This window comes from Quercus suber, unplaced genomic scaffold, assembly GCF_002906115.3.
Source record: "Quercus suber isolate HL8 unplaced genomic scaffold, Cork oak 2.0 scaffold_1014, whole genome shotgun sequence".
NCBI lineage: Eukaryota > Viridiplantae > Streptophyta > Magnoliopsida > Fagales > Fagaceae > Quercus > Quercus suber.
This window is the reverse complement of record NW_027070426.1, coordinates 53,397-125,485: the sequence shown is the minus strand read 5'-3', so window position 1 is coordinate 125,485 and position 72,089 is coordinate 53,397. Positions and strand designations below refer to the sequence as shown.

Sequence of the window (72,089 nt, the reverse complement as noted above, 5' to 3'; positions counted from 1 at the left end):
ATGCTAAATTATATATGCATGGTAATATATGTTTGCTAAATTATATCAACATAAACTATAAAATAAAAAAGAATGTAGAAGAAAGTTGCAAAAGAGATGGATTAACTGATTTTCATTAATTTCCTGAGAGAAATTATTGTTATTTTTGTATGAAGGTTCAAAACTTCAAATTATGGTGATACGTTTGATAAAGTATATGAAAATAAACAAAAATTATATATATCTGTAAGTTTTGAAAGAGGAAAGTACACGTTTAATGTTATTGTTTGCGATGATAACCATCGGAGAAAAAGTGTAGTAAATTGAAAGTGTGAAACTACAATTTCAATAAGCTCAATTCGGAAGCATAAAATGATCGAGGTCAGGCTAATTTATTAAAGCACATCCATAATGTTGGCAATAATTCTTGCCATATGTTTCTATTATAATTGTAATTTTTTTATAATGTAATTCAATTTTATTTCAATTGTAATTGCATCAAGTCAATGAAGTTTAAGTTCAAATGAAAGAAGGGCTGCAAAAGGAAACAAAGTCAAGTGAGATTCAATATGTCATACAAAATTGAGTGTAAGACAGTTAGATTTGAAAATCAGTTACACAACACAATTTGATTGAAATTCGTCAGAAACTTGGTCGAGCAAGTTTGCCATGAATTTCAATTTTTGATTTTCTTGATTATTCTCATAGCCAACCAACCTTCGAATTTAATTTGTAAATAAACCCTAATCTTAGTAGAACTGAAGAGAGACTGTCTCTTGCCCTAGAGAGAAATTCTTGTCACCTCCCTTCTTCTCTATATTACTTACCTTTGATAGAATATTCCATTCAAACACCTTGATAAAATATTCCATTCAAACACCTTGATAATCCTAAGTGCATTAGATTAGTGCTAGAAATCATTGAAGCAACCCCTAACTCTCCAAGTGACCTTGAAGTATTTGAGAGGGGATTTGCAGTCGTTGATCAACTTGCGTAACTAAGAAGCTATTGAAGAAAAGTGACTGATACAATTTGTTGTATCAATAGTGGGGAGCTCGAATACAAGTTCCTTATACTGCAGGAGGTTTTATAAGTAGTATTGTATTATAACTACTTTCACAGTGGATTCAATTTTTTGGATGTGCAACTTTGGAGAGTTCTCTAATTTGAGTTTTGAAAGTTCAAAATGGGTATGAAACACCCTTGAACGTTTAGACCCCCAAATTACAAAAATACCAATTCAAGCTTTATATCAAACAATTAATGTGCGGAATATAATAACAAGCTTATAACAGAATTGATAAAACAATCTAAGCCAAATATAAACACATCCACAGCAGTAAATATAAGGCAAAGATAAAGGAAAGAGAGATGCAAACACACAGACAACACAAGATGTGTTATCGAAGAGGAAACCAAAGTCCTCGACGTAAAACCTCTCCGCCGCCCTCCAAGCGGTGATAAAATCCACTAAAGAATATAGTTGGGATACATGAACAGCAGAAGACCCTCCAAACCTAATCTACCCAAGTACCTAAGCCCTCCAAGCTTCTTACTCCAACGAGGTTACGCCGAACTTATTTCTTCTTTAGCTTCCAGGATTCCGCTACTTGACCATAGCATCAACCAATGTATATTGGTTCCTTCCCAAATTGCTTCCCTAAGCACCAAATGAACCTTCTCACAGACGTGGGTGTGGTGAGATAAGGGTTTGGAAAATAACCTCTCAAGGGTATGACAATGGAGAGGAAGAGAGTAGAGGAATTTGTAGAGTCTCTTAGATGAAGATTGGGGATGAGACAATCTTGTTTTTCTCTAGGGTTTTCTCTCACAAAATTCTCTTTGGAAGCTCTCTCATTATGATCGATATAAGGATGTATATATAGTAGGGTGAGAAGGGAATGCAAAACGTCAGTTTTTGCCAAACAGGGAAAATTGGCGACTTGGTCTCGCGGCTTGTCCAAGTCGCGAGTTCAAGTCGCGTCGTAACGGCCTGGCCAGCTTGGGACTTTTGTCCTGTAGCGTGACAGCTGGCGCAACCCTTCAGCTTCCTAATGTGCCTCTCACATGCCAGCTTTTGGCGGCTTGCCAGTCGTGATCCACCCGCGAGCCCTAGCCGTGAACCTCTGTTTTTCTTGCACACTCTTGAGCTTTTCATCACATCTTCTCACATACTACCCTTACAATTTTTCCACCTAAATACAGGGTTACTAAGTGCTAAATTACAAGCAAATTGGTCACGGAATAAAGCCAATTAGATGGTTGATTAAATTCAACCTTACAAGTTTTATTTTCATCAACGTACATATTGCTTGTTTGCGTGTGTGCTGTGGGTGATTGTTGGTTTATTGCTCTATTGATCTTGTTCATGATATTGATTAATTAACTACTTGAACCATAATTTTTGTGAAAATAAATCCACTTACACAAGATTAAAGAAGAGTGAAGAAAAATAAACACAAAATTTACGCGGTGATAGAAAAAGTTCCACTATAAAATAAAATAAGGATATTACAATAGTATCACAAAGGAGTACTCTATTGTATTTTCACTAGACCCGGTAATTTTTTTTTTGGGTAAGAACTAGACCCTGTAGTTACTTCTTTCTTTATAGTACTTAAGTGCGGCATATTCTTGTGGTATATTTATATGGGAAATGCTTTTATGGGAAATGAAAAAAAAAGTAATTAATATTTTGACAGCTTTTTTCATTTCTTATAAAAATGGTATCAAAACTTTACTAAAATGAATTCCCTAAGAATACTCGTTAGCATGACCCTATTTATATAAGCATAGTTCGGCTACAACTACAAGTCCTAAACCAACAAAGACTTAACTCCCATGTCCATAGTGCTCAAGGATTCTAGAACCAAGTAAAACTTGGTTTCCACTTGACTCTGGCAATCCAAAGTCAAGCTACGCACAACAATAATTGAAGAATTTGATAAAATCTAACACCGTATGGATGTATCTAGCTGCCTTATCCGAAAGAAGAGCCCGAAAGACTTTGCATGCATTTCATTAAAGATGACAACAGGACACATGGTTAATGGGGAGACTAGCATCAAGGCTGCTGCATTTTCTCATTTCCAAAACATCTTTGGACAGATCAGATCTTGCATTATAAACAGCAAGTAGTAAGAAACAACATTTTTCATATATGCCAGTGAGAAACATTCTCATCACTAAGCCTTCTGGCAATCCAAAGTCAAGCTACGCACAACAATAATTGAAGAATTTGATAAAATCTAACACCGTATGGATGTATCTAGCTGCCTTATCCGAAAGAAGAGCCCGAAAGACTTTGCATGCATTTCATTAAAGATGACAACAGGACACATGGTTAATGGGGAGACTAGCATCAAGGCTGCTGCATTTTCTCATTTCCAAAACATCTTTGGACAGATCAGATCTTGCATTATAAACAGCAAGTAGTAAGAAACAACATTTTTCATATATGCCAGTGAGAAACATTCTCATCACTAAGCCAGACTAATAATCTTCCTTATTCATCTTCTTATTAGCAAAATCTTTTCGGCCTAGTCCACACATAAAGATCATTCTGTGAGCTTGTTGGACAGGTTTTTGAAAAGTCAGACTTATTTATGAAAAAAGTGTTGCGTGGGTGTGTGTGTGTGTGTTTTTTTTAAATAAGCTACATGCACGGAACGGAGAATTTTCAATCGGTGAGAGAGCAGTCCAAAAATTGAGAGACTGCAAGCTCACGAAAAGGGAAAAATAAAAATGGGTTTTTTCTTTGCTCCAAGCTACAAGCACAAAGGGAACTCAAGATTGTATTTGTAAGTGGTGAGGTATTATTGTACTTTAACTCATTTTATTGTGAACTCAAGATTGAGCATAAACTTAAGTATTATAATATTTATTTTATTATAATTAATTTGTCAAATTTGAAAGGTAGTTTTTCATTCTAAACTAGAGGGGTTTTCATGTAAATTTGGTAGTATTGTGTGGTTGATTTTTTTTTTTTTGATGAACGAAAGGGGAGGCGGGAGCGACTATTGTGACTCACCCCTATGGGCGTGAACATTGAAGCACCCCCCACTAAAAAATGTTTGATTGAGTTATTGATACCATGGTTGGTTTTTGCTTGGAGTTTGTGGACAATTCTGTTTGTCTTCATTGCTTGGGTTTTTTTATTTGATTTAATTCACATATAGACAAAGATTTATCCCAACAAATGTCATTAGAGCTTTGGATTTTGGGATGTGGCTGTCTTGTGTTAAATTAAATGAAAAATATGACTATGACAAACACTCTAGTTAAACTCCTGGTATTGAATTTTTTAATTTGGAAGCTGATGATGGAGGACATCCTTTATTTTTAGGACTTTCATGGCCCTATTAAGGGTGATAGTGCCAAGCCAAGCAATATGCCAAACAAAAAGTGTGAGAAGATGCATAGAAAAACCATTGGTGTATTAGACCATGTATTGATGTTAATGTTTTTTATCATGTATCTCAATAGACTAATTCTAATACTTTTTAGGAAAAATTGGATAGTCTCTACGAGAGAAAGACGACACAAAATAAAACTTTTGCAATTAAAAAGCTTGTAAGTTTTAAGCTTAATGAGAGAATATCAACTGCAAAGAACCTGAGTGAGTTACAAAACTTGGTAAATTAAATAGTTACAATTTGAAATTGCTGATAGATGTTGAACTGTAAGCTTTATTACTTGAGTTCCTTAACATTTGAGAGACTTTGTGGATGTCACTCAGTAACTTTGCTTTGAATGGCTTGTTAAAAATTTGATCAATGAAGAAACAAGAAGCTAGAGAAAGGAAAGGACAAAAATCATAATAAAGCAGATACCACTGTTGTTGAAATATGAAATTTTCAACCAAAAAAAAAAGAAAAAGAAAAGAAAAAGTGGTTTCCTTTAAAAATAATATAATGGAAAGGTGTAAAGATCAAAGAACACAGATCACAGCACCGCATTTACAATTCTTCCCATTTTTTCTTAGATTTTATCACCTGCAACATTTATTTATGGCCTTTGTTTTTCCATGTTAATATGAAAGAACAAAAAAGTTTTCACATTTTTTAGTTTTCCACTTATATCTTTTACCAAAGCTCCGCCCCCTTTCTTTTTTTGCATATGAATTACAAGTGCTCTACTTTACCTAGTTTGAGCAGGCATTTCAAGAAATTATTTGTCCCATGCATTTTCCTACTTCACAGGCACAATGAATTTCATGCTAAACAATTCTGCATATTAATATTGTTCGTGGAGTCTTTTATATAATTTGTGGACAAAGTAATGCTAGGAGGTAAGTCTATGTATATTTTAAATTTCAGAACACATATTCTTATATGTTACTTGGGTTATATAATACTTGGGATTTCATGTTTCATTGTACCTATTGTTGAGGACAAAATTTTCACACTATATGACTTTATTTCATTGGCAACTCGCACCACATTAACATTATCATGGATTTGGGAAAATCTACTTTAAAGCCCAAAAGAGCTCACATTTACACAGAATGATGCCAAAGCCAACGATCCAAAACCCATGGCGATATTATCTCATCAAAGCCCATGGTTCAAGCTCAAGGCACATAATTTCATTTTCGGCTCATGAGTCTCATCAGGGGAATTTTGGGAGTAGTGGTTTGGAGGGCCAAGAAGTATGTTCAATAAAGTTCTAGTGGTTCAAAGTTGATAAAGGCAAACAGGTTTTGTTTGGCATGTCTTCCCCAATTCCCTGAACTTTGACGGGTCAGTATGCAATAGATATCATCTGGTAAGCCTCTCATATCACATAACACTTAAAATGAAAAAAATTCTCATGCTCTTTACATAAAAATTAATGTTCATCATATAATATAAGTTTAAAAATGTAATTATATTATTTCATATAAATTATATTATTATTTAAATCAATCCCAAACACATGGCTAAATCTATATTAATATCTAATATCTAGCATTAAATGCTCTCCTTGCTCTCCAAGATTTGGTCAAAACACAAAGAGACTACAATTACATCTCTAAAACCTCATCAAATATCAACCAACTAGTTATTACTTACCAAAATTATATTGTAATAAAACCATGGACTAAACATATAATTTTCCAAAAAAGGAAACTTAGCCAAAAATACCAGCAATAGTTACAGCAGAAACTGCCTTAACTCCAGTAGAAGCTGCAACAATTCCAGCAAAAACAACAATAGTTGCAGCAAAAGCTGCAGTAGCTCTAACAGCAACTGCAATAGCTCCAACAACAGCTTAGGCAATTGACACATGTCCAAAGTGACATCGTCAACCCTTTAATGCCCATTCCCAGCAGCTTGCCGCCATACCCAAATTAAGAAGCAAATATCCTATAACGGAAGTTCTACCATTTTAAGCTAAGATCCTTAGCTTGTAGCTGCAGTATCAGAAATAGGAAGATCCCATAAAGGTTATCTTACCATTTTTAGCAAAACTCATGAATTTAATGCAAAATATTTTCTCTAGCAGAATATCTCACACAGTTGACATCATCCAGTTGTGTCAAGACAGCTACTACTGTGGAGCTGTCAACTGCAGCAGCTACAACTGTACTACTGTGTCAACTATTGTACAGCTGCAGCAGCAGCCTTAAAGTTTCAAACTTTCTTCTTTCACTTACTTTGTCAAAGAATTTTCCTTATTTGCTAAATTTGTCTTCAACTAATTCTAATCTAATTACATACTTGGCTCTATATAAAGAGGACTAAGCCACACATTAACACACCCACTACCCATCCCTCTCTCACTCTCTTACTTTGAAACTTCATTCACTTTGCTGCCCATATCTCTAAACATTTTCATACTTCTCCATCTCTCTTACAAAATCTCTCTTCTTAGATAACGTCATTACAACACACCTATTACACAACACCACTATCCACCATATACTTACTCTCTCATTCTAAATATTCTAAAACTTCATCATTTTGCTGCCCATAAATACATCTCCTTTTCTCTTACAAAATCTTTTCTCTTAGAAAGAAATATAACTCATTATCATAACATAAAAGCCATTCCAACAGTAACTATAATCTCATATATTTACTATATTTAACCTCAATATCTTTCATACTTCCCTATATTTTACAAACACATTCCTGACAAGATATCCATACATGCTTCTCATATATCTTTAAACTCCATGTCTCACAAAGTAATTATATAGAAGATCCATATTCAACAAAGTATCTACATATAATTCCTATACATATTACAAACACCATATCTTACAAAAGATATATGTTTTTACCATCTCCATACATCTTGAAAGATATCAAAAACTCTTCCAAGAACATGTTACAAAAACCCTTTTCATGGAAGGCATGTAATTATAATGCTAAAAGCCCTTCATATGGAAGGCACAAACTTATGGTTCTAAAGGCCCTTTTCATGGAAGGCAATGTCACTCATATTTGACTAAAAACTAAAAGAGCATTACATGGGGGAAAATCATTTAAGTGCATGATAAAGGGGATAAACTTAACCAACCTATGCACACTGCTGGACATATTCTCTCTCCCTTCAGTTGCACCAATTTTTCTCCTTCAATCATGAAGTCACCATGAAATTACTCATAATATCATATTATACCACTAGACTCATTTTATCATATTGCTGAAATGTTATAAGTCCACTGATGTTATATAGCTGGAGCTATAAACTATGAAGATAAGTTATTATATTTTATTCTCCAAAATTATACTATTGAGTATATTTTAATTCATTATCATTGTATTGCTGTACTCATATTATTATGCCGCTGGAATGTTATCAACTCGCTAACGCTATATGGCTGGAGCCACAAATCATATAAAGAATAAATTAATGCTGTACGGCTGGAGTCACAAATTATATAAAGAATAAAGTGATGCTATATGGCTGGAGTCAAAAACATACAAGATAAGTCAATATCTCTCTATCTTCAAGATTACATTATTAAGTATATGTTAACTCATTACTATTGCATCGCTGGATGCAAATTACTTTAACATTATCTTACTATTTAATAAACATGGATTCACTAATGCTTCATTAATAAACACATCACATAATGCTCCAACCAAACAGGCCCTTGCTCTGTTATTGATCGTTGCTGAAGCTCTTTGAAATTTTGCTAAAGCTTGCTTTAAACTCTTTGTCTTCGACTTGCTGAGACCTCTCTTAAACTTGTTGAAGCCCTTTTCTTTGTTCCGATTGCTTTAGGCTGCGTTTGTTTCGGGTGAAAACGCTTTTAGGAAATTATTTTACACCCTTGTGTATGTTTGGTAGCTACGAAAAATACAGTCAAATGGAAATTCAAATACACATTGACTGTAAAATAACTCCCTGAAGCTGTAAAATCGTTTATGCTTGCATTTTACCTTCAACGAATTTTCGAACTACACACCTGAAGTGAGAAAGCTCAAGCACACTCCACCTGAAGACAACCCAAGCACATCCTCACCAGTCAGATCATCGTCCTTGTTCAAACCCATCCTTACCGGTGATGTCTAGAACCACACCTCGACACACGGCCCCGCCATCGCATGCAAGCCACTCCACCAACCCATCCCTTGTCCTCATCCTCCGCCGACCCATCCCTCATCCTCACTGACCCATCCCTTGCCCTCGTCCTCATTGACCCACCTCCATCGACCCATCCCTCGTTCAAACCAACCCATACCTTTAAATCAAGTTTTACGGATTGAAAACTAGACACGAGAGAGAAAGCTTGAAGGGAAAGTGAACTCGAAGAGAGAGAGCTTGAACCTGGGAGAATCTCATCGCCACCGCCAGCTCATAGTCATCGCTTGAAGCTCATGGTCACTGCCAAAAAAAGATCGGAGCCTTGTCATCTTGTTCTCGTCGCCACTAAAGCTTGTCGTCAACGCCAAACACAAATTGGAGCCTTGACTCGATTTCAACCTCTCTCGATCTACCTCTCTCTTTCCCTCAATCTCTCCTCCTCTGTTTGGCTGAGTTAGAAAGTTTAATGATTTTATTTTGATTTTTGTTTCTTTAAAAATTTTATAACTTGCAATTTTCTATTATAAATTTGTTTGGAAGTTGAGAAAATGTGATAAACTAATAGAAATTTTGTATTTTTTATAATGTTGCCAAACACTTGAAAATATTTTCTAATGCAATTTTTATAATACAACCAAACACTAAAAACATATTTTCCTTTCCCAAAAATATTTTTACTTGCAATTATTTTACACCCGAAAATTCATTTACATAAAGTCAAAAGCAGTCTTAATTTATAGACATTTGGGAAAAAGGGTTACTTCCCCAAGTGGCGATTTAAATGGGGACAATCTTTCACGTCTTCACGTTTTCACTTTTGATATTTGTTTTTTATTTTTATTTTTTTAACATTATGTGATGGGTTGCAGCCAACCAGTAGCCACATTGATGTCATCTTTTTCTTTCTTTAATTCGAGTGACTAATGCATGTGGCAGGAGGCTATTTTTTTCTCAGCCACACGTCCCACTATTTTCCTTGATAAACCCACTTCCCATTTTTAGGACTGCTCAGGTCCTTTTGGTATACCCACTTAAATATATGTTTTTAATTTTTAAATAATATTATACATATTTTCACACACTTTTTTATTTACACGAATCTTTACACATATTTTCAAATATATGTTTTCAGTTTTTAAGTGCATATACCAAACACCCCCTTAATTGGAGAATTTTAGTATTGTTATTTAGTTTTCAGTGTTATGGAAAAACGTGTTTAAATGTTATAGAAATATATCTTAGAAGTGTTATTATTGTTTAACTACTGAAAACTGTTGTTTAAACACTGATATCAAACAACCCCTTATTTTCGCATATAGAAGCAAATCATAGGTTGACAAATGCAACTAATATAATGGCTTCAGGAATTAGGATATTTCTTGATTTAGTTAATCTTCTTTAGAATTATGTGGTTAAATAATTAAATTTACTATATTTCAATAGTTTAAACTTTTAGAACAATCAGTAATTTAATAACTAAATTTTCTTAAATGTTCTCTGATTAGGCATAAGAATTGTTACATATATAGCTTCTCAAATCGATCTACTTCATCTGCCAATGGTTGTTGTGTGGTTAGTTCCAATGTAGAAGATACTGGTGCCATTCATGTGAGGTTTTGCTAATAAAAAGAAGGAATTATTAGTCCCGCGTAAAGATGCAAATTTAGACACATAAGATACTTTATTATTCGGTGGAGAATAGAGTATAACACATATGTAATGGTTCAAACATGATTTTGAAAAGTGGACCGGTCAAATAACCAAAAAGAGATTGGTTTTTGGTTCAACTGGGTCCAGCTTATAGTCAAACGTAATAAAGAATTTTAAAATTACAAAAATGTTAATAGAGTATAACACATATGTAATGGTTCAAACATGATTTTGAAAAGTGGACCGGTCAAATAACCAAAAAGAGATTGGTTTTTGGTTCAACTGGGTCCAGCTTATAGTCAAACGTAATAAAGAATTTTAAAATTACAAAAATGTTAAAAAATGCCTATTAATTATGTGTATATTTACCTTGATAATATTAATAAGTTTTTATATATTTAATAATTAAGATCTATATAATATCTAAAAAGTAAAGAGTAGTATTTATTATTGTTACGCTTTTGGTAAGTCATATAAGTGTAGCTAGGGCTGTCCAGACCCGACCGAAGCCCGATAACCCGGCCAAACCGCCCGCCGGAGACCCGATTCCGGCCTGAATCGAAGGTCCAGTTGGTCGGCGGCGGGTTTCTGTTCTCAAGAATCGACACTGGTGGGTTGAGTGGCGGGTTTGCTTCTCCAAAACCCGAGCAACCCGAACCCGATCGGAGATGTATAAAAAATCCGACCAAACCTGCAAAATCAAGCCAAATCCGAGGAGATCTCGACCAGATCCGGCTAGATCTAGTGGGATTTATCTAGATCCGGCCAATTCCAACAATTTTTAGTGAAAAAATTCAGATTCTGGGGAAAAAAAATGCAAATACTGGCGAGATTTTCCAGATTCCGGCGACTTTTTTTTTTTTTTTTTTTTTTTTGATTTTGAAGATTTTTTTTACTCCGGTGCCTGGCGAGATTTTCCAGATTCCGGCGACTTTTTTTTTTTTTTTTTTTTTTTTGATTTTGAAGATTTTTTTTACTCCGGTGCCCGACTGACCCGACCGATGCTCACCCTCACCTGAAACCAACTCGACCGATTTTTTCGGCGGTCGGTTCCGGGTTTCTCCACCCTCCCACCTGACGCCAGCGGGTCGAGTCCGGGTTGGGCCCAAAACCGACCCGGCCTGACCCGTGGACAGCCTTAAGTGTAGCATTTTAATTCGTTCAGTTCATTTAGGTCTACTATGGTCCAAAAAAAAAAGGTCTACTATGGTCCATTCTGTCTACTTTGGCCTGTTTAGTCCATTTTGGTCCACTTTGGTTTGATCCACTTCAATGATGCTTTGGGATGAGAGGTTTGTGTAAAAAAAGGAGATGTTTCATTAACAATTATGTAACATTCTCAGCATAATATTGGTAGTTTCTTGATAAAATTACATTTTTCTTATGTTATTAAAGTCTTGTATTTGTTTTCTAATATAAGTGGTGAATTTACATATATCTACTTCCTCTTTAAGCCATTTAAGACTTATAGAGGATGAATCATTTGAAAGGAATATTAGAAACAAATTTTTTTTTTTTTATAAAAAATCTAACGTAATGGTACAATTAGCAGTTAATGTGGCATGGAAGATAAATTTTTATTATTCCGTTGACACATTAGTTTTTTCCATCTAAGGGCTAACGACATGGACTATTTGACACAACATTGAAAATTTTAGAGACCAAATTGACACGGTCAAAATATTAGGAATCAAATTGAGACATGGTACAAAGATAGGGATCAACTTTGTAATATATCATAGTATTAAGTATTAAAAATAATTTACGTGATATACATGTTATCTACTTAGAGTGTTTTTGTAGGAAAGTGAAGTTGATTTTTTTCAACTTCACAAAAAATCAACCTCTCTCTCTCTCTCTCTCTCTCTCTCGTTGTTCAAAACTAGCGTGGGTCGCACATGCTACTCCTTGAGTGAGAAAATTAAGGTAAAACTTTTATTTGAAGTAGAAAGAAACCATGTTCACAAAAGATATTTCATACAATACAAATCTCATTCATATAAGAATTTTGATCATACACAAATTTAGAGCAACTATTTAACATATGAATATCTATTTTACAATAATAATTTCTTAGAATCTATTTGTGAAAGGCAATATGCACTCACTAAAAACTTCTAAGAGTAGTAACGAATATCATCATCTTTTAATAATAAGTAACTTTGTTTTTCTAAGACATTGTCACACACAATAGTTATATTTTCAAAATGAATAATGTTATGCTGCAATTGAAGCTCTTTATCAAATACCTACAACCATCTACAGTGAAGATTTTGTTATTCATACCTTTTTTTTTTTTTTTTTTTTTTTTTTTTACATTTTATTTGTCTAGCTATGATGTTTGGCTTACTTACTTTTTTAATGAACATATCTAGAAAAGAAATGAAAAGGAACTAAATAACAAAGGGAAAAGCTAATGAGTGCCCTAAGGGCACTCGTTAATAATCCATAGGGCACTTGTTAATAATCCATTTAAAAATTTTTTTTATAGGAAATGAAAAAAAAGTAATTAATATTTTGACAGTTTTTTTTTTCATTTCCCATAAAAGTGGTATCAAATCTTTCCTAAAATGGATTATTAACGAGTGCCTTAAGGGCAGTCGTTAGCATGACCCAATAACAAAAGACATATGCGTTATCGAAGTTTCCATTAGATAAGATTATAGGTATAAAAGAATAAAGGCTAGTAAATCAATGTTATCTAGATAACAAATATAACACTCTATGTCACCATTCCAAAAATTACTCCTTACACATGTCCTGCAATTGAATAGCAACCTTTTCATAATACAATTGAAGCACAAACACCTACACAACCAACCACCATCGTCCCTAGAAAATAGGAAATTGGAGAGAAGTATGATTGAGCCTTTACCAAAGATTTATGTGTGTGTGTGTGTGTTTAGATAGGTACTACATTCACATTCTCCAAATTCTCCAAAAATAGATAAATTTATTCCCCCTGGTTTCGAAAGTCCCAATTTGAACAAAATTAAGATTGATAATCATTTCAAGGAGTATTTTTTGACAACATGGAGAACTCCACAAGTCCTTAAAATTTCACGAATTCTTGACATAAATGGTTAGTGATATGATGCTAGAAAAAGTTAATCTTTCTCTTTTTATCTTAAATTTTAGAATTTTTAATATATTAGAAATTAATTGGAATATGTTCTTCTTTATGCTTAGTGTTGGAAAATTTAGACCCCAGTTGATAGAATTAACAAGTTTTAAACCCAAGTTGTTAATTAGATTTATTATGAATAAAACTTGTTAAAAACAAACAAACACCAATATTATGTTAAAATCATGTGGCGGAAAAATAAATAAGACAAGATATGATAACCTAGGAAAATCAATGAAACAAACTAGTTTCACAGTAAAAAAACCTAGGGGAAAACCTTCCCGAAAAGCAATCCACTATAGTAAAGAGAAGTTTCAGATCTAGTACAAAACCTTTGTCCCTAAACTCTACAATCCTCATAGATGAACTTCCAGCAGAAATCTTCTACTGCTTCAAAACCTCTGAACTCTTCAATATATGAATGCCACCCTTTGATGATGCACAAATCCCAATACGTGACTAATCAATTGCGCGAATCCCAGTACGCGACTTAATCACCAACTAGAAGAAGATGTTGGCTGCAACGTTCTTCACTTCATCAACAATAAAGATTAAGAAGCACTTGGTTACAAAACCCTAAGGCTCACAGACACATTAACTTATTTCAAAGAGAATAAGGCATCGGTCACCTTTTGCATATGTTCTCCTTGTATTTTCTTATGTGACGGCTTCTAAAATAAGCCTTATATAGGTCTAAGGTTGTGAGAAAAGAAACCCTACACAAATACAAAAGCTTGGCCTAAAAATCAGATTTAAAAATTCTGATTTCCGTAACCTTGATCGATCGGGAGGTGTCGAGCTTTAAATCTCGATAGATAGCTAGGTGTTGAGAAGTTATCGAGGAGGTGTCGAGATTGCGATAAGAAAACACCTTAAAAAGCTCGATAGATAGCCAGTTGTCGAGAGGTGTCGAGCTATCTGTTCACAGGTGTTGAGCTATCTGTCAAGCTTTAATGAACATATTTTCTTCACTTGTTTCTTGGTCCAATCTTCATGGCTTTAATACTAAACTTGAACAACATGTTCCTTGAAGTATTAAACACATCTTAGATCTACCAAAATACAAGTAAAGTACGTTTTGTCAAAAGATTAGTCAACTACATAAAAACATAACATATGTTCTTAACATGTGAACCACATATGTCCTAACAATCTCCTCCTTTGGCAATCCGTGACAAAACCACAACAAACAAATGAACATATGAGAGAAGTCATAAATCACTCAACTCATATTTACTTGTTGAATATAATAAAATCTATCCTAACACAAACTCTTGAAAAACTTTGCAAGAAGAGAGTTTATGACAAGTAGACTTTGACAACCTGTATTTCTGAAACACTTTAAACGAAACTCATTAAGGCATCTTTGTGTGAAACAGAAATAATAGATTGCATACAAGTATAGGAAACATGTGAATGAAGATAGAAAAGAAACAACACATGTAGAGATAGGTGAAGAAGACATACATCAACATATATCAAAGATAAGCATAACGTATGTAAATATGGTCACAAGACCCAAGGTACAAGAAAATGAAAGTAAGCACTCCCCCTAACAAAATGAAACCCATCTCTCCCTTACAGAGATGTATTTCTCCCCATAACATGTAGAATCTTAAAAAGAAACCACATATTCTCCACAATTTCTCCCCCTTTTTGTCATGATTGATAAAAGGTACAAGAAGCTAGAAAGCTTCACTCGAGAAACATAAAGATGATTAAGGATGATCAAGGGGGCACAAGAAATCCATATAAATACATGAATGTAATGAAACAAGATGCTGTGGATGACAAGATAACAGAAAGATGCAAAACATGTAAAAGACAAATCTCTCAACAAAAATGTTAAGCACATAGATTCCAAAACACACACACACACACACACTAAACAAGTCTAACCAATTTTATATTTTAAAAACAAGTCAAGACAGTTTAGTGAGCATACATTAGTATATGTAAAATCTTGTGATGACCAAATCACATTGTACCTACACATGTATCAAGAGTAGTAAAGAATATTGCGTGTTGTGTGTGAAAAACATCGCAAGATTGCATATGTGTATACATGTTATGACAATTTGAGATATGAGAAAATCGCTTTAACTCACACACAATCACAACTGTTTGATGGGGACTATCACCTTTGAGGTATATCCTATAACTCCTACATCTCCTAGAAAACACGCTTGCAATCATATTTAAAACATTTTAATCTTTTTGCTTTTTATTTTCTTTGCATATTTTCTTTTAAGCATATCATGCATGGGCATATAGAAAAGAGAAAAGAAATACTCAGCATGTTAAGCATAGGCATTGCACTTTTGCTATACCGAAGCATACGGGTGTCTTTGACACTGCACTTTTGCTATGCCAAATCATACAGGTGTCATATTATGATTGGCGGGTAACAGTGGTGAGATGGTTATTTATGCATTTCTCTTAGGATTTTCTAGTCCTACCCGTTAAAAAGAGTGATATGAGTGTTAAGTACAAGAGATAACTTAATCTTACTCATCACAAACAAGAGCCACAAAGCTCACTTGCTTAGTTGTGCATAGAGATATTCATCTAAGCTACAAAAGATACAAAGTTTAGAGAACTTTGTTTCAATGGCCATCAGAGGTACACAAGTACCAAAGTACACAAAACACACACTGTTTTTATATTTTTATGATTTTGCTCTTTTTATTTTTATTTTGAAAACAAAACAAAATAAAAACAAAACAACCAAACAAAAACAGACAAACAACATGAAAGCAGAAAGAAATATGCATATGCATGAAGACATGATAAAAGGGTGCAGATGCATAAAAGCATGATTCCAAAAGTAGATAAGAAATCAAGCAAAGAGAGTCCTACTTTAGATAGAAAGAATTAAAGTAGAGGACAAACAGAAAAGATAAATAAGTTTTAGGCTCTTTTCTCACCCATACAGTGCGAGTCTTTGGCTGTGAAGATGAAAATACATGTGTCATAGTATGTCTACTAAAGGACATAGAAGAATTAGAATTCTCCTGAAATTGAGTTAAAAAACTCAAAACTTTTAATAACTCTCCAAACAAAGGTGTAGGTCCTTGAAAGGAAACCTGTGACCGTTTGGACAATTGCTTATGAAGATACAACTTAAAACAATTAGGACGAATGTGTCCAGAAGCACCACAATGGTGACAAACATGAGTTCTAACAAAGGATTTAGATTTCATACCTTTATTACCTTTCTCAGATTGGGGCACAAAGACAGTCCTTGATCCAGAAGCTGTGGAAGAGGAGGGGCTGGAGGAAACAGTATATCCTAAGCCAGTCTTATCAGAACTAGACTTTTGAGCACTTAATACCTCATCAAGCTTTGCACTAGACATCTTCTCTATTTGAGTTCTAACTTGACTAAGCTCAACCTCAAGATTCTTGACATTCTCTTCTAATGAGGTGTTCTTCACAACAAGAGTCTCAACTAACCTTGTAGTCTCATCCAGTTTGACTAACAAATCAACTTTTTCAGTTTTTACCTTATTCAGCTCTTTTCTATAAAGATGAGAAGTCTTTTAAGATTTTATAAATTCAGTGCAAAGCTTATCATAGGCTTCCTGAAGGGTCATCTTCTTGAATACTTCATCATCAGAAGAATCCTCACTGTCACTAACACTTTCCACAATCACCTTATCGGTTGTGGCAACAAAGGCCATAACTTGACAACATTCATCCACAAACTCATTAGAAGAGTCATTCTCAGTATCACTCCAAGTAGCAACCAACCCTTTATCTTTTGACTCCTTGGTCTTTTCCTTCATGAGGTAGTTTGGGCATTCTATCCTCATATGACCAAAACTTTTGCACTCATGGCATTGGATGAGGGGTTTTTCATTCTTGCCATTCATAGAGGATTTAGATTTCCTCAAAGGTTTACCCTTATCCTTTTTCCTGAACTGAAGAAGCTTGATAATCTCATCAGTTATGAAGAATAGATCCTCATCCTCATCTTCACTTTCATCTTCATCTTCAGAGTCCTCAATCTCTTCCTTTATACCCTTGAGAGTCAAGTTTTTACTCTTTCCACCTTTTCCCATTGAGCCTAATCCCATCTCATAGGTTTGAAGGTTCCCTACAAGCTCAGTCAAAGGAATTTGATCAATGTCCTTTGCTTCTTTAATGGCAGTGATCTTGGCATGGAATCTTTTAGGTAAGGACCTAAGGATTTTCCTAACAATTTTGGATTCTACAATACATTCTCCAAGGTTGAAGGCAGAATTTACAATATCCTTGAGTTTAGCATAGAACTCATCAAAGGTCTCATCTTCCTCCATCCTTATTTCTTCAAAACTACTAGTGAGTCTTTGAAACTTCACAGTCTTTACTGCCTTGGTACCTTCATAGGTGGTCTTAAAAAAGGTCCAAGCTTCCTTGGCAACTTCCATGGATGATATTTTCTTGAATTTCTCATTGGTCACCCCACAAAACAAAGCATTCAAGGCCCTACTGTTGAAATTTGCGGCAATGATTGTTCTCCCAATCCACCGGCGATTCCTTTGGCTTAATCCAGTCGACTTCAACAGCTTGCCATACCTGATCACTTAGAGCCTGCAAAAACACTTTCATATGAACTTTCCAGTACGCATAATTAGTTCCATCAAATAATGGAGGATTCAAAAGAGATTGTCCACGATTCATGACAACAGGGGTCAAGGATCACACTCAGGAAATTAATCCAATCAGAGTGAACCCGCTTTGATATCACTGGTTGGGAAATTTAGACCCCAGTTGATAGAATTAACAAGTTTTAAACCCAAGTTGTTAATTAGATTTATTATGAATAAAACTTGTTAAAAACAAACAAACATCAATATCATGTAGCGGAAAAATAAATAAGACAAGATATGATGACCTAGGAAAACCAATGAAACAACTAGCTTCACAGTAAAAAACCTGGGGGGAAACCTTCCCGAAAAGCAATCCACTATAGTAAAGAGAAGTTTCAGATGTAGTACAAAATATTTGTCCCTAGACTCTACAATCCCCGTAGATGAACTCACAGCAGAAACCTTCTATTGCTTCAGAACCTCTGAACTCTTCAATATATGAACGTCACACTTTGATGATGCACGAATCCCAATACATGACTAACCAATTGGCGGATCCCAGTACGCGACTTAATCACCAACTAGAAGAAGATGTTGGCTGAAAAATTCTTCACTTTATCAATAATGAAGATTAAGAAGCACTTGGTTACAAAACCCTAAGGCGCACAGACGCAGTAACTTCTTTCAAAGAGAATAAGGCATCGGTCACCTTTTACATATGTTCTCCTTGTATTCTCTTATGTGACGGCCTCTAAAATAAGTCTTATATAGGTCTAAGGTTATGAGAAAAGAAATCTTACACAAATACAAAAGCTTGGCCCAAAAATCAGATCTGAAAATTCTGATTTCCGTAACCTCAATCGATCTGGAGGTGTCGAGCTTTAAACCTCGATAGATAGCTAGGTGTTGAAAAGCTATCGAGGAGCTATCGAGAAGACAGAAGATTTCTCGATCGATCCATCAGCGGTCGAGAAGGTGTCGAGATTGCGATAAGAAAATATCTTAAAAAGCTCGATAGATAGCCAGCTATCGAGAGGTGTCGAGCAGCTGTCGAGTTATCTGTCCACAGGTGTCGAGCTATCTGTCTAGCTTTAATGAACACCTTTTCTTCACTTATTTCTTGGTCCAATCTTCATGGCTTTAATACTAGACTTGAACAACATGTTCCTTAAAGCATTAAACACATCTTAGATCTACCAAAATACAAGTAAAGTGCGTTTTGTCAAAGGATTAGCCAACTACATAAAAGCATGACATATGTTCTTAACATGTGAACCACATATGTCCTAACACTTAGTGACAATATGTTTATTTTAAATATGTCAAGACTTTGAAGCAATCAACAACCAAAAATATCAATAAGTACCAATGCTCATGTCAACGTCAACATTGATTTTAGGGTTTGAAATATGCATTTAGACAAATTATAAACATAGAAGAATATGATCCATTAAATTAACATAATTCTTCTTGTTGCCAAACTAATTTTTGTTTTCAAATATAATAGTATTCAATATAAACTTATTCACATTTTTATTTAACTTTTTCTTTGAAAAATTTTCATTTACATGATCTTTTCTAAAATAAAAATCATTGCATGAACTTTGATTCATGAGTAAAAGTTTCTAGTATTTTTAATTTTTAGTGGGTAGTATAGTTCAAAAGAATACGTGTTCAAATGCACTGAAAAAGTCATTAAAACACATGGTTATGTTTAAATATATGTTTATCGCAAACATTATGTTTAATTTAACAAGACATCAATGAACCCACAAAGAGAGAGAAAAAATTGAAGGAGAATAACACTTGTACCTTAGAACAATCAAGTTTGTGAAGTAGATGTAACGAAAGTTTAGGACAATACTGCCACCATCTCTTGGGTATCCATAACGCTCTAGTTCTTTTAGGTTTGGTTCTTACCTCTTGGAGCTTTCAAAAAGGTGTTTGAATACCATTAAAGTGATCATGTGATTCACTTTGGATCATTGTGATTATAAAAAGGAATGAAGAGATGACAATAGAAAAATATTTAAACATATATTAATTAATTGTCTTAAAATATACAATCTCGCATAACAAAAAAAAAGGGCAACAAATGTAACACATTAATTTGACAACATAAGCATAATAGAATTTTTCATCTATCAAATAATTAATCATATATCCCTTCAAAATTTTGACTCTTTTGCTTTTTACTGAACAGACATGTGAGAGTGTTAATACCTCCTTTTGAAATTTTGCTCAAAACCATGACCTTGTGGCAAATGTATAGTTCTACAATTCACATTTTTATATACATTTAAGGTAATGATTCTAATTATGGATCAAATAACAAATGATAGAAACATCTTGATAATCCAACTTTTTGAGTTATTGTAACCGACTATGTCATGCTAATTATTTAGCTGATTGCATAATTAGTTGAAACACCAACGACCTTTATCGTAGGTTCTTAAATTGAATGGGAGATTATCGATGTTTGAGAATGTTGAAGCTATATTTGCAGATAAAGAAGGATTTAAAGGGTATGAAAACTACAACAGTTTTCACGAATTGTCTTCTTTGCGCTAATAATTAGTTGCATCCCAGGTTTTATTACTTATTACCAATAAAGTAAGAATTGAACACAGCCAATTATTGACATGATTAATGAGCCAAAGAATACAAATTTTCCCTTTTAATTCATTTTAATTACTGACATGGTTCTAGAGTATCCTTTTTTTTTTTTTTTTCATTTAATTTATTTTTCTTTAACAAAATCATTTGATTTTTCGTTCTTTTTCTTATGTGGTTTTCTCTTGAGAAGATGATGTGGCATTTTTTAATAGTAATTAATTTATTTTATTATTTTTTACCACGTGTGATAGGCTAGCTGTGCATTCCGTTAGATACATATGGTTTTTTTTTTTTTTTTTTTTTTTAAACATGAGGACTAAAAAGAAATATCACCAAATATAATTACTAAAAATGTATTTTTCTTCCAAAAGTATTTGTTCAAATGAACTTAGTATAAGAGTATGTTTATATATTAATAGTCCGTGGTTATGTTTAAATATATGTTTATGTTAGAATTTTTTTTTAAAAAAAAAAATTCAAAAGAGATTTACAAATAATGAAGTATGAGTTGCTACTTTTATTATTTAAATTTATCCATATGAGTTTCCATTCAAGGAGTATAATTTAAAATTTATATGATAAAGTATATAGTCACTAGCTTGTAACTGTATACATGTGAAATTAAAAATAACCATACACACTTACTCATTATGTTTTTGCCTATTAAGTTATATTAGAAGATACACATTAATTAATTTTTTTTTATAAAGTTGATCGTAAACATTCAAAATATTACATGGAAGCATAATAGATTAGAATTGATTTTTTTCTTTTTTTTGGTATATTTTCTAAATCCACGTGCATAAATTTGCATATAAATATATAAAGCAATTAAATTCAAACTACAGTTGGAATGACATTTGGCATGAAATTAGAGTGCATTTAAAATATAAGGTCATTTTGCATCATATTATAAAGCAATTAGAAGAACTCTGGGAACAAAATTGAAGTGCAATTAAATTCAAACTAGCTTAATTGTAACCCATACATATGTATTGATACACTTAAAAATAAACATAATTAGATGTATTTAACATTCGTACAAAAGTTAAATACTATTGATGATCATTATTTTATCTTGTCAATACTTAAAATATATATTGTAAAAATATTATTCAGCAGGAGTACAAAAACGGGACCTATAGCGGCGTTTTCAAAAAAATGCTGCTATAGGCATATTTGTAGTGGCGTTTTCAAATATGGGTCTATAGCAGCGTTTCTGACGACCTAGAGTGGCGTTTTTAAAACGCCACTATAGGCACTTTTTATTTTTATTTATTTTTTTGGGTTGGGTTGGGTAGGGCTGATAATGGCGTTTGTGAAACGCCACTATAGCCCTGCACAAAAAAAAAAAAAAAAAAAAAAAAGAAAAAAGAAAAAGAATCCAGCACAAACCAAAAAAAATTAAAAGAGGGAACCTATAGTGGCGTTTTGAGTACCTATAGTGGTGTTTATCAAACGCCACAATAGGTCCAAAAAGTGTATATATATCTACAATATTTAAAAAAAAAATTTGAATGAATTTCTGCGCAGTAAAGAAATGGAATATGCCTAGAATATTCTATGGCATATTCCAAAATATTTGAATATATTATAAATATATATATATATATATTATTTTATTTATTTAAATGTATATATTATTATATATTTATATTTAAATGAGAGATGTTAGATTCACAATTATTTTATAACATTTTGACGAAAAATCATAAATGATTAGTTATTATTTGTTCAAATTTGAACTTAATACTAAGATTACTTTTTTACTCCAGCAATAACAATCAGTAACAGCCTACCACTTAAAATTTATTGTAAAAATGTTGTGAAAATTTTGTTGACATATCATTTCTCTATATATATATATACATTTTTTTTTAATGTATGAGAAATGCTACATCCACAAAATTTTCATAACAAATCATAGGTGGTTAGTTGTTATTGGTTTAAATTTAAACCTAACACTAAAATTACTTTTTTGCTCCAACAATAACAATCAGTAACAACTTACCACTTAAAATTTGTTATAAAAATATTGTGAAAATATTATAAATATGTATGTGTGTATATATATATATATATATGATATATATATATATATATATCATTTATATATATATACACACATACATACTTATCATTTCTCTTTATATTTATCATTTCTCTTTATACTTATCATTTATATATATATATATATAACTTAGAAATGATAAGTATGTATGTGTATATATATATATACACATACGTACTTATCTTTTCTCTTTATATTTATATATATATATATATATACTTTAATATATATATCTATTAAAACCCCCACCGACCCCCACTCTCCTTATCTCCCTTATCATTTATATATATATATATATATAACATACTTATCATTTCTCTTTTGCTTTTTTGGTTTTTTTNTTTTTTTTTTTTTTTTTTTTTTTGTCGCTAAGATAACAAAAGGGACCAAAATGAAAATAAGTTTTAAAATTCAAGGATCAAATTGAAAGTTCCTAAAACATGAGGACTAAAAAGAAATATCACCAAATATAATTACTAAAAATGTATTTTTCTTCCAAAAGTATTTGTTCAAATGAACTTAGTATAAGAGTATGTTTATATATTAATAGTCCGTGGTTATGTTTAAATATATGTTTATGTTAGAATTTTTTTTAAAAAAAAAAATTCAAAAGAGATTTACAAATAATGAAGTATGAGTTGCTACTTTTATTATTTAAATTTATCCATATGAGTTTCCATTCAAGGAGTATAATTTAAAATTTATATGATAAAGTATATAGTCACTAGCTTGTAACTGTATACATGTGAAATTAAAAATAACCATACACACTTACTCATTATGTTTTTGCCTATTAAGTTATATTAGAAGATACACATTAATTAATTTTTTTTTATAAAGTTGATCGTAAACATTCAAAATATTACATGGAAGCATAATAGATTAGAATTGATTTTTTTCTTTTTTTTGGTATATTTTCTAAATCCACGTGCATAAATTTGCATATAAATATATAAAGCAATTAAATTCAAACTACAGTTGGAATGACATTTGGCATGAAATTAGAGTGCATTTAAAATATAAGGTCATTTTGCATCATATTATAAAGCAATTAGAAGAACTCTGGGAACAAAATTGAAGTGCAATTAAATTCAAACTAGCTTAATTGTAACCCATACATATGTATTGATACACTTAAAAATAAACATAATTAGATGTATTTAACATTCGTACAAAAGTTAAATACTATTGATGATCATTATTTTATCTTGTCAATACTTAAAATATATATTGTAAAAATATTATTCAGCAGGAGTACAAAAAACGGGACCTATAGCGGCGTTTTCAAAAAAATGCTGCTATAGGCATATTTGTAGTGGCGTTTTCAAATATGGGTCTATAGCAGCGTTTCTGACGACCTAGAGTGGCGTTTTAAAACGCCACTATAGGCACTTTTATTTTTTATTTATTTTTTTGGGTTGGGTTGGGTAGGGCTGATAATGGCGTTTTTTCGTTTCTTTCTTTTTCTCCCTTAACTCTCCACGCCAAGTCTCAGCAAACTTCCTTTCTCTTCGGGTTTTTTTTTTTTTTCCTTATCTCCACTCCATCTTTCTTCTTTTCTTTTTCTTTCACTCTTCTTTCAATTCACACTTGAATTGATTCTTTTTTGTTCCTCTCCATTTTGATTTTATTTCTTTTGTTTTATTTGTGGTGGTGTTAATGTTTGTGAGTTGATCTTACTTATGAAATTGAGTGTTATTATTATGATCCCCAATTTTGACGCCAAAATTAAGGAAATAAATTGGGATACATGATACAAAATTAGATTCAAATTAATTTGGATTCAGTTAAATTTTCTCACTGCTTCATCTATAATATAGTATATACATAATTAAGTTAAAACTTGTACTTTTTTTTTTTTTATATAAGAGTTGAAACTTGTACTTATGTACAGAAAAATTTGACATTAGTATTGATGATGAGTTATTTTTAATTATGCTTTAGTTTTAATATAATGTATATGATTTTAGTTTCAATTTGCGGTACTTTTTCCCAATAGATCATATGCAAACAATAACATAACACATGTACTTTCTCTTTTCACAACTTTCATATATATATATATATATATATATACACACACATACTATTTATTTTCATCAAACGTTTATCACCATAATTTGAAGTTTGATACAAAAACTAACAATCATATTTCTCCCATACAATTAATGAAAATAAGTTAATTTATCTCTTTTGCAACTTTCAACTAGATATTTTTTTTTTTTTAGTTTATTTTCATATTCTTTAGTACTTTGTTGGCCTTGAGCAAAGGTTTCTAAACCACAGTTCCATCATTAACAGCAAGTGCCTAATACTTATCTTTCCTAGTGAAGCTTGTGCACTCATAAGACAGAGTTGCCGCACTAACCCTTTGTATATAATTCGCTACCTCATGGCTAGACTTCCCAGTACTGCATGTTAGCTCAAGTGGCAACTTTTGACTTGTCAAAAAAACCAACAACAAAAATGTGGATGAATAAAATATTGAACCATTTTCAAAAACTTTACTTAGGGGCTGAATCAAGGCACTTGATTTTTCTTTTTCTACTAATTGAAAAAAATTCAATTTCAAGAAATTGAACTCTAAGAGTCTAAGACATAGTACTTTAAGAATAGAAAGTTCAATATGGGTATGAAACACCCTTGAACGTTTAGACCCCCAGATACAAAAATACCAATTCAAGCTTTATATCAAACAATTAATGTGCGGAATATGATACCAAGCTTATAACAGAATTGATAAAACAATCTAAGTCAAATATAAACACATCCACAGCAGTAAATATAAGGCAAAGATAAAGGAAAGAGAGATGCAAACACATGGACAACACACGATGTGTTATCGAAGAGGAAACCGAAGTCCTCGGCGTAAAACCTCTCCGCCGCCCTTCAAGCGGTGATAAAATCCACTAAAGAATATAGTTGGGATATATGAACAGCTAGAAGACCCTCCAAGCCTAATCTAGCCCAGTACCTAAACCCTCCAAGCTTCTTGCTCCAACGAGGTTACGCCGAACCTATTTCTTCTTTAGCTTCCCGGATTCCGCTACTTGACCATAGCATCAACCAATGTATATTGGTTCCTTCCCAAACTGCTTCCCTAAGCACCAAATGGACTTCTCACAGACGTAGGTGTGAGTGAGATAAGGGTTTGGTAAATAACCTCTCAAGGTATGACAATGAAGAGGAAGAANGGTTACGCCGAACCTATTTCTTCTTTAGCTTCCCGGATTCCGCTACTTGACCATAGCATCAACCAATGTATATTGGTTCCTTTCCAAACTGCTTCCCTAAGCACCAAATGGACCTTCTCACAGACGTGGGTGTGGTGAGATAAGGGTTTGGTAAATAACCTCTCAAGGGTATGACAATGGAGAGGAAGAGAGTAGAGGAATTTGTAGAGTCTCTTTAGATGAAGATTGAGGATGAGGTAATCTTATTTTTCTCTAGGGTTTTCTCTCACAAAATTCTCTCTGGAAGCTCTCTCAATATGATGGGTATAAGGGTGTATATATAGTAGGGTGAGAAGGGAATGCAAAACGTCAGTTTTTGCCAAACAGGGCAAGTTGGCGACTTGGTGTCGCGGCTTGTCCAAGTCGCGAGTTCAAATCGAGACGTAACGGCCTGGCCAGCCTGGGACTTTTGTCCTGTTTCGTGATAGCTGGCACGACCCTTCAGCTTCCCAGTGTGCCTCTCATGTGCCAGCTTTTGGCGGCTTGCCAGTCGCGATCCACCCGCAAGCCCTAGCCGTGAACCTCTGTTTTTCTTGCACATTCTTGAGCTTTTCTTCACATCTTCTCACACACTACCCTTACAATTTTTTCACCTAAATACAAGGTTACTAAGTGCTAAATTACAAGCAAATTGGTCACGTAATAAAGCCAATTAAATTGTTGATTAAATTCAACCTTACAGTAATGGCCATTTAATCATTAATATTTAAGGTCTATAATAGTCATCTGACGAGAGTTTGCCTCTGAGATCAATGCGCTTTACGTTCGTCCATAATGATGTCACTCGTTTAGACAAGCACTTTATGGACGACCAATTATCGCTACTTGTCAGAACCCACCACTTTATGGATATTGGAACTAATTGCGTGTGGTTGTGCTTATTAGAATTGATGGATATTATGGATATTAGAATTGATTTATTTATTTGTGGTCATAATCCAATACTTTGTGGTTGGATTTATTTATGGATATTAGAATTGATTGCGTGTGGTTGTACTTATTCTTAAACATGTAATAAGATAATGTGGCATGTTAGGATTGGAGGGGTAAAACATGAGTTTTACACCACTCCTTACAGAATTTAATCTCTTTTAATAAATAGAATCATATGATAGACATTAAACCTATGTTGTTCATTGCATAATAGTTGCTCTTTATAATCCAGCCAAGATACCAATTAGTTTTTGGTATATAGGATATTTGAATCCTAAATCTCTTATTCGACGATAAGATACATAACTAGTTGTTGTTAGTAGACTAAAAAGAAAATAAAAATCCTCATGCAAATCAAAAGTATAATTTAGTCAAGGGAAAATTACATGTTTACACTCAAAACTTTCACCTCGAAACATACAATTGACCCCTAAAGTTATAATCATTTTCAATGATCCAGTCATATGTTTTGGTGTTAACTTAAGCATGACGTAATTTAGTATGAAATGACTGCTTTATACTCTCTCTAAAATAGACAGTAAAGGGGTAAATTAGTCTTTCAATGTTAAATTTTGTCAAACTTAGTAGTAAAACAAATTACATGAGGTTAAGTGTAACATATTTTTAAAATTGGCGGGTGGATGATGCATTTCGATAATTTAGAAGATAAGTGTAATCAATGTGATAGTACAGAGCAAGGCTATTTAAAAAACCCCTTTAGATTGGACTGGACCGAAAAGTTGGTCTTGTCTGGTTTTCTAAGGGATCCAATCAGTTTTGGTCCTCCATTTAAAAAAATATAGATTTTACAGTCTTGATTTTGCAATAAATAAATAAATCAAACCAATTTTGTACCCAAATAATTTTTTTTTTTGTGTATATATATATATATATATACAGACATACACACTAGCCTCTTCGCACATGCGGCATGCTTATAGACTTCTAGTTTCTTCTAATGTGAAGATTGATGATTGTTTTGATTTTTCTATATCATTAGAAAATTAGTTTTAAAAATATTACTCAATTTGAATGCTTCTTGAACTAATGTGCTACAATGTACATATTAGTTTTTTCACGAGTGCTCAAAGGCTTTTCTATTTTTTTTTTAAATGTCAATACTTTCTTTTTCCTAATTTTTTTTTTCTTTTTCCATTAACATATAAATTGTAATGATAATGAGAAGATACAAATAGAAACAATTCTCGTGAATAGATTCATCTCTACCTACCTTTACTAGTGCATCACTAATCCCAACATCTTACATGAATAATGTAAATATCTTGAATCCACTACTAAAATATTCATAATTTTTTTTTTTCACTTTAAAGCCTACAAAGCATTTACTATTCAAGCAACAAAACTTTGATTGGTGTCATGATTAATACAATACAAAATTAAGACTAAACTTTAACTAAAATATTCTTAAAAAGTCATTATAAAAAAAAAAAAGTTTTACAAAGCAATATGATTCATGGAGGAGAAAATAAAAATCATTATAGAGAAATTTGCAATTTTTCTTGAATCTAAATTCAAATGAGAATATAATGGAGAAAAAAAAAATGATTTGAACATCAATAAGGTTTTCTATTTTTTTTTTTTTTTTTTTTTTTGTGGGAGATCAGAGCATGCCTTTTACAATACCACTCGTATTGTTGAATTTGAAGTGAACTTTGATTTGTAAGATCTTAGACATGCAGAGTTTAATAGTGTAAAATCTTAACGTGATGATTGTTGTTTGATGCAGTCCAATCAATAATTCAACTCTTGTTATTGATTTTCATCCAATGTAGATTCGTACATTCTATTTGAAAAAAATTTAGCAATTATTTTAATTATTATATAATTTGGACAGGACAGAGAAATAAAGCAATAATATTTTTACATTGTTTAATTCATCCCCCAAAAAACAAAAGCTTGTATAAAATTTATGTTCCTTATATTTAGAATATATAATCTAGGACAAAACTTAGGTACATTACCTTAGGTGATGTTCCTTTAGTTCCCCTCTTCAGATTCAGCCATGTGGCTACTTAACTAAAAAATATACTTCCAACCCATAAGAAAAAAGCCACATGTTAGAATCTTAAGTAGGGAAATTAAGGTACAGTACCTAAGTACTGTATCTAAGTCTTACCCTACAATTTGTAAATAACAAATCCAGGGAAAGGGGTTCCCCGTATAGCCTAACCCATTATATATGTTTCGGGTTCTTTAGACCGTGGTTTCAAATCTGGGAAACTTGGACAGAATTGATCATTTGACTCAAAGTCCACTCTAATTTTGGCAGCTTCAATCCCTTGTTTAAAGGCCTAATCAAGGAAGTTAGAATTAAGTATCTTTCTTGTTAAAAATAATATAACATACTAACGCAAAGGAAAATGTGGGTGTGTAAAAAGATTTATTAAATTTCTTTTGAAAATTTGAAATTGACTAAAATTTATTCCGTTCATGGGCATCATGGTTTTTTGGAGCCATAATTTGCTAATAAAATTGTATAAGAAATTCAAAAATCTAAATAAATAAATAAATAAAACCTCAAAGAATTAGCTATAGATATAGCTAGAGGTGACAATTTTTATCCAAATCCATGAACTCACCCATTACCAACATAATTTAGATAAGTCATGAATCAACCCAATTAAGTATTTGGGTTAAATGGATAAAAATTTATTGGATAATTAATTAAACTAGTGTGTAGTCTCGTGCATATGCACGGGTACAATTAAAACTAATCACAATTATATGTTTCAAATTATACTTTTTTTAAGAGAATCAAATTATACATTGTATTAGCTTACACTTTTTTGAAATCATACATTTTAAAAATATGTAATGATTTCTAATTTTATATATACTAGTCGCTAGCCCGTGCAATGCACGAGAAAATTTTTCAAAAGATATATATTATATTATGATACATATTTAAATAATATGCAATTAAAAAATCTACAATAATCGTATTTCTCATGTTCAAACTCATGCAATAATAAAAACACTAAATAAGAAATGTTGTATTAAAAAAAATGACAAAACCACAAAACCAAAAAATACAAACCCACTTCTGAGAAAGCCAAGAACTATTTGAAGAACTAGAACAATTAGGACATATGTCATATAAAGAAACTTTCACTTGTCAAACTATGAATTCCATTAAGCAGAAACATTTAAAGCAAAGAAGCTAACACTATCATATTATTATGAGAAGATAAGTTTAGTATTTGAGCACGTAAACAAAAGCCTCATGGCTCTCAATAAATTAAGATGCAATCTTTGTAACATCAAATGTGGAAAAGGTCTTCACTGGCCAATCAAATGAAGAAGCAGACTTTGTAACATCTAATGTGGAAAGGGTCTTCACTGCCCAATCTAGAATACAAATCTGATTTTCTCATCAATATTTAATAGTCATGAAATTAATTGAAAGATCAAAAACCTCAGTATGTAGTAAACATATCCACAAAGCGTGCCTTATATCAAACTGAAAACCTATACGTGAAATCTACCTCAATATTTTTGGACCCCTAAAGTCACCTAATAAATAAATAATGAAAAAAAAAAAAACCAAATATAATGCAAGAATGAATGAATGATATAAGAATTTAAATCATATAGCATAATTTTATTGTACTTCAAAATACATGTTACTAAATCTAATTCACCCTATTCACCCCTAATGAAAATAAAAGTAGAGAAGTTTTGCAATTTCTTTTTTGTTGACTGTAAGTTCTAGGTATTTTTGATTTAGAAAGGTATATGTTTTAAACAATTCTTGTCTTGTCTATAATTCACGGTAAATGCTAAATGGCCTACTATTAAAAACGACATCTTCCTCTTTGCCTTAATCTAAACTGAATTTTTAATTTGAAACCAAAGCTTGTTAATAAAAGAACAACTACAAAGAATTAATGTCAAGCAAATCTATCAATCGCACTTTATATGTTCTACCTTTTAAATTTCTTTTTTCCCTTCTAATAGTACCATGACCAACTCTCACATTTTGTAGAAAGCTAATCAATTAATTGTTAACATGCATCAACTATTAGAAAGATTAGTCCAATCATAACACAACCAAATATCGAAAAATGGTATCATAAAAAAAAAAAAAAATTAGAAAGACACATTCATTATCAATTTGTCAAGTTCCACAGCCATGTATATATGATTATGTGATTAATAATGGATCATTAGTATGAAGGAAACTGCATTCAAAATTATAATCAACCACGAATGAGTGAGTTCCAGGACAACGTTAAAATATATTTTGTTTTTGGCGACTTATAAAGTTTAATTCATGATATTAAGGTTCTGACCTTTACAATGAGTTATATCAAGACAACCCCATGCACTGTCTTCAAGAAATGGACCAACACCCAAAATCGCATTTTACAGCAAATACATTAGGCTAGACATGTAGTTTACATGAATCAAATCAAGAATAAGAATAACCTATCTCTTTCTTTTTGGGGGCTGCTAAAGACTGTAACATGCGCATGGTTTGTAATCCAGTGTTCCAACTTACAAACCCCAAAGGTGTGAGAATATTCATGGTTTCATACTAGTTCCACATATTACTATGTTTAATTATGTTGGAATCTAAGAATTGAACAATAAAAACACCAATAAAATCAGCATATAGACAATAAATTCAAGTGCATAATCACGTTTCTAAAAGTAGCCCTCATGCCTCAAAACATTAAAAATGAAAACTTATATTAGATTCCATCTAGCAGTCCCATTGAAGTCCAAAAATATTAAAGCTCAAAGTTAGCAGCAGAATCACTTACATACCTACTATGGAAATCCACATCAGGATGTAAATACCTAAGTTTGATGCAATAATCTTGCATAAAATAAGTTAATAATAACAATTGTTCAGATTTGATTGTAATTGGTCAGAAATCTTAACAGCCTAAGAGAATTTAATCATGTGCCAAAAGGGTAACCTTAGGTTCTACCCACATGCAACTGTACTTTGTTTATCTCAATTGCAGTGTTTTTCTTTTTCTTTTCTTTTTTTTTTCATATCCTAGACAACAGAAATTAAAGAACCAAAAACAACAAAAATTGAAAACCATAAAAGAGTCGGCAATATGAAAAGCAAATCTCGACAACATAAAGTTTGTTTTTGAATAAGTGGGTTAGTGGGAGAGTAATCTTACTTTGTAGGCAATGTTTTAGTGGGAGTTAAAGATGTATTTTTACTTTGTTGTCCTTTAGTTTTGTCTCTACTTAAACTTAAGGAAATAAGGGTATTTTGGATTCAAAAAAGAAATCCAGTCCAAACAGGGGAAGCCGCTTAAATAATAGTATAGATGACGGTTTTTTTTTTTTTTTTTTTGACAAGATAGAATTTCTACTCTAGCCTAATCTAAGTGTATATGTGTGTGTGAAACTCCCTCTTAGAGACTTAAACCCTAGCTCTTACCCCCACCACCCCACAAGCACTTATACTTGTGAAGAGACCACCGCACCAAAGATGTGCGGTGGTATGGTTTGGTTTTTTAAATAAACTGAATCTAGCCACTACTTTACGGTTAATCCAAATGGAGAAAACAAAAATTTTCATTTTTTTAAAAATCATAAATATAGCATTAATTTATGTAGCCACGTGGCGTAATAAGAAATAATCAACAAAAGGTCAAGCATTTCACATTTATATTATACTAGTCGCTAACCCATGCAATGCACGAGATTATTTTAAATCAAATGTTAACATGTTCAAGTTTAAACATTTCTCTAATTTTCTTCTAAAAAAAAAACATTTCTCTAATTTTAATTATTGAAAGCTAAATTGGCTCTAATATAAGATGAAACATGTAGTTACGCATAAGATCATTAAAAATGAGATAAATACAAATATTATGAAGTAATATATTACAATAATCATAATCATAATGTACTCTTACAATTGAGCTCATATCTTCAAGCTTTATCCAATACTTTTCTAGAATCTATTTGCTCCCTTTCTTAGGCTCTTCTCTTTTCTCAACTTCTTCAAGCTACTTAATTTTTCACCAAATTAGTATCAAGCATAACACCAAATTATACCAATTCATCCAAGGTTTACAATGTAAAACAAAACACTCTTAATGTCAATAAATTTCATAATAACCGCACCCTAACTAATGAATTATTAAAAGAAATCCGATATATCTATATTCTTCATGAAAATAAGTATCCCATTGGTCTTCATCATGAAATTCAGAAATAAATAACAAAAGAGATTACACACACACACACACACACACACAAAAATTTCAATATATCCAAGTTATAAATAAAATGACAAAATTTAGTTACAAAATTGGTTGTAGTTTAAGGCTACAAACTCACTCAATAAAATAAATATTACAACATATTTTGAAAATCTAACCATTGAATTGCATGTTCTTTATGCCCTTACTATATATGTTAAATTTTGTGTCAATCGAATATCATTTACTATATTATCTATAAGCTTATATTTTGTGCATAATTTTAAATTACAAAAACTTGCAATTTAAAAAATTTATTGATGACATAGCTATTGATCTTTAATTTTCTTGAAATTTTGTAAGCATGGAGAATATAAGAAGAAGATGTAATCCGATGGTGGATTTGTCAAAATTCACATCTAATAAAAGGATATTAAGTAAGTTTGTAGCCTAAGGTTACAACTAATTTTGTAGCTAAACTTTGTCCTAAATAAAATACCAGTACTAACTTTGGTAAGGTGGAAAATGGTACTATCTTTTTCCATATATATACACAACATGATCTAAGACCTCAAAAGCTTATGTGAAACATGTTTAAATGATACTATATGGTTTTATTCAAACATTAAGAATACAAAAGCCACAAATCCAGATATTTATGCCATTTGTTTCAAGTTTATGCCAAACCAAAACTAAAGGCAGGCCTTCCAAAAAAAAAAAAAACATATATATATATATAGATGTACATTTGAATCCAAATTTGTTAATTAGAAGCCACTGGGTGTTACCCCTCCAAAAAATAAAAAATAAAAAATAAAAAAAGGATAGAAAGAAAGAAAGAAAGACCTTGGAAGAGAATATAATGATAGAATTTTGGGCACCAAAGGCGAGCAAATCACAGGTGCCCTTTAAATTTCACAATTCTATTACACCTTACTCCTATAAATGCTCTCTTAACCTCCACCCCACCATTTACTGACATGGTTATAATACAACACAATAAAGAGAGACAGCCAAGAGAACAAGGCAAAAGCAAGAGAGTAGACGATGTATCCACAGAGCACAGGGCCGACAAGCCTGAAAGTTTTAGCAACCCTGCAAAACTATAGAGAAAATTTATTTATAATCAAAACTATAGAGAAAGAAACAATAAACAAATAAAAAATAAAAAAACAGTCACAGTCACACTCATAGTCACAGGATCATACCAAACAAAGGCTAGACTTGAGGCATTGTAGTTCATGATGTTATGGTTTGAATGACAAAGACTACAAACAGATGGTGAAAGCAAGAACTGGGTCTTTTAAAGGGAAGGTCTGGAAACCATCAAAGGTGCAGGTTCTAGGGTTTAGAATGAAGAAAATTGAGGAATAAAATCTCTCCTTGGGTTATATATCCTACCGTTATTTTTATTTATTTATTTATTTTTTTGAGGTAATTGATAGAAACATTATTGATGTAAGTAAACTATAATCAAGTAATGTATGGCCGTGTGTCACAAGACCAAAGAAAACAGAGGGACCATAGCAGCAAAATGAATAAAAAAACTAAGGGCGTCATCAAGGATACGTTTTGGATGCCGCTGGATTTTATCAAAATAAAATTTGTTTCTCGCAGTCCAAATTGCCCAAGACACCATGGCCATCTTGTCCATTTCCTTGCTGTAAGTCCCTCAACTAGCATCCGAAATGATGAGAAAAAGTCTGACACTGCATTGGAACACTTTTGGATTTTTCCTCGGCACAATGCTCACACATTTCTGGCAAATGGACATTCCTAGGACATGCTCAACAATTTCTGGATTCTGGCAGCAAAAACCATAGAGCGGCTCCACCTGCAATTTCCATTTGTGCAAGTTTCCACGGGTTGGCAAAATGTTTAAGCAAGCTCGCCATAGGAAAGTTCGAACTTTAGGAAGGACATTTAGAGACCAAATTCTATTCCAAGTAGGCCGATCTGCAGTAGCTGTTGAGTGCTCAACCTGGGTTTGTTCCTTCATCCTCAGAGCTACCTGATAAGCAGATTTGACAGTAAAGACTTTGTTTCGATTCTCCTTCCAAACCAGTGTGTCCCAAATTGGAGTCTAGGCAGAGGAATGGCCATAATTTCCATTCGAGTTCGGAAAGCAAAGAGATCAAAATAAAATTTCTCTATCCCATTGCTGAGAATTTGCCTCCATTTAACTCACTAACAGATTTTGCCGAGGTTCCCCAAGAAAAATGGGTTTATGTGATAACCACTTGTGAGTTGAGAATTCAATGCTTCTGGCTTTAATTTTTAGAAATGACAAAAACGGAATTAAACTAAATAGTTATATATATATATATATATTTCAAGTTTACAGGATCCTTAACTCCTTGGCATGATTAGCCAAAGTATAGTCTAACTTATTACACTTTTTAGAAACTGTCCTATACTATACATTTTCTACATAATACACTAAAGCATGAATATGTTCTAACACATCTAAAATCTCCTTAAAGCATGGTTCTTGCAAGTGAATTTATGCCAGCAAATGTGATGCTCTCAACAGAGCCGTAGTAGCCATCCACAATGGGTCTTAGCAAGGAATTAACTCAGTAAGGGCTATAATAGGAGAACCATGTCTATGTCTAACAATAATGATTAAACCTACACAATTCTTGGCTTTTGAAAAAGGTCAATGCCATTTTCATTTCGAAAATCATTTGAATAATAGCACTGACTTTATAGTTTTCTTATTTATGTCCTATATGCATTAATTTCTAAAAATTTGGTAGAAGAGTAAATTGAAAACTAATATGGAATGGTGAAGCTAATTTAACAATCTCAACTCCTATAAGCTTTTATCAAGATCCAAGACAATTTCAATTCCTAATATCCAAAACAATTTTAATAACACCAGAAGCATATCCTAAAAAATTTACAAATCAAAGAGAAGACCAAGGATATTGTTCTGTTAATGCCATCCCTACTAAAACTCTCATTGCCTACAATTGCTCAATGGTGATCTTGCCTACTATATCTGCCATTTATTTTTTAAAATGTACAGATTCTGACCAATAACAAATAAAAGTAGAAACTCTCAAAAAAATTCATTCAAGCATTGCATAATGTAGGAATGTGTAATTAAATAATGCATATTTGCATGTTTCAAGAAGTTGCAAGGGTACCAAAAAAGTCAAAAATGGTGATGCCAATATCACATTGCACAACTTATTATTGCTAGAACTACCAATATAGCGAAACAAAACTGTTACACTAAATATGAAAACAAACATAACAAATACAACAATTTATTTATGTGGTTATGCCCCCAACAACATAGGTTTTTGTTTTTACCTCAACAGGTTGCCTGAGGCTGATCTTTTGTGTACGTTGTATATGCATGAAATCATCACAATATTAATAGACTACATAAAAACCCAAAACCCAAAATCCAATTTGCATATAATTTTGGTAGGAAAATTTTCTGGGAAAAGTTAAAAGATTCCTGTCTATAAAACCATAAATATAACTAAAGCAACAACTAAACAACAAACCTAAAAATTACTCATTCATATTCCCGAGAGGAAACTTTAGAAACCCATCAAATTTCCTATCATGGGCTAACCACAATTCAAAGAACACCAACTAAGAAACCCTACAACCATAAATTCATTGATGCAACTTTAATAAGTATAGTTTACAACTTTTGTTATGTTAGAGAAAGAATAAAGCATCAAGCATAATTGTAATCAACCCACCTACAATTTTATCAACACAAATTAAGTTTGACTCCATGACATCTAAATTGTAATAAAATAGCACTAAGAAAAGAATTGGTCTAAGTCTCAAAACACTGACTAAATTTGAGGAAATATTATATAATAAAGAATTGAATACAAAACATTACCTTATGCAACATCAGCAACAAAAGCAAATTGAAAGTGGTGAAGGATTCGGCTGAGATTAAAGAGAAAGGGTAGGGTCTGCGTTTGAGCCCTGAGAAAATAAAAGAGAAACAAATGAAACAAATCAAAGAGAGATTATAGGCACTGGTTAGCCACATCCTCAGAAGCATAGACAGTTGAGAGAGAAATCATCTCTTCATAATCAAGTACAATCCTTAACAATGAAAATATCATGAGACCTAAGATGTAACCCTTTTTTTTTTATGTTAATATTTATATATATATATATATATTAAAAAAAAAAAAGATATAAAGCTTGTAGGCAATTGCGATGTTGTTTCCAAACATTTCAAGGGTTTATCTAATTGCTCATACTCATACTCATACTCTTACATCTCCACCTCTACCCCTACTTTTTCCACCACTCCTACACCTTCTAATAAACAAAAATAACCCAATGACATCGTTTAATGCAATCTCTTTTATATTAAATAACTGACCTAATAAAACATGATGAAAAATATCATAACTTTGTGAAAAAATTCAAACATTTGGAAATTCAGACTCAGACTCTCACTCACCAGGGGCAACGATAATTGCAATAAGAGGCACAATCGAATTGTTACGTTTCGGCTCAATGTGTAATGCCATCACTTAGCACCATCGTTGTGAAAAACTCAAATCATGAGTTTGATTTTTAGGCCAATCCAACAATAGCCTAAACAAACTGTTTTGTGTACCTAAGGACACTAAAAATAATAATAATAATAATAATAATAATAATAATAATCAATAACTATCAAAATAAGGAGGGACACTAAAGTGACACAGACCAACCAAGAAGCGCCATGTGGTGATTTTCTTGAAGAACAAAATGACTCGACATGCAAGCCATAGGATTGAGCCACATGGCGATATCTACGACATCAAATCCCAAACCACACCAAAAATTCCACGTGGAAAACTTATCAACCAATGAAAAATTGCCACGTGTAAAATAATAATAATAATGATAACAACCATAATTTCAACAGTTGTATGGATGACACAAGGACAAGGGGGCAACTAATGGTGGTATGAATTAAGTTCAATTCGTCCGTGGTAGTCGTCCATGACGAAACCGCATCTAGAACAATTCACAAGAAAGGGAACCCAACAAAAGTATCATGGATATGAATAGGATCTGTCCATAAATATCATGATCATCCAAAGCAACCTAGTCATCCATGTCACACAAGGGCATGGATGACCAAGTGACACTTAGTAAATTTCAAAGGATTTTTTCTACAAAGATGAAGCAATCAGACCACGATCTATCATTCCAGAACATGGTGAGGATTTCCCGAAATTCACTCCACTTTCTCCACTAATTATACACATCTTCCATGATGGTAATGGTTGAACAAGTAGACCTACTAAAAACTCTCTATAAAAGGAATCTAACTCCACCAGCCAAAGGTACGTTTTACTGTTCACGCATTCACTATCCTTGTGAATAGAGAGAAAACTGACTTAACTGTTGGAGGGCCCTTGGCCAGTTCACCCTTGACAGTCTTTTTCTTTCTTCTCAGGTCATCGAATTGTCATTATAGCTTCGAACATTTAGCCTACTGATTTCGTGCATCATCAATATTTATTTTTAATTTGAATTTAAATTTTATTCTATAATTAAATCTTCCACTAGAATCATGGGACATCACATTTTCTTTAAAGATTAATACTAGATCCATATCATTTTCACAACAAATCCTATATGGCTCACCATTGACATCATTGTTTTACCCACCAACAACAAGTTCACATTTAAGATTTGTTATGAAAAATGTTGTAAACATAGCATTGCATATCATATTTTCTTTAAATGGAAGAATATATAGATTTAGTTCCATATATAAAAACAATCATAGTAATTGCCAAATTCTATAATAAATATTCCCAATTTCCATATACAAACACAATCATAATAAATACGAATTTTTTTTCTAAATAACAATAAATATTAAAAAATTTAGTTAAGTGTCACGTTTGAAAAGAAAGTAGAAAACTAACATCTCGAGTGTCTAAAACTCGAGTTCCAAGATAAAAATCGAGTTTTTAAGTCTCGATTTGTAAGCGGATAAGTGTGATGTGGAAAAAAATCCACGTGGAAATTGAGTTTTAAAGACTCGAGTTTCATAAACGCCGCTATAGAGCATAAAAACGTCATTATAGGGCTTAAAAATGGAGTTATAAAAAAATTTTGCAAGAAAACGCCGCTATAGGGCTTAAAAATGTCACTATAGGGCTTAAAAACGCCACTATAGGGCTCCCTGAACCTGGTATTGAACACTAATAAAAAAATTTTGCAGGAAAACGCCGCTATAGGGCTTTAAAACGTCACTATAGGTCTCAAAAACGCCACTATAGGGGTGATCAAAATAAATTTTTTTTTGCAGGGAACTCGATTTTCAAAAACTCGAGATCCATGTGGCATTTTCAGTCCAACAACACTCGCGAAGCGAGTCTTTAAGACTCGAGTTTTAAAATGGATCTCGAGTTTCTAAAACTCGAGATGCTATTTTTCTTAATTCTTCAAAACTTTGCCTAACTTACTATATACTTGGCCTTTACGTTGTTAGTCTGCCCATTCCCCCTAATAAATACCTATTAATGTCTACTATAACTATCATATTTCATATTTAGAATAAAAAAATACATTAAAAAAAAAAATCATATTATGTTTTTTTTTTTTTTTTTAGAAACAAACTTTCATTCATGCATTCATCAACAGAGAATTTATAACTATCATATTTCATATTTAGAATAAAAAAATACATTAAAAAAAAAATCATATTATGTTTTTTTTTTTTTTTTTTTAGAAACAAACTTTCATTCATGCATTCATCAACAGAGAATCCTAGTACAAGGCTTCCATAGCTATATATAAGAGGTGCATCCTCCATCCAACACATGTCATCAACTATATATCTAGCATGTTTTGCAAGAACGTGTGCTACCCTATTCCCTCCCCTCTTAATACAGCTAATTGAGGCCCTCCTTAACCCACGAATAAGGCATTGAACATCTTTAACCACATATCCAAGCAAAGACAGATTAGGTGTTGATGAAGCCACTGCCCTCATAGTATTGACATTGTTTCCCTTATTCACTAGGTCTGAGAATCCAACATCAATGGCAAATTCCAAAGCTTTTCTGCAAGCTAGTCTATCTGCCTCTTCGCTACTACTGAACGACGGCCCTTTGGTAGACATGGCTACCATCACTGCTCCCTACTCATTCCAAATTACTGCACCAAAACCAGATCTGTCGATTCCCGTGAAAATGGAAACATCAAAATTTAGTTTAAAAACTGATTGAGGAGGCGGGTGCTACGTATTCCCACTAGACTGCATATTTGGAACAAATAATTGCTCTTGTGCTTGCTTAAATTCCACCAAAAAATTCTGCAGCTCTTTTATTCAACCACCTTGGATCTTTAAGTTTTCCCCCATATAGCACATTGTTCTGTTGGTTCTAGATTAACCAAGCTTGTACCAGGAATAATTCAACATCCTCCAAAGCAAGTTTATCCAGCAAGTATTCAAATAGGTGAATCACATCTGGTTGGCCGAAAGAACACTTCTGTAGCTTAATGAGACTCCCAGCCCACACATCCTAAGCAGCATTGCAGTCCCAAATAGCATGTATCCCATTCTCTGGAAATCGTGTGCAAATCGGACAAACATTATCTCTAAGAACTCATCATTTTGTAAGATTCACTCGTGTTGGCAAAATCTCATGACATGCTCTCCATCCAAATACCTTAATCTTATTTGGAATTCTGAGCTTCCATAAAGCTTGCCATACCTGCTTTCTTGCACATCCCCTTGAGCTTTCAGCCTAGTTTTCACTCTTCAGCGCTTGTCTTACCTCATAATAACCAAATTTGACAAAATACCTGCCATTCTTATTATTGAGCCACACTATGGAGTCAGCAAAATGTCAACGGCTTAAAGGAATTCATCAGATAGCCCCTGCGTCCTCTCTACAAAACTTTGTCCTGATAAATTCTCGTCGCCAGCAGTTTAAGTCCAGATCAATAAGGTCTAAAACCATGCAATCATCTTTGTCTTCATTGGCTAGGCTAAGGAGTCTATGTGCAGGATGGTTAGGAATCCATCTATCCGAATGAACCCTGATAGTTAAGCCATCTCCAACTCTCCAACAGCATCTAGATTTTAGAATGGGCATAGCAGCCATGATGCTTCTCCAAACATAGGAATAATTTTGGGGACTCAACAGCATTAAGAAAATGAGATCTTGGGAAGTATTTAGCTTTAAAGCATTGGAAGAGGAGTGATTTTTTTTTTCTTGTAACAGTCTCCACCCGTACTTGGCTAGCATGGCTACATTGAATGACCTCAAGTCATGAAACCCTATTCCACCCTCTTTCTTAGCAATAGACAATTTATCCCAACTTTTCCAATGAATCCTCTCATTCCCTACTTGTCCTCAGCATAATTTTGCACACATTGCATTTATCTTATCAAACAATTTCATAGGTAGTTGGAACACACCCATTGTGTAAGTGGGGATAGATTGAGCTACCGCTTTGATGAGAACTTCTTTTCCAGCCCTAGACAACAACATGCCTTTCCATCCTTATAGTTTTTTCCAAACTCTATCCTTTTAGATAGGAAAATGTTTGGTATTTTGCACGCCTAATTAGTGTAGGCAACCCCAGATACGACTCAAAACGATCCACCTCTTTAAAACCAAACATTCCCATAATCTCTTCTTTCTAGCTACACGAGGTATTACTACTGAAATACACTGAGGATTTCTCCAAATTTATACTTTGACTTGAAGCATTCGCATAGACTTGAAGAATCTCAACAATCACTTCAACTTCACTACAGGTCACCCGGTAGAACAACAAGGAATCATTTGCAAATAATAAATTAGAGATTTTGGATGCTTTTCTACAAATGGATACTTCACGAATACGTCCCTCCAATTCCGCCTTTGCCATTAAAGAAGTAAAACCCTCTGTACATAGAAGAAACAGATATAGTAAAAGAGGATCTCCTTGTCTGAGTCCTCTAGATGGATGAATATTACCAAAGGTTTTGCCATTAATAAGGACAGAGAAAGATGGTGTAGTAACACAACCCATCACCCTTTCTATCCACCTATCTGGGAAGCCCATCCTTTGCATAATACCCTATAAAAAAGTCCACTCCACCCAGTCATATACCTTGCTAATGTTTAACTTCAGAGCTAGCGAGCCTTTTTTACCCTTTTTCTTGCTATGCATGGTGTGTATAGTTTCATAAGCCACCAAGATATTATTTGTGATGAGGCATCCAAGTACAAATTCACTCTAAGTGGGAGAGATGATATAGAGGGGAACCTGTTTTAATTTGTTTGCTAAGACATTGGATATAATTTTATAAATGACATTACATAAACTGATAGGTCTAAATTCAGGCATTTTCTTCGGGTTCTTCACTTTAGGGATAAGAACATATTAGTATGATTAATGTCATGAACCATGACACTAGAATTTAAATAATCCAAAACAGCAGTAATTACACTATCCCCCATAATATGCCAAAATTTTTGATAAAAGAGAGCATTCATACCGTCAAGTCCAAGAGCCTTTGTTGGTCCCATTTGGAACAATGCTGCCTTGATCTCATCTACACTGAATTCACTAGACAAAATATTTTGCATATCAAGAGTTACCTTGCAAGTAACTGCATCTAGGCATCCATATATCTAATCACATGTTCTTGCACTAAACGGAGTATCAAAATAATTCGAAGCCACCTTTGCTAAACCCTCCATATCTTCCCCCCAATGGTCCTCTACATTTTTAATTCTCTGAATATGGTTTCTCCGCCTCCGTTGAGTTGGTTTGGAGCGAAATAGTTTTGTGTTTTTATCTTTGTATTTTAACCAAGGAATTCTAGACCACTGTGCCCAATAAATCTCCTGCTTCAATAGGAGTCCGTCCATCCTTTTGCTTGCTACCAGAAATTCTGCTCTATTCTCAGTCGTGACATCTGCTTCATTCAAGGTCTCAATTCGTCATTGTAGCTGTTTGATCTCCACAATATTCGAGTGGGTCGTGGATGAACCCCATGCCATTAACTCCACTCCACATGTTATAATTTTTTCTTGATCAGCCCCGACCCCGTTGCTTCTACCTCGTCCATATCCCAGGCTTCCCTCACCACCATTGCACAATCTTCCTATAATAGCCATGATTCTTCAAACTTGAATTTTCTATCTCTTCTTGGTCAATTTTGTTTGTAAGCTTGAGTTTGAAGTATAATCGATAGGTGATCCAACGCATGAGAGGAGAGATGTGTGATTGTGCTTAGTTTATATTTCTCCCCCCACTCCTTAGTCGCAACCGCTTGGTCAAGCCTTACCTTCGTATTTGCATTTCCAAGCCTTTTATTACTCCATATAAACTTAAATCCCAAATCCTCTAGTTGAAACAAATCCAAGGCTTCACGAAACGCATCAATCTGACTTACCTGCGAGGCGTAGAAGTCACCAATACATAGCCATGGTCCATCAACGAAGGCTTTTAGGTGAGCTTAGAGCTTCTAAGAATTCTCCCTTTGGTTTGCTTCAGGCCAATTGTAGAAGCATGTTAGAAACCATTCAAAACTATTGTCTTCCTTCACTTTTGCCAACACATGATTTGCAATAAAATTTATTACCTCCAGCAATACATCATTCTTCCAAATCAATGCCAAACCTCCCCCTAAATCCGAATTTTTCACAATAATCCAATTTGGAAAAGGAAAATTATCGTATAGTTTCTCAAAGCCTTCCTTATTCAGTCGAGTTTCCATGGGAAAGCACACCATGGGAGCTTGTTCCCTCGTAATCTTGCAAAGGCTATAGTCTGTCCAAGGGTTTCCAAGCCCTTAGCAATTCCAACTTAGGAGCCTCATTACTCTTGGCAAGGGTGGTCTAACACCCCTAGGGTTGTAAACGAGCTAGGCTTTGTGAGTAGTGCATGTTTAAGCTTGGCTCATCAATAAAAATCAAATGCTCAAGCTTGGCTCGAGCTTGAGACAAGCCTAAAAACAATGTTTGAACTCGAGCTTGTGAGAATGCCAAAAAGCTTGAGCTCGGCTTGGCTTGACTTGATTAACTAGTCAAGCCAAGCTTGAGCTCAAACTCGAGCTCAAGTCAAGCTTTTTAGCTTAGGATTCAAAAAAAGGCAACATCAAATGCTTATATCACCAAAAATTAAGTAAACAAAAAACAATAATATACTCATTTTATCATGCTTCTAATTCCACCCGTGATTAGAAATTGCTCAAATTACAAATTTACATAATTAAATCCATCCATTCATCATTCATTGTTTATAGCTTGAGTAATTGTTCAAAATACAATTTTTACATCCACATTTGTCATCCATGCAACTATAATCTTCACAAATCTAAATAAATTAACATTCCAAAACATATATGAATAAACAAGCTATAAATTAACATTCTAAAACATATGTGTAATATCATAATAATGAGTTTATTTAGTAAACATATATCAAGCTATAAATGAGTCAAAGCTCGGCAAGTTTTTATTGAGCCCTATTGTTCACGAGCTTGTTCACAAATAATTTTTTTTTTGTTTGGGCTGGGCTTATTTATCAAACAAGCCTAAAACTAAGGCTTAAGCTTAGCTTATTTATAAACAAACGAACATGAATGAGCTTTTTATCGAGCCAAGCTCGAGTTGTTCATCAATGGCTTGGATCGTTTACAGCCCTAAGTCCACCCACCCCCGCTGATATATCATCATTAATGGCACTTCCACTGTCAACCTTCCCATGCTTCACAGTCTGCCATCCTTCAGCATCCCTCAAACTCGTTTCAGCCTCTTGCACCAATTCTCTCTTCTCAAGTGTTGGTAAGTTAAGAGCCCTAGTCACCCCACTAAGGCCAAAGTCCATATGCTTGAATCTTGCCCTTTGGCTTTAGGTTTTGCTGAAGTAGGCCCAATAACTTCAGAAGCCCAAGTAGTAGTAAGGATAGAAGGCGTAGTAAAAACACTCACTATTTGAATTTGAATTCCCCGTAACCCCCTCCACAAATATAGTTTTTGTTCCATCTTCCACGTTATCATGAATTTCGTTATCAACGATATCAATCTGTTGGAAATCAAAGGTTATCCTTGGAATCACAGACTCGCCATCATCGGGACAGTTACTCTTCATGGGTTGTTCTGCAACCTTCTCCTCTGCCATTGAAAGCATCCCAATCATGGATTGGTGGTTTGTTGCTTATTCTAGAATGTCACCTGTATCACCATCAGAGCCAAAGTTTGGACTTGTATCCCATTTAGGAGGGGACCCGGGCCGACCACTCGAAGATTTCAACCAATCACCATACTAATACTCGACCTCCTCTCCATTTTTTTACAAGGCAAAGTGTTGTGCACAATGCCTTAGATCGTGTCCAAGCAGCCCGTAGAAGTGACAAAACATTAGAAGTCTCTCACATTTGAAGGTCACCCACATACGTACACCATCTGATCTAGCTATTAAACCGCCACGTCTGAATGATTTGTAATTGGTATTGCAATGCAAACGTGCATGAAAAAATTAGGGTCATCTTGTCTTCATCTCCTTTCCACTTCCTTGACTACACCCAATATGTTCCCTACTTCCAAAGTAACTTGGGGAGAAACCATATGTAATGGGGCTCCCCATATTTGAACCCATAAAGAAGCATGGCTCATTTGTATATTCCCTATACATCCTTTTCTGCCATTGCTGGAGCATAAGTAGCTGATTATCGAACGTCCAATGGTAGCCTCTAAGCATTCAAATTGAAAGGGAAGAAATATGGGCTACGATACCTAGTGTGACGGGACGGGCTAATTATGGTTCATGGGCTGAAAAAGAAACGAGCTTGTTATGTGCAAGGCCTGAAGTGGACGGACTCGGAATGGACAGATGACAGAGGAATGGGCTGATCAGCCATGGGCCTGCTGAACCTCTTAATGCGAATACTTGTGGCCCATTCTCAAAAAGCCTTAAACAGAATCCTAGTGCAAAGTGGATTCTAGAATTTATGTATATCGGTGAAGATCTTCCCTATAAGGAGAAGACTTGTCCACCACGTTTTGGACTCTTGAAGATGATTTCTACAAGGAAAGGACTTCGACTCCAAGCAAAAGAGGGAAAACTTTCGACTACTATAAAAGCCCCAATACCCTCACTAATCAAGGTATGCGTAATTAAACCTCTCAGCACTCTGGAGTTGTAAAAAAGGATCTAACTTAACGAAGAGGCTTTGCAGCTACAACTAGACCTAGTCGACGAAGTCCGGGCTACAGTAGAGTAGAGGTTGGCCCGATACCAGAACCTCATGGCAAAATACTACAACTCCAATGTTAGACACAGAGATTTTCAGATCGGAGACCTTGTGCTACGGAAGGTGATGGGAGCAGCTAAAGATCCTTCACAAGGAAAACTTGGCCCCAACTGGGAAGGACCCTACAAGATCTCGTCATGGCAGAGGAAGGGGACCTACCACCTCGAAACCATGGACAGACGGAAGCTACAGCACCCATAGAACACGGAGCACCTTCGAAAATACTACCAGTAGAGACGTTGTGAAGATATGAAGAACATTCCCCGTTTTTCCAGTTTTTCATTTTCCTAGTTTTTATTTCAATCAGTTCTTTAAGTACCTTTTTTAAGCCCAAGGGGACAGGCATTTTTGACTTATTACAAACATATGGTTTTAGTTTAATTAATAAGAGGAATATTCAGACTCGACTATATTTGTTAACAATGGACGGAGAAAAATTAAGTCCACAAGCTGGACGGATCATCCTAAAAGGATGATAACCCTAAAGTCCAGATAACGAATGGACAAGAAATAAGTCCACAAGCTGGACGGATCATCCTAAAAGGATAATAACACTTTTAAGTCCAAAAGAATGGACAGATCATCCTAAAGGATGATAACTCTAAAGTCCAGATAACGGACGGACAAGAAATAATGTCCACAAGCTGGACAGATCATCCTAAAAGGATGATAACTCTTTAAGTCCAAACTGCAAGCTGGACAGGTCATCCTAAAAGGATGATAAATCTAAAGTCCAGATAATGGACGGACAAGAAATAACGCCCACAAGTCGGACAGATCATCCTAGAAGGATGATAACACTTGAAGTCCAAACCACAAGCTGGACAGGTCATCCTAAAAGGATGATAACTCTTACCGTCCAAATAACAGGCGAACAAGAAACAATGTCCACAAGCAGGACGAATCATCCCTAAAGGATGATAACTCTTAAAATCCAGATAATGGACGGACTAGAAATAACGTCCACAAGCTGGACGGATCATCCTGAACGGATGATAGTACTTTATGTCCAAAAGATGGACGGATCACCCTAAAAAGATGATAACTCTTAAATACAAACGACGGACGGATAAGAAGTAGAGTCTGCAAGACTAGACGGGTGGTCCCTAAAAATAAAAAAAGAATGGACGAAGCACATAAACTGAATGGAGTCCATCTAATAACATTAAATACACTCAAAGTAAAATGATTGCATTTTACAAAAATAAAATAATGGTCAACGGACCTTGCAGAGTTTAACAAACATGCCAAGAAAAAGAACTAGAACGGGCTATGTTCAAAAACCCAAAACATGACAGGGCGTTAGAAATTGTTCTACACTTGAAAAAAAAAAAAAAGGCCAAGTTATTACAAATCCTCCACTGGAGTCTCTCTTTCTTCAAGGGGACGGTCCTGGGCATCCTTAGCTTGGCTTTTAGCAACGGTCTGGTCTGCGGGAGCTTCATGGACAGGAAGGTTCTCGTCAAAGAGAGCGTCTGTATCTTCTAACTGAACGGGTTGAACAAGTGATGGCTCGGGGGCAGTGATGGCGACGGCAGACAGGTCCACATTCGGGTGCAATGCCTTCACCTGACGAATGGCATCGTCAAAACTGTCGTTATAAGCAAGACTCAGTTCTGCGATTAGGGCGTCGGAGTCAAAATACTCGTGTATCGTGACCTCCTTCGCCTGACGGACCTTATCGTCTTTCTCCTTCAAAGCCTTCTTTAGACGGTCCGTCAGCTTGATATATTCGTCCCGAGCCATCTCAGCCATCTTAAGTTTCTTCTACTGGACGACCTTCCAGGCCTTAAGCTCAAGCAGCTCATCCTCCAGCGCCTTGGCTTTCTCACGAACATGGCCAATGGTCGTCTCATGGTTGAGACACCGTCCCATCATGCCCTTCATCATGATCATGGCCTAAAGGACAACGAAAAACATAAGTAAAATATCAAAGGCAAAAAGAAAAGGGGTGAAAGGACGGACCATATGATGATGGATGAGTTACCTGTGCAATATTGAAGAAGCCCGTCTTTCCATCGCCTCCGTCGAGTGGTTCCCCAAGTCCTCGTAGTCGTCAGTAGTAATGATGGACGACAGCCTCTCAAGAGCATACTTGGAGTCCTCACGAAGTAGGACGAGTGGCTTCTTCTGGCTACAAGACGGGCCCGTCATTAGGCCCTTACCAGCCCCATGCTTGACCGGGGTGACCATCTTATTCCCTCTAGCCATCAAGCCAACGATTGGCTCCAGGGGAACCTTGGGCTGTTTGGGTGCACGATCACCCTTCACGGGCAGTTTCCTCTTAAGATTTTGTTTGCTGGAGCCCATCCCCATAGGGTCCGTTCCTTCTTTGTTTTTTGTAGCTTGAAGTCTGATAGCTACTCGCCTTTTAGCATCCTCCATCTCTGAAAGAGGTAGACGGGTTAAAAAAAAAATTAAAAAAAAAAAAAAAAAAAAGGATAAAGGAGGGGCGATGGACTTAAGTTGACGGGTGCGCTTCTCATACTTAAGTGCCACTAGGGTTGGCTCGGGCCCGTCGCAATACCAATGAATGGTGTTGAGACTAACGAGCTTAGCCCAGGTCTGTTCCTCAGGTTTTGTCTTTGCAAAAATTTTCTCAAGGAAGCTGAATTCCTCAAGAGTGATTTGTGGACGTCGTCGAACTGTGCCAAAGAAGACGGACGTTAAAATGCAATAAATATTAAATAAACTACACTTAACCGTTTCTATACAACGGGCCACACCAGATGGGTTTAAAACGCCCTAAACTGTGTCGACGGGCATATAGTCCGTCTCCCCTAGATGACTTATCTAACCGTCTCCTTTGACGAAGAAATAGCGACTCTTCCAGTCTCTGTTTAAGTTTGGGGTTTCATATATAACTTTTAGGACGGGGCTCCTAGGGACAAAGCTATACATGCCCCTTGATTTATCTATCTCGTCTGGATGGTAGTAGTGGAGGACTCCCTATCGTAAGCCTTCTCCTACCGTCTAACATAGCTCCGTACAGAACCTCCATTGCTATAAAAACCCTCCAGGTGTTAGGAGATACTTGGCTGATGGATATACCTAAGTATTTAAGGAGTTCACGATGCAGTGAATTTAGAAGAAATCTTAGGCTGGCCTTGAGCATCTGTTCATACACCCCTATGTCGTCCACTCCTTCATAATAGCATTTTTCTGACATATAGGGCAGACGGAGTGGGATGTGATCTGGGATTTGGTGACGGGCCCTAAGGGTATTAAAGTGAGGTTCTTTAATGGTGGACGTAAAGGCGTGTACCGTCCACTCTGGAAGCATGATAAACTCCCTAAGTCCATCAGCTCCCACGACAGATCTAACTATCGGCTCTTCGTCGTCAGCTGAACCCTCTTCTATTTCAATCATCTCCAAGCCCTCATTTGTTGAGGACGAGGAGGATGAAGATGGACTACTCTCCTCGCTCGAAGTGTCTTGGTCTTTGGGACCTGACGAGTATACCTCTTCTTAGTTCGCCCCATCACGGACGACTGACTGGTTACTTGATGCACTAGACATGGCCTACATGTAATGACAAAACCTAAGACTCTGATGGGTTTGGAAAGAGCAACGGGGGCATAAAGTCTAAAAAAGACAGCATTAAAAAGTAAATGAAAATTAAAAGAGGACGGATAGAAGATTGCTTACCAAAAATTCGGAATGAGCAAGATGTTGCAGACGACGGGTATAAAAGTGAACGGAGTATTCTCTGATAGGTATGACGGACTCGCTTTGACAATTTTTTCCAGTAAAAAGTGGAAAAATGAAGGGTGGAGGGGTCGATATTTATAGAGGATGTGCACAGAAGACGAAGTGACACCTTGTTCTAAAACAACGACCATTGAAGGGGTGACACTTGGCACGGATCATAAATGTGTTACTTCTAATCTGTCAGTGTACGGAGATAAGTTCACAGTGCTAGGTATCATAGTCATATGATCGAGGTTTTACAACCGTCCCCCACGGGTCCGTTCGCTTAGTTATGACGGACCCATCGGGTGAGGGGGTAACGGAAGTGGCGAATGTGTGTCGACTTCACGGACCTTAACAAGGCATGCCCGAAGGACAGTTACCCCCTCCCGCGGATAGATGCACTGGTCGACTCTACGGCCAGACACCAGCTCCTAAGTTTTATGGATGCCTTTTCAAACTATAATCAGATCAAAATGAAGGAAGCTGACCAAGAGAAAACGTCCTTCGTCACCAGCCAAGGACTTTTTTGCTATAAGGTGATGCCATTCGGACTCAAGAACGCTAGGGCAACGTACCAAAGATTAATGAACAAAATGTTCGCGCATCAGATTGGGAGGAACGTACAGGTCTATGTTGACGACATGCTAGTCAAGAGCCTGTGCGAAAATGATCACCTGAGCAACCTCCAGGAGACATTCGATACCCTACGATCATACAACATGAAGCTAAATCCAAGCAAGTGCGTATTCGAAGTAACGGCGGGAAAATTCTTAGGGTTTATGGTATCCCAAAGGGGAATAGAGGTCATCCTGAAGCTGGAACCGCCAAGGACAATAAAGGACATGCAAAGCTTGAACGGCAAAGTTGCGGCCTTGAACAGGTTCGTCTCTAAAGCGACGGACAAACGTCTACCGTTCTTCCGCATCCTGAGGAAATCATTTGAGTGGACGGATGAGTGTTAGAAGGCATTTGAAGACCTGAAAAAATACCTCGCCTCTCCACCCATGCTCAGCCCGTCTAAGCCAGGAGAAGACCTCTATTTGTATCTAGCAGTTTTGCGGGTAGCAGTGAGCGCGGCCTTAGTAAGAGAAGAGGAAGGAACTCAGCAACTCGTCTATTTCATAAGCAGGGGATTTCGGGGGGCTAAAGAAAGGTACCCCCAGATGGAGAAGCTCGCTTTTGCACTGGTAACCATAGCCCGAAAGCTCAAACCGTACTTTCAGGCCCATACTATCATCGTCTTAACGGATCAACCCCTAGAAAGAGCAATGAGCAGCCCTGAAGCTGCCGGACGAATGGCCTTGTGGGCGATAGAGCTAAGCGAGTTTGACATACATTATCGACCGCGAACTGTAATAAAGGGACAAGCAGTGGCAGACTTCATCGCCGAGTACACCCAAACGGAGCACAAGGGGGCACATGCCCTTAGACAATGGAACATCCATACGGACGGATCTTCAAACAAGCAAGCTGGAGGCGCTGGAGTATTAATTCAAACCTCTGACGGAGAGAAAATCAAGTGTATGATTTGGCTAGTCTTCCTAACGACCAATAATGAGGCCGAGTATGAAGCGTTGGTGGCAGGATTAGACCTCGCAAGGGCAGCAGGTGCCGAGGACATGGTTGTACATTGCGATTCACAGGTAATAATCAGTCAGATTAGCGGCATCTATGAGTGTAGGGGGGAAAAGATGAAGAAATATCTGGAGGAGGTCAAGAGTCGGATCGGCACCCTCCAAGTCACATTCGTCCAAATCCCGAGGGAGGAGAACGAATGTGCTGATCGTCTTGCAAAAGCAGCCTCCGCAGAGCTTATGACAGTCCCCGATCAGGTATTGTCGTTCATCCAAAATTCCTTAATCATTGACAAAGGAGCAAAAGTGCAGGAAGTAAATCCTGAAAACAATTGGACTACGCCGTTAATAGCATACCTAAAGGCAGGCACGCTTCCAGACAACAGAGACGTAGCAAGAAAACTGAAAGTCCGAGTTTCGCGATTTGTAATGATCAATGATGTCTTATACAAAAGGGGATTCTCACGACCATACCTAAGGTGTTTAGGCCACGAAGAAGCAGACTACGTAATGAGAGAAGTCCACGAGGGTATCTACGAAAACCATTCGGGGGCACAGTCCTTAGTACACAAACTGATCCGAGTAGGGTACTATTGGCCTACAATGCAAAAGGATGCACAAGCCTACGTCAAGACTTGCGACAAATGTCAAAGGTTCAGCATCCTAATCAGGCAACCAACCGAGGAGCTGACACCCATGACAGCCCCCTAGCCGTTTGCCCAATGGGGACTAGACATCATGGGCCCTTTCCCGACAACTGCACGATAGCTAAAATTTCTGGTAGTAAGGATCGACTATTTCACTAAGTGGGTGGAGCCAGAAGCCCTGGCAACTATCACAGAGAGGAACATTAGAAGCTTTGTATGGAGAAATATCATATGCAGGTTCGGGATACCAAGGGTACTCGTCTCCGATAACAGAAAACAGTTCGACAATAAGGCGTTCCAAGATTTCTGCTCGAAATTAGGCATTAGAAATCACTACTCGTCACCCGCACACCCACAGGCCAATGGGCAAGTCGAAGTCACAAACCGGTCCTTGCTCAAAATCATCAAAACCCGGCTCGAGGGGGCAAAAGGCATCTAGCCTGACGAGCTACCAAGTGTCTTATGGGCATATCGTACTACGGTAAGAACGCCCACTAGAGAAACACCATTCAGACTAGCATACGGAAGCGAGGCTGTCATTCCAGCAGAGATAGGGCTTACGAGCTATCTGGTGGAAAGCTACAACAATGATAAGAACGAAGAGGCTTTGCAGCTACAACTAGACCTAGTCGACGAAGTCCGGGCTACAGTAGAGTAGAGGTTGGCCCGATACCAGAACCTCATGGCAAAATACTACAACTCCAATGTTAGACACAGAGATTTTCAGATCGGAGACCTTGTGCTACGGAAGGTGATGGGAGCAGCTAAAGATCCTTCACAAGGAAAACTTGGCCCCAACTGGGAAGGACCCTACAAGATCTCGTCATGGCAGAGGAAGGGGACCTACCACCTCGAAACCATGGACAGACGGAAGCTACAGCACCCATAGAACACGGAGCACCTTCGAAAATACTACCAGTAGAGACGTTGTGAAGATATGAAGAACATTCCCCGTTTTTCCAGTTTTTCATTTTCCTAGTTTTTATTTCAATCAGTTCTTTAAGTACCTTTTTTAAGCCCAAGGGGACAGGCATTTTTGACTTATTACAAACATATGGTTTTAGTTTAATTAATAAGAGGAATATTCAGACTCGACTATATTTGTTAACAATGGACGGAGAAAAATTAAGTCCACAAGCTGGACGGATCATCCTAAAAGGATGATAACCCTAAAGTCCAGATAACGAATGGACAAGAAATAAGTCCACAAGCTGGACGGATCATCCTAAAAGGATAATAACACTTTTAAGTCCAAAAGAATGGACAGATCATCCTAAAGGATGATAACTCTAAAGTCCAGATAACGGACGGACAAGAAATAATGTCCACAAGCTGGACAGATCATCCTAAAAGGATGATAACTCTTTAAGTCCAAACTGCAAGCTGGACAGGTCATCCTAAAAGGATGATAAATCTAAAGTCCAGATAATGGACGGACAAGAAATAACGCCCACAAGTCGGACAGATCATCCTAGAAGGATGATAACACTTGAAGTCCAAACCACAAGCTGGACAGGTCATCCTAAAAGGATGATAACTCTTACCGTCCAAATAACAGGCGAACAAGAAACAATGTCCACAAGCAGGACGAATCATCCCTAAAGGATGATAACTCTTAAAATCCAGATAATGGACGGACTAGAAATAACGTCCACAAGCTGGACGGATCATCCTGAACGGATGATAGTACTTTATGTCCAAAAGATGGACGGATCACCCTAAAAAGATGATAACTCTTAAAGTACAAACGACGGACGGATAAGAAGTAGAGTCTGCAAGACTAGACGGGTGGTCCCTAAAAATAAAAAAAAGAATGGACGAAGCACATAAACTGAATGGAGTCCATCTAATAACATTAAATACACTCAAAGTAAAATGATTGCATTTTACAAAAATAAAATAATGGTCAACGGACCTTGCAGAGTTTAACAAACATGCCAAGAAAAAGAACTAGAACGGGCTATGTTCAAAAACCCCAAAACATGACAGGGCGTTAGAAATTGTTCTACACTTGAAAAAAAAAAAAAAGGCCAAGTTATTACAAATCCTCCACTGGAGTCTCTCTTTCTTCAAGGGGACGGTCCTGGGCATCCTTAGCTTGGCTTTTAGCAACGGTCTGGTCTGCGGGAGCTTCATGGACAGGAAGGTTCTCGTCAAAGAGAGCGTCTGTATCTTCTAACTGAACGGGTTGAACAAGTGATGGCTCGGGGGCAGTGATGGCGACGGCAGACAGGTCCACATTCGGGTGCAATGCCTTCACCTGACGAATGGCATCGTCAAAACTGTCGTTATAAGCAAGACTCAGTTCTGCGATTAGGGCGTCGGAGTCAAAATACTCGTGTATCGTGACCTCCTTCGCCTGACGGACCTTATCGTCTTTCTCCTTCAAAGCCTTCTTTAGACGGTCCGTCAGCTTGATATATTCGTCCCGAGCCATCTCAGCCATCTTAAGTTTCTTCTACTGGACGACCTTCCAGGCCTTAAGCTCAAGCAGCTCATCCTCCAGCGCCTTGGCTTTCTCACGAACATGGCCAATGGTCGTCTCATGGTTGAGACACCGTCCCATCATGCCCTTCATCATGATCATGGCCTAAAGGACAACGAAAAACATAAGTAAAATATCAAAGGCAAAAAGAAAAGGGGTGAAAGGACGGACCATATGATGATGGATGAGTTACCTGTGCAATATTGAAGAAGCCCGTCTTTCCCATCGCCTCCGTCGAGTGGTTCCCCAAGTCCTCGTAGTCGTCAGTAGTAATGATGGACGACAGCCTCTCAAGAGCATACTTGGAGTCCTCACGAAGTAGGACGAGTGGCTTCTTCTGGCTACAAGACGGGCCCGTCATTAGGCCCTTACCAGCCCCATGCTTGACCGGGGTGACCATCTTATTCCCTCTAGCCATCAAGCCAACGATTGGCTCCAGGGGAACCTTGGGCTGTTTGGGTGCACGATCACCCTTCACGGGCAGTTTCCTCTTAAGATTTTGTTTGCTGGAGCCCATCCCCATAGGGTCCGTTCCTTCTTTGTTTTTTGTAGCTTGAAGTCTGATAGCTACTCGCCTTTTAGCATCCTCCATCTCTGAAAGAGGTAGACGGGTTAAAAAAAAAATTTAAAAAAAAAAAAAAAAAAACAAGGATAAAGGAGGGGCGATGGACTTAAGTTGACGGGTGCGCTTCTCATACTTAAGTGCCACTAGGGTTGGCTCGGGCCCGTCGCAATACCAATGAATGGTGTTGAGACTAACGAGCTTAGCCCAGGTCTGTTCCTCAGGTTTTGTCTTTGCAAAAATTTTCTCAAGGAAGCTGAATTCCTCAAGAGTGATTTGTGGACGTCGTCGAACTGTGCCAAAGAAGACGGACGTTAAAATGCAATAAATATTAAATAAACTACACTTAACCGTTTCTATACAACGGGCCACACCAGATGGGTTTAAAACGCCCTAAACTGTGTCGACGGGCATATAGTCCGTCTCCCCTAGATGACTTATCTAACCGTCTCCTTTGACGAAGAAATAGCGACTCTTCCAGTCTCTGTTTAAGTTTGGGGTTTCATATATAACTTTTAGGACGGGGCTCCTAGGGACAAAGCTATACATGCCCCTTGATTTATCTATCTCGTCTGGATGGTAGTAGTGGAGGAACTCCCTTATCGTAAGCCTTCTCCTACCGTCTAACATAGCTCCGTACAGAACCTCCATTGCTATAAAAACCCTCCAGGTGTTAGGAGATACTTGGCTGATGGATATACCTAAGTATTTAAGGAGTTCACGATGCAGTGAATTTAGAAGAAATCTTAGGCTGGCCTTGAGCATCTGTTCATACACCCCTATGTCGTCCACTCCTTCATAATAGCATTTTTCTGACATATAGGGCAGACGGAGTGGGATGTGATCTGGGATTTGGTGACGGGCCCTAAGGGTATTAAAGTGAGGTTCTTTAATGGTGGACGTAAAGGCGTGTACCGTCCACTCTGGAAGCATGATAAACTCCCTAAGTCCATCAGCTCCCACGACAGATCTAACTATCGACTCTTCGTCGTCAGCTGAACCCTCTTCTATTTCAATCATCTCCAAGCCCTCATTTGTTGAGGACGAGGAGGATGAAGATGGACTACTCTCCTCGCTCGAAGTGTCTTGGTCTTTGGGACCTGACGAGTATACCTCTTCTTAGTTCGCCCCATCACGGACGACTGACTGGTTACTTGATGCACTAGACATGGCCTACATGTAATGACAAAACCTAAGACTCTGATGGGTTTGGAAAGAGCAACGGGGGCATAAAGTCTAAAAAAGACAGCATTAAAAAGTAAATGAAAATTAAAAGAGGACGGATAGAAGATTGCTTACCAAAAATTCGGAATGAGCAAGATGTTGCAGACGACGGGTATAAAAGTGAACGGAGTATTCTCTGATAGGTATGACGGACTCGCTTTGACAATTTTTTCCAGTAAAAAGTGGAAAAATGAAGGGTGGAGGGGTCGATATTTATAGAGGATGTGCACAGAAGACGAAGTGACACCTTGTTCTAAAACAACGACCATTGAAGGGGTGACACTTGGCACGGATCATAAATGTGTTACTTCTAATCTGTCAGTGTACGGAGATAAGTTCACAGTGCTAGGTATCATAGTCATATGATCGAGGTTTTACAACCGTCACCCCACGGGTCCGTTCGCTTAGTTATGACGGACCCATCGGGTGAGGGGGTAACTGAAAGGGAAGAAATATGGGCTACGATACCTAGTGTGATGGGACGGGCTAATTATGGTTCGTGGGCTGAAAAAGAGACGAGCCTGTTATGTGCAAGGCCTGAAGTGGACGGACTCGGAATGGATGGATGACAGAGGAATGGGCTGATCAGCCATGGGCCTGCTGAACCTCTTAATGGGAATACTTGTGGCCTATTCTCGGAAAGCCTTAAACAAAATCCTAGTGCAAAGTGGATTCTAGAATTGACGTATATTGGTGAAGATCTTTCCTATAAGGAGAAGACTTTTCCACCACGTTTTGGACTCTTAAAGATAATTTCTACAAGGAAAGGACTTCAACTCCAAGCAAAAGAGGGAAAACTTTCGATTACTATAAAAGCCCCAATACCCTCACTAATCAAGGTACGCGTAATTAAACCTCTCTAGCACTCTGTAGTTGTAAAAAAGGATCTAACTTAACCTTCAGAGGGCATTTGGCCGATACCACACCGGTGCTCTCAGAAGGTTCTTTTTTCTCTTCCTTATTGCGCAGCTGATTTTTGGAGCGTGTGGGGGACGTGTAATTCATTGGTGATTTTTTAACATCATCACAAATCATATCAAATTTCGATTGGAACTTGAATTGAAAAAGATTTGAGCTGACCTCGAGAATCTGCAACTTGTCATCCAATCCCTATGCTCGTCTTAATTTATTCTTTGCCACCCTCTTGTTGAAAGATTTGCACATAAGGAATTTGCCAATAAGGCTTAGGTTGCAATTTTCAATAGCTTCCAGCCTTCCTTCATCGGAGATTGTGATAACTTCTTCTTCATCAAGCGTTAATTTCATATTATCCAAGCTATCAATCACATCATCTGCCATGGTTATAGAAAACAAAACTAAAAACACAATACCCTTAGGTCTAGCCTAAGGGAGGGAGAGGCTTGTTGCAAAATAAGAGGGGGAGCTCCTACAAGGTAAAGGGACTCCTTATCTATTATGTTAAACTTAACTCGTGCATTACACAAATTATTGACTAGTTATATAAATTATGGTCATTCTACAGTATCCACCTATATTTTTAGTGGGTATGGCACCCACTCAAATCTTAGCCGTATATTTTTATTGTTTCAATCCAGATCAATTATTTAAGTTCAGTAGTACACCTATCACTGATAGAATAGGTAGTGAATAAAAACAAAATAAAACCAAAATAAAACCAAAAGAAAGAAACGAGAGAATGAAAGATTGGTAAAGAAAAACATAGAACCAAAGACAGAGAGGGCCAAGAAGTTGAACAAGAGACTTGGCAAGCCACCGCCACCACCACTGCCATCGCCACCGCTCACCATCCACCACCATTAGATTGTTTGCCACTGCTACCAATGAGAATTTTGTTTAGTATTTGAGAAGCTATTTTTATTTATTTGAATTTTTTTTTTTTTTTTTTTTTTGAGGTTAGATTTGATTATTTTAGTATTGAGAAGCTAGGTCTTGTGTAAGAATTGGATTTTTTTTTTCTTTTCTTTATTTTAGGTTAATTTGTTTAGGTATTTCAGCTTGATTTGGTTTGGGTATTTTGGGTTATATGTTTGCTACTTACCTGTGATAATTTGGGAACAAAGATCCAAGGACTAAAATTATATCAGCCAAAACGGGTTGTCCCCCAAAATATTCTCAAATTAAATAAGTTAAATTAACATTTTGCATTGGTGGCTCCGCATGTAGTTCAAGGTGGTCACAGGACCACCATGACCTGCCAAAATAATTAATTATTATATATAAATTTTAAAAAATTTATGATTTTATTATCCTTAAAAAAATATTTGTGACCACCCTAAAGTTTTTTAAACCCAACATAATTAATTTTTGGACAAAATTTGGCAACAAATTTGATTGTAGACTAAAATTATAACTCCATTCAATATTTTTTTATTAGATGTGAATTGTTAAAAATTCACATTGAATTACATTTTCTTCTTATATCCTCCATACTTGCAAAATTTTAAGAAGATCAATAGTTATGTCATCAATCAAATTTTAAAATTTTGGGTTTTTGTAGTCTAAAGTTACATAAAAATTTAAGTTTATAGATCAAATAATAAAAAACATCCGATTGACATGAAATTTGACGTGTGTTTTAAGAACATAAAGAATATGCAATTCAACGGATAGATTTTCAAAATATATAGCCCCGTTAATTTGTTTGGTGAGAGCTGTAGTCTTAGGCTACAACTAAGTTTGTAGCCAAACTTTGTCTTTAAATTTTGGTCCCTTTAGCAATATACTAGGTCCTTACAGACAAAAAGAAAAATCCCAATAAATATTTTATCTAACTAAATTTTTGAAAGAGATGTAACTTGCAACATTAATAATGAGAATATAATGGAAAGATTTCAAAATAAGAAAATTCCTATAAGAAAATTGTCAAATTGTGTGTGTGTTTTGGTCAATATATGAAGTTTTTTTTATTATTAAATTTTGGTCAATAATGACCACCCTGAAAAATATTCCTAGAGCCGCCACTAACATTATGTATGATTAATCATGCATGATAAAGTTTGCAACATTATAGTTCTGTCAACTTTAGGATCCCAATTATGACCTGTCTTCCCATAAATAGATATATATATATATATATATTCTCAAGCTTTGTGCCTAAGTTTTCCCGACTTTTGGTAGGTATTTTGACAATAAATATGTGCCTTGGCTTTTTCAATGATTAATTCTTTTATTTACAAATGTGGTTTATTTTTTTGTAGGTGTTTGCAGCCATGCCTTCCACTTCCACTTCCACTGCATCAGTCGATAGTTGAAAACTTGCCAAGTTTGCCCATTGGGTATGTACTATGTTTTATGGCAATCTATTAATGTATTTATTTATGCTTATAGCCTTAGGTCACGAGTCTTAGGGCATTCAAACACTGGCAAGTTTGCCCATTGGTTATGTACTATGCAACTTCACATTTAAAAGTTTTGGATAACTTATAATTATGTTAGTCACACAGTTCCTTGAGTTATTTGGATGTGAAAATGTGCATGCTTGGAAGTCACCAACTTCAAAATTTGGCAAATGCCACTTATGCAACACTCTGCCTTTGTAATCAAGGTTTCTTTGATTGTGTTCTCTATCAAAGGGACTTTTGAGTATTCTATCAATTTCAGGTTATAATTCTATTACAACACTTTTCGTTTTGTCATTTTATTACTAATATTAAGAGCAACGTGTGTGAAATTATCATATTGTAAGCAGTTTGGCACAAGTTAAGCTTGGAGAAAGAGCTTAGATTCCATTACATGTTCATTTCCCTATAATTTATGGGTTTCACACTTTGTTTCTCAATTGTTTTAGGCAGTTATGAAGAATCTAATTTATAGTTTTGAATTTTGATAAGAGGGTTTTAATAATGATATCATGTATATTTGCCAAAGTCTCCAACCCCAATGAAAATGGAATATTATAGATTTATGGGCTAGTATCAATTATCTTTGTAACTAATAGAGAGATGATGAACTCCACTTAGTTTTTTTTATTTATATATATATATATATATATAGTAAGCATTAGTAGGTGCAGCTTTGCAGTTTCCATGAAGATTTCATTTTTTTTTTTCATATTCATATCTTCATAACATTATATGCTTTTTTTATTTCTTGGAAATTTGTTCATATGAAACAAAGAGAGCAAGACCCTCAGGCAAATGCTATTGAGAACATTTCTAATGCAACTAGTTATGTTTAGTGCTTAGTCCAAAGAGTTGATACACAAATAAAGTACAAAAATTGAAAGATACATATTAAATTTTAATTTATTTCCTTTAGTATTCTAAGGTCTAAGCATTCAAATGGATGATTTTGGAAGTCACCAACTTCAAAATTTGGCAAATGCCACTTATGCAACACTCTGCCTTTGTAATCAAGGTTTCTTTGATTGTGTTCTCTATCAAAGGGACTTTTGAGTATTCTATCAATTTCAGGTTATAATTCTATTACAACACTTTTCGTTTTGTCATTTTATTACTAATATTAAGAGCAACGTGTGTGAAATTATCATATTGTAAGCAGTTTGGCACAAGTTAAGCTTGGAGAAAGAGCTTAGATTCCATTACATGTTCATTTCCCTATAATTTATGGGTTTCACACTTTGTTTCTCAATTGTTTTAGGCAGTTATGAAGAATCTAATTTATAGTTTTGAATTTTGATAAGAGGGTTTTAATAATGATATCATGTATATTTGCCAAAGTCTCCAACCCCAATGAAAATGGAATATTATAGATTTATGGGCTAGTATCAATTATCTTTGTAACTAATAGAGAGATGATGAACTCCACTTAGTTTTTTTTATTTATATATATATATATATAGTAAGCATTAGTAGGTGCAGCTTTGCAGTTTCCATGAAGATTTCATTTTTTTTTTTCATATTCATATCTTCATAACATTATATGCTTTTTTTATTTCTTGGAAATTTGTTCATATGAAACAAAGAGAGCAAGACCCTCAGGCAAATGCTATTGAGAACATTTCTAATGCAACTAGTTATGTTTAGTGCTTAGTCCAAAGAGTTGATACACAAATAAAGTACAAAAATTGAAAGATACATATTAAATTTTAATTTATTTCCTTTAGTATTCTAAGGTCTAAGCATTCAAATGGATGATTTGTGGCCAACGAGAGCTTGGCTGAGTGAGTAAGGCTCAGACGCTTCATGCAACACACCTAGGTTCGAGTCCCGCTGCCCGCAGACTTTCGTTGGTGGGTAAACTTAGTGGTGAGGTGTAGTCACAAAATGTGAGATGACTCCCGCACAGTGGTACAAAACGGGCCCTCGACTACGGGCTCCCTGACCAAGGTCATTGGCTCCCTGCCCGGGGTGTAATATGACCATAAAGAGCCCCTTTTTTTTATTCTCAAAAAAAAAAAAAATGGATGATTTGTGTTTAAATTTCAATTAGGCAAGATAACTAAGAGTGAAAAAGAAAACTAACAAGAAAATTAAGAGCACTTCTTAACTAGTAAATGCTGCTTACAAACTGTTTTTTCTTAACTGGTAAGTGCTTCTCTTTTGCTTTCTAACAAAATTTACGTTTGGCTTTGTGTCCTGCCTAGAAACTGCTTGATTATGTCATTGAGCCATTCATGTAACAATACTATTGATTTTGCTAACTGCAAATGAACAGGTTAATTATTAGCTTTGCACATTCTTTTTATTTAAATTTGTATTTTTGAGTTTTCAAACATTGTTATGCAAAAGCAAAGTAATTTTATTTTGTAGAATCTTGTGCACTTGTTGTGAAACTCTAAAGTTCCTGATTTTAGTTTAACCTTGGAATGGGTATAATCTTAACATTGATCTATACATATTAGATGCATAAGTATATTTTATTTTAGTTCTGCTTTTGGAAATGTATAGGAGATATTTGTGAAATTATTTGTTAGAAACTTTGAAGTGATGTTAAGCTATTTTATATGCATGTTGTGCAGTCTTGAAGGTGATTCATCAGATTGAGAAATGTACTAGGCTACTCTCCAAATTGGCTAAACAGAGTGCAGGAGCCCTGTCAAGCTTACTATGCTCCTATTGGACCCTTGGAATGATAAGCCAGGGAGCTCTTGGATTTTTCCCCGCCAAACCCGCCTACACCTATGTAATTATTAACTCCTTTTCTATTCCAACTGGTCAATTACCGTTTTGGCCCTAGGGAATGCAAGAATCACTTGATGGCTATGTGAACAATAATTAAAATGGGGATGAACAAATTCTTGTATTTACCGCCATATATTTTGTAAAGAGGAAAAAAAAAAGAAAAAAAAAGAAAAAAGGAGGTTGAAGTATGGACTATGGAATAATAGACTTGTCACAAGTCATTACTATGACAGTGTTTTTGCCTTTTATTGTTTCTATTGTATAATCAAATCAATGAGTAAGTTGTTGCATCTTTACGTTGTAGTTAATCTTGTGTTAATGAATATATAGTCTATAAAATTTTGTTTTGCCAATAACATAATTGTGAATGAGTTCTGTAATTGGCCTTCTGAGTCCTATTGCATTTTAAATTTTTATACAGTCTAAATGTTGTTCATGTATGAATATGATTGGAGCAAGTTCTAAAATTGAGGATGAATTAAAAAGATGAATTACATTAAAGTGTCCACGTGACTTTTATTCTCTTGAAAACAAGGATTACATATCAAGAATCTTCCATGAATGTCGAGCCAGTTTTACAAACAAAATTTGACCCAAGAGAATAGAAAAGAGCGGAACATGGCCATTATGAACAAAATTTTATTAAAATGTACTCTTTGATTACAAAGCCATAAAATTTTATCAAATTTAGTGGTTCTTATGCTATTATTCTACTTTTCAAAGTTTGTAAGTATTTTAGTTATTTTGAAGGTTTTAGGGATGTTTACATCATTCTTAGTGTTTTAGGGTTATTTTATTTTGTTCATTTTTAGTGTTTTTTTTTTTAAATTTATTACTTTTGAATGTTTAAAAGTGTATTTTAGTCATTTTTGAAACTTTAAGGGTTTATGGGTATCTTGGTTAGTTCAAGGTTTCAGGGATAGTAATTTTTTCAGTCATTTTATATGCTAACGAGAGAATTTCAATCACTGACCTCCATGGGTTTGTGGAATTTTTTGCATAAATTAATTGACCTCAATGGGTTTGTGAGTTTTTTTTTTTTGGAATTTAGAAACAAAAATTATGCCACAAAGACATCAATTATGCCACAAAGACATCAATTATGCCATGAAGACATCAATCCACCACAAAGATGGGTGCCAAGATACCAATGTCACAAAGACTACGACATATGGCTGGGTAATCACAGGTTACAACCCAAGGGTAAAAGCATAAAAAGCTCACAGTTTACATGAAATTAAAACACTATTTAATTTCAATTAGTTTCACAAAAACCTTTGAAATACCCAATATATTCACAAGGTTCTCAATTTTTCCAAAATCATTTCTTGCCAATAACATTTTCTATCGATTTTCCCAATATCACAAGTCAAGATAAAAACATCTTTATAATTTGCAAATAGTGCAATTAATCCATAAAATCCACTCCCAATAATTATATCAAAGATGCTTATCTCTTCCATACTAACAAATCATGCATTTCCCTATATGCAATATTAAACATGATGCGCTTTTCATATATAATCATATATAACAGGATCACAACACAATACTTTTTAAGAAAACATAGTTCTACAAATAATTTTCCAAAATGTGTTTGACCCAAAAAAAAAGTTTATGCAACGTGATTATTTTCCAAAAAAATCCCATTAAAAAGTTACTTACCTTGCAACCCACAAAAAGGCCTAATTCTCCAAGCTCCAAATAAGATTAGCTAGAACCTAAACAATATCAAGTAAACTTATCAAAATAGGCATAAAGCTTAACATTGCACCTAGCCACGAATTAGAAATTGCTAACTAAGAAATTAATTAGGCAAGCCTAGCATTTAACCTCACAAATAATGTATTACACTTCCAAAGTTGCTCAACAATTTCATTACAAGGCATAGACTCCAACATATCATCATGTCATTCCAAGCTTCTCCTTTACCATAAGAGATCCTAACACTTTATAAATTTCTTCCTCAATATACATGTCATTTTCAAGAAACCCACAAAACAACAACATATATAACAATACCCACCATTACAAACCCAAAATGTAACTCCTCCACTAGCTCCAAATACACAATAAAAATTAGATTCATCAATTGTTTCACATTAGAAAGTCAAAACCCCCAAATCTTTACTGTGGGTAAATCTCAAATGGCTGCCATTGCACAAAATCCACAACCATTCATCCAAATCCACAACCATTCATCCAAATTGGTCCACCAAAGCAAAACCCATAAACATTATCACAAGAATATCATTCCAAAACTTAGATTACAAAAACCTCAAGCAAAATACAAAAACCCACAAAAAGTATAAAAGCTCATACCTTAAATAAGATGAGATGTAGGTGTTTAAGAGGTTTTTAGAAAGCTTTCTGATGAACTTCACTGGAAAAGATGGTGGAAGTGATGAGGAGTGTACCGGTGGGAGAGTGAGGGAGAGGAGTGTGCGTATATGTGCTGTGTTGAGTGAAAATGAAAAAGAAAAGAAGAACAAGAATGAGTGACCGGCCAAGAGAGTGAGACTGTAAGATGATATTTGTGTGGTGGGGAAGTGAGTGGGGTAAGTGGGCACATGTGAAAGCAACTAAAAATCTGACCATATATATATATTTTTTTTCCTTCTTTAGTGGGCTGGCCCGTTACATCCGAATAACTAGTGAAGACAAGACTTCGAGAAGTCCGTTAGTAGCAAGAGCTTGGAGGGCTCAAGTACATTGGGTAGATTAGGCTTGGAAGGTTTTTTTGATATTCGTGTACTCCAACTTATTCACTAATGGATCGATTTAGGCTTGGGGAGCTGCAAAGAGTTTTTTCGCCAAGTACTTTGGTTTCCTTTTCAATAACACTGTGGGCGCAATGAAAAAGGGAGGATTAAAATTGGAGTCGCCACCTAGTTATATAGTCTAGGAACTATGAATATAGCGTCATTTTGAGGAAGGACCTTTGATCTTACTACCAGAGTTTGGGTTCGGAGTTTAGGTACGCTCTTAGGAAGTTGTTAGGCACCTAAGATCGCCCAACCCTAAGGTTGGCCTCCCATCATTGTGTTCTATATCTTAACCCTATTAAAAAACCATTCAAATACTTGTATTCTAGACACACACACACTAATATGCATCTAGCAAACAACATGGCATCTTTAACCCTAAACACATACATATCCATCTATCCAAACAAAAGAGAGCCAAACATATAAAAGAAAACTGTAGCATTCATCTAAAACAAAACAACAACTTAAACATGGCAGCAAGCATATCATTAAAAAATATATATATAAAAAAAAATGTTAATATACTAGAAACCCTAATCATAGATCTAAAAACCCTAACACAAATCCATGAACATTGCTAATGCATGGCTTACCCATTACTTACCTCTTAACAACACAGCACCTATGGTATCAATGCATGAACATGTGAATGAATGGCATAGCATTAAAACTAAGAAAACCCTAACCTAAACCCTAATCTAAACATGTGATAACAACAAACACGTTAAAAGGCAAACAAACAGTCATGGGGCTTGAAACATATGGAAAAGAGGCTTATACAAAAATACATAGAAGGCAGAACAAAACAAACAAAGAATTAGGGTTTTCTGGGTAATGGCATCATGCACGCTAAAACAAGCCTGCGTATGCATGAGTTCAGCTTGCGTGTGCAAGATAGATCATATGTACGTAGATCCTTACCTAGAAACCCTAATCAACAAAAACAAGGCAGAAACCAAAAACGTAAAAATCTAGCAACCTATCATGCTTAAAGACTGAAAGAAAGATTAAAAAAAAAATTATAGTAGATTTTTTATTTTTTAAGCATACCTTAAAGAAAAAGCTCCTAGGTTTGATTTTTAACTGTTCCACTCAGTCAAATCTATTCACAATTCAATGAAATAGTGATTAGTAATCTTAAACTCAAAGAATTAGGACCAAAAAAGGTCACACTCAAATAAAAAGAGACTTGAGGGTGTTTTGTAAGAAACTACCTTTTGATTCACTATTTTCTAGTGAATCTTAGGTTTTTCCCATGGGATTTCTGTGTGTTTTGAAAATGTACCATGTAAGGCTCTTTATAGTTGAAAAAATGGGATTTGGAATAGCTCCTAAAAAATGGGATTTTCAAAAATGGGTTTTGAAAATGGGATTCGTTCCAAACCTCATCCATTATTGTAGAAAACTTGTCTTTCATATGCTTTCGAAACCCTAGCTGCATACAGAAGAACGTGCCTGTGTATGCATGCTTTAGCTCGCGTACATAGGCCGCGGGTCACGTATTCTGGCCGAGGGCCACTTTGGTCATTTAATTTTCCAAAAATAGATTTTTACACATTTAAAAGGTTATATTTTCCATTTTAACACTCCTTAAGTCTACTTAATATCTGATTGGGCTCTAAACTGGCCTTGGGCCTTAGAGTTCAAGCATTGTTGGGGAACGAGGGCCTGAGATGTAAGGGGTATAAAATGCGGTGTCTACAAACATGTCTCCGTGTTATCTTGTGTTTCCATTGCTCTTCCCTACTCTTTAAGCTTTACATTTATTGCATATTGTACTTGCTTATGGCTTAGATTAGTGTTACCAGTTTATTGCGCACACTTTACTCTTGTTCCACACCTAGATAAGTTAGAGTAAAAGCAATTAAGTCATAATTTAAAATTAGGGGTCTAAACAAGCATTAGTGTTTTCACACTAATTGAGCTTTCAATTTTGTTAAAATTTCAATTAAGGCTTTGAAACGCCAGCAAAGTGGTATCAAAGCCAAGTTCTTAAAGCCTTGAGTCTTTGTCTACATTGTTAATGAAGATGGCTTCTAATATGGTGCAAACACAAATTCCTAAATTGACAAAAGAAAACTATGAGAGCTGATAGATTTAAATGAGAGTGTTGTTTGACCATAACAACTATGGGATCTTGTCATTGATGGGTATGTAGAACCCATAAGTGAGCAAGAAGCCACCTACAAGAACGCACTGTTTCTACTCTATCAAGGGGTGAATGAGTCAACTTTCGAGAAAATTGCCAAAGTAAATTCAAGTAAAAAGCATTGGGGATCCTTGGCATTTTCTTCAAGGGTGTTGATCATGTGAAAAGAGTTCATTTGCAAACTTTGCATGCCAAGTTTGAAGTTGCTCATATGAAAGATGGTGAGACTATTTCTGATTATTTTTCATGATTACTTGTAATTTTTAATCGTTTGAAAAGTAATGGAGTGAGTATTGAAGATGTTCGTGTAGTGGAGAAAATATTAAGATCTCTTGCAAATAAATTTGAGCATGTGGTGGTGGCTATTGAAGAGTCCAAAGATTTGGAGACTCTCTTGATTGAGGAATTAATGGGATCTCTTCAAGTGCATGAGCAACATATGGAAAAGAATTCTAGCCCTGTAATCATTGAGCAAGCATTAGAATCAAAATTGACTCTAAAAAAAGAGAAGTCTAATGGCTCCCCTGGAGGATATACCAATAGCAACCATGGTAAAGGTCGTGGAAGAGGAACATTTAGAGGCAGATTTGCTCGTGGACGTGGAGATAATAAAAATGTCCAGTATTTCAATTGCAATAATTTTGGATATTATGCATCAGACTGTTGGTACAATAAATTTGAGGAGCACAATGAACAATCTAATCTTGTGGAGGAATCCAATATTGAAAAAGAAGAATGTACACTTCTTTTTGCATAAGAAAAGGCAAATAATTTGCAAAAGGTGTAGTATCTTGGAGAAACTCCTAGAAAAGGGGTATATTGTACACATGGAGAAACTCTCTCTTGTTTTGAAGGATGCTGAAGGAAGGCTTGTTGCAAAAATTCAAATGGGTCATAATGGTATATTTCCACTCCATCTTAACTCAACAATGGAAAAATGTTTCTGTGGGCTTGTAAAATGTGAGTCATGGAAGTAGCATCTTTGCCTTGGGCATCTTAATGGGCTTAAACTATTATCCACATCAAGCTTGGTGCATGAATTGCCAAGCATTGAAAAGAAAGAATATGTATGTGAGGTATGTACTTTTCGCAAGCAACAAAGAAGTCCTTTTCCAAGTAGGGGAGATCATGGAAAGCACCTAAACCACTAAAGCTGGTGAATACGAATATTTGTGGTCCATTTGATCCAATTTCTATTGGAGGTAATAAATATTTCATCTCCTTTATTGATGATTTTAGCAAAAAATTAAGGGTATTGTCAACGCCTAGCCTCGATCGGCTAAGCGGAAAAGACCGCCACTGCCATGCCTTTGTTCGACCACCCGCTATGGTGATAGCTCCCTCATGCGCATGGCCTGTTGGAGGCCCCTTTCGATGTATATGCGTGTTGTTCACACGAAGCTTTGGGTGCTCTCTCTCTCTTGGTGGAGAAGGTAGGTCTACCTTTGGCATTATGGCAGGAATCTATGCCAAATTTTAAGGGATTACCAAAGGTAAGTGGAGTCACCACCAATCATTAGGTTTCTCTAAGGTGTGATTGGTCACCTATTTCTAGTTGATTTTCTTACTGATCCTAGGCTAAGAAAAAAAGGGCATTTTTCCTAATCTAATATGGATGGAAAAAACATCTTGATTCTTAGGTCCGAAAGTTTGGTTATATGTGGGGAAGGTGTTAGGCACCCCATAATGCCTGCCTAAAGGACAATTAGTCATTTGTTTTGATAAAGCCTTAATTTTTGGAGATTGGCAGTAAAAACATGATTTTGGCATTGGCTTTCAGGGCTTTGCATGCATGTAGGGGCTTTGAGGTTTGGTTTTTGAATGGGTGTGGTCCCAATATATGCTTTCCTAAGGCATTTAAGCAAAGTGCCAGATTTCCACTGCGAAAATCCGGCAAGAAGTCGCCTTACTTTTGCGGTAGAAATTAGGCATCACTAGCCTTAAGTGACACGAATCGTGACAATCACACCGGAAAGGGGCAAGCAGGTATATATATACATGCATCATGCACAATGCTAGCACACAGAGTAGGAAAGTAAATGCCTACATCCCTAGAGCTTGGCCCAAAATATAGGTGCAGGAAAATAAACAGGGGTTGCCATACTCTAGAAATGAGGACGAATGATACAAAACATGATATACCTAATACAAACCATCTAAGGGAGAAAGGGAGGAGGAAGGAAGGGGTTTAAAAGAGTACATAACCAAAGGGAAAAGCTAAACCCTAACCTACTAAACGCAACCACTCGACTAATGTTGGCAAGCTTGCATCTGCGCCCTTTTTGCTTGTGCCTAGGAGATCATGCCCTAGCTCCATGTGTCCTCACTCCATGTGTGTACATGCAAAGGCAAAGACAAGAAACTAGTAGATGAACAATGGAAAGGGAGAGATGCATAGATAATAGCAAAAAGGCATAAAATGAACAAGCAAGATAGCATTGACAAGCATAGCATACAGGATGCGAGCATACATATGAGCAAAGGGGTAGACAAGCAAGATAGGAAACCACAAGCAAAGGGTAAACAAGCGAGCTAGCAAACAAAAGGTGGTGTTTGCGAGGGACAAAGGTAGGTTTGGATCGGATGTCCATAGCCTCATTGTGTTGAAGCATGGACAACACACTAACAAGCAAGACTCATGCATGAACATGTAAACATGCATGTAAAGATGCATATAAAGCCAACGGGTGGAATAAAAAAGCATGGCAAGCATATCGTCGCAATAGGTGAAAAAGGGGAAAGGTATGCACAAAGCAACTGGCATTATGCAATGCCTCCCAAGTGGTTACACCCAAACAAGGCCTCATGAGCATCAGGTGTAACCACACAAACACAAACTCGCTAAGGGCGTTAAGCATGGCAAAGAGGAAAGGCATGACAAGCATATCGTTGCAAGGAGCGAAAAAGGGGAAAGGGATGCATGAAGCAACTGGCATCATGGCGATGCCTCCCAAGTGGTTACACCCAAGCAAGGCCTCAAGGGCGTCGGGTGTAACCACACAACCACAAACCCGCTAAGGGCGTCAAGCATGGCAAAACCTAGAACTAGAGAGGCTAATACAAGCATAAAGCATAGAAGCAAGCAAGCATAGACAATCAAATAGGATAATCCAAACCCTTTGATATGGGCTAAGGTATGTGGAAAATGACAAAGACCATAGGGTCTAGATCGGGTCTTAACCATTAGGCAAAAACACAAGAAAGAAAGATAAAGTGATAAAAGGGCTACAATAGCACATGGCATTACATACATGGCCTAGGTCTAGGCACACAAACATGGCATGGAGTGCACAAGCACATGGAAGATGGCATAAAGCATGTAAAGAGCATAGATCCAAGCACACAAGCATGTGGAAACATAGATCTAGACACATAAGCATAAAAAAACGTGCAAGCAAATATGTAGAAAGCTAACACATAAACATGGCAGAACATGAATTCAAGCATATAAGCATGTGAAGACAAGGATCTAACCATATAGCATGGAAATAAACACATAGACACATAGATCTAAGCAAGGCATAGCCAACAACATCATACAAACATGTGAGCACGTAACCCTAACATTATCCTAGAACAAAAAGAGGAACAAAGCATAGGAAAACATGGCATAAAACCCTAAGCAAGTAGATCTAAACATTTGAACATGTGGGAACATGGATCTAAGCATGAAACATGGCATAAGACATAAAAACAAAGAGATTTAAGCTAGAAACACAAATAAAGCAAGAAACATGCTAAAGAAAGCAATAAATCATGTTATTATTCAAGCAAAAAGAGCAAGATAAATGCTAGAAAAAGATTTAGAAGGTTAGAAGTGTAGATGATAGCTATAAAAGCTACATCCACACCCCTAAACCCCAAATCCAAAGTGTAGAACCAAGGGAAGGAAGATTGGGTATAAGAACAATACCTTATGTTGTTGGTGAGAGAGAAGAATCAAGAGGCTTTGATATGTTTTTTGGATGTTTTGTGTGAGTTTTTTTGGTGTTAGGAAGACAGAAAAACGTGCAGAGAAACCAAGTAAAGAGTAGAAATTTAAAAAAAAAAAAATGTGTTCCTTTCCTGGTCTAAAGGTGCTTAGGGCCTTTTATAGCCCCAGGGCGTTTTTCAAGGCGACGGCCCTTAAAGGTGTAAGATTGAATTTAATCAACCATTTTGTTGGCTTTATTCTGTGCCAATTTGCTTGTAATTCAACATTTAGAAACCTTGTTTTTAGGTGGGAATCATGTAAGAGTAGTATGTGAGAGAGTGTGAAGAAAAGCTCAAGAGTGCGCACTCAACAGGGCCTCGTGACTAGATCTCACGACTGGCTTATGGCTAGCAAGTCGCCAAAGGAGGCATATGTGTAAAGCATGCAGAGGAGCTGAAGAATAAATAGTTACTAAAGTATATATTTATGAAATTGGATTTCATAAATATATGATGAATAACTTAAAGGATTAAACCAGGTATTCAAGGATTAAGATGTAGTAATTTATAAAGTGACGTCTACTTTCATGACTTTGTATTACTACGAATATTTTATGAAGGGGTTGCATGTATAATAAAGGCTTGGGATATAATTTATTAATAAGGCCTAGAGTGCAATTATATTTATATAGTGGTATTAAATATAATTAATGGTAACTTTGAACTTGTCAAGAGTTGACAGAAAAGCCCAAGGCCCATTGGAGCTAGTGTCTTATTGGTCCCTTTTGGTCCCATTCCAAGCCACATACTAAAGCCCAATTGGAAGGCCCAATAGGCCAGTCCAATTA

At 35.5% G+C, this 72,089-nt stretch overlaps 2 protein-coding genes and 1 long non-coding RNA gene across 3 annotated transcripts in view; 2 read left to right on the top strand and 1 right to left on the bottom strand.

The window, feature by feature from the left end:
• LOC112040057 (glycerol-3-phosphate acyltransferase RAM2) overlaps positions 1 to 124 on the top strand; it is a 3,011-nt gene extending 2,887 nt beyond the window's left edge. Inside the window, 1 exon segment of the mRNA XM_024072955.2 lies at positions 1 to 124. This exon segment is cut by the window's left edge and continues 893 nt beyond it. Within this exon segment, the coding sequence (XP_023928723.2) occupies positions 1 to 7 (7 nt within the window). The 3' untranslated portion in view covers positions 8 to 124.
• Positions 125 to 33,793: 33,669 nt separating this feature from the next.
• On the bottom strand, positions 33,794 to 37,435 carry LOC136065546 (uncharacterized). The gene is made up of 3 exons (XR_010627167.1): positions 37,354 to 37,435; positions 36,775 to 36,863; positions 33,794 to 34,003 (listed from the first exon to the last, which is right to left on the bottom strand). It is a non-coding gene; the product is annotated as an uncharacterized LOC136065546 (long non-coding RNA).
• Positions 37,436 to 50,859: 13,424 nt separating this feature from the next.
• Positions 50,860 to 52,140, top strand: LOC136065547 (uncharacterized). The gene has a single exon (XM_065768884.1). The coding sequence runs from the start codon at positions 50,860 to 50,862 to the stop codon at positions 52,138 to 52,140; it is 1,281 nt and encodes a 426-aa protein (XP_065624956.1).
• Positions 52,141 to 72,089: the final 19,949 nt, after the last annotated feature.

What these genes read in the sequence shown, in the direction of transcription:
- LOC136065547 (XM_065768884.1), top strand. Translation starts at nt 50,860, where the DNA reads ATGCTCAGCCCGTCTAAGCCAGGAGAAGACCTCTATTTGTATCTAGCA.